This window comes from Pteronotus mesoamericanus, unplaced genomic scaffold, assembly GCF_021234165.1.
Source record: "Pteronotus mesoamericanus isolate MK-2021 breed Mesoamerican mustached bat unplaced genomic scaffold, CSHL_Meso_final contig_94, whole genome shotgun sequence".
Classification (NCBI taxonomy): domain Eukaryota; kingdom Metazoa; phylum Chordata; class Mammalia; order Chiroptera; family Mormoopidae; genus Pteronotus; species Pteronotus mesoamericanus.
The window spans coordinates 19359698-19431786 of record NW_026555285.1 but is presented as its reverse complement, the minus strand read 5'-3'; the positions used below and the strand labels follow the sequence as shown (position 1 = coordinate 19431786).

The 72089-nt window shown below is 34.6% G+C and overlaps 1 pseudogene; it reads right to left on the bottom strand.

Moving 5' to 3' along the window:
• Window positions 1-37560: 37560 nt before the first annotated feature.
• Window positions 37561-48558, bottom strand: LOC129081042 (tetratricopeptide repeat protein 17-like; annotated as a pseudogene).
• Between the last annotated feature and the right edge of the window lie 23531 nt (window positions 48559-72089).

Here is a 72089-nt window from a genome sequence, read left to right as displayed (position 1 = left end):
CTGAGTGCTCAGCCATACACATATATGTCCATAGCAACTCTCATGCATGTAGAATGAGCCAAGTGAAAAAGGAAAGAAGTAAGGGTCAACAGACAGAGGTTTCCATTTTTACTCTTTTCTCAAGCCAGCCTATATTAGGGAATGTATTTAGTAACAAAAAAGAAAAATAGGTAATGTATTTTATAAAATATTAAGAATTTCTAAGAGATTGGTTGAGTACATAGGTATTTATTATTTTTACATTTTTCCACATTTAAACTATTTAATGATAAATTATATATAAAGTGGTTTTTAAATGTTCCTCAAAACAACATTTGGTATAGAAAGGTAATGGTGTCAGCATTGTAAATTGTGTCCATATGTTTAATGTGAGTCAGGAGAAATATAGTGAAAAACCTGCTCAGAAAATAATAATTAAATTAAAATTTGTTTTTTGAAAATTTCATATATGAGTTATTCTTATACATAGTGTTCTCTCCAGTTGAGTTTTCAGAACCTAATACAGTAAATTAATCAGGTTATCAGTGTATGTTTGTTGAACGAATAAATGGATAAATGAACAAGATGAGGAATCTGAGTAATTGATGACTTTTAGAATTTCTCCTCGTTATAGGAAATGAAACCACTTCAGCATTTCTCATATTTATTTAATTCTTTTTTGCAAATATTCATGAATAACTGTATATAATGTTCTGATGATGCCCAAATTTATTTGTTAAGTTATTCCTGTTTGTAATCTAGTAGAGGAGATAGGAAACAGAAAAATTACTAACATTGAGATAACAGGAGAGAATCCCGGCTGCTTCTGCTACAGACAGGCTGCTATAAAACCAATCATGTGGATAATTAGGACCTCTGGAAAGCCTCAAAACAAACAAAAAACCCAAAATCACAGAGAGTAAATAAAAAACAAGCATATTTAAAAAGAAAGCTGAAGTCTGAGAGAAATGATAAAAACCCTGTGATGACTCAGGACTTGGGACTAGCAAAAGAGAATGTTAAAGCGCATATTATTCTATACTGTAACAATAACTACAAATTAAAATGAATCTCAATCTTCCTGTTGAAAATAGGGAAAAAGACTTTCTCCTTCTCTCTTTTCTTAGAACATTTGCATTAACGAACTTGTAAATATTAGTTTGAAATGTATGTAAATCTTTTTAAAAACCAGCAGTCCTTGTGCCAACTTTATAACAAGGGAGGCTCTTTCTCAAGGATCTGAGAGCCATCTCTTTGAAATGCAAACATTGAAGAAAATAACATTCTTTGGTTCACAGTCCGGCACTCAATCCACTGAGCCACACCAGCCTGAAGAAAATAACATTCTTATTTCTCAGTTTCTGTGGGGGAGTAGGAAGCTAACTCAGGTGGTGGGAGCCCTATCCCAAATTGCAAAACTATCTCTGGCCATAAAATGAGAAGTTCATATATTTTGGGAGGTTAAAGCAATTGACTAACGCAGATAGGCAGCCCAACTACTAAGTGAATTTAGGATGAATCTCTGTGTGACAAATGGTGTTGTCAAATGCACTTACTTGAGGACTAGTTATTGTTTACTTTAGAAACATATGTGTAATGGGTGGTATTGTGACAGTAAGGACAGTAAAAAGCCAGGAAAATTTCTGAGCAACTAGAATAGGGAAGCTGAGACCAGAAAATTAAACAAGGCCAAACAATTTGAAAAACTTACAGCCAGCTAGTGAATTGCAAGACCTTATCTTCCCCAACCAAGGACACTCTTGAGAGCAAATGGTTTATACCTCTCCTCCCTAAACAGAGAATATGTAGCTTAAATCACCCTGATTTGGAAAAAGAGAGAACAAAGACCCAATTAATACCATTTGTGCCAGCCAAACCCAAGGACAGATGAAGTCAGAGGAACAAATAAAAACCCCATTGGAGCCAGTAAGGCAGACCAAAAAATACAAAAAACAAAACAAAACAAAAACAAACAAACAAAAAAAACCAGTTCCCCTGATCAATGCACTTGTTTTGATGTATCAGCATATTAAAAAATATACCTGGAAAGCTAATTAATATTTTGCTGAAACCTCCCCTAACCTTCTTACCCACAAAAAAAAGAGATAGAAACCCTCAAGACAAAGACCAGGTACGGGCATGCTCCAGAGCCTACGCCCCTTCCTGGGCATGAACTTTTTACTTCCGCCTAAACTCTAAGGGTCCCCATGAGACTTGCAATCAGGGAAGCAACAGAAGCAACAGCTCATCCCAGGCTTACCTGTAACAGGGTAATTTAGCCAGTGTTTTAATAATATTAAAACATTGAACAGAGCCAGGGAGATGGGTGTGACTCTCCCCCATGAGGCGGTAGCCAGAGGGGATTCCTGCACCTGAGAGAGCAGCCTGGCAGCTTGGAGGCAGCTTCTACACCATGAGGCCAAGCCTGCTCAGATTAACTACGGTAGCCAAGAAAGTCAGAAGAAACCAGAGTACTGGAAGGTGTAGCCGATTGTGGGAGGACTTGGAAAGGGGGTTACAGAGGAAGATCTGCACCAGGATTTAAACCCAGGTGTGGGAGCCATGCAGGAGGTTAACTACATGGTTTTGGGAGCACAGAAGGGGCTTACGCAGTTTTGGGAGCAGAGAGGGGTCTCCCTTGTCCACTTGGTTTAGGAAGCAGGAAAGCAAGATATAGCAGCCATGCAGAGCTCTCTCTCTTGACAGTTTGTAACGATGCAGAATGATTCCCCGGCTCCCCATGAGAATGAGGTTTTGGATTAAGAATGGGAGTCTAGCCAAATTACAACTTCTATTTCTTTTCCTGAGATATGGTACCCTGACTGACCTGGTATGGCATGGGGAGACAGGACTGTGTGTGTGTGTTTGTTGGCATTTTAAAGTGACTTGGCGATTTAATGGCAACATTCCACCATTATTCTAAACCTGTATAACTTGAATAAATAGTTCTTTTCCTTTTTACCAAACTCTGGCATTGAGAGCCAGAGTTCCTAACAAGGCAGCAGGCAAAGAACCATAGTAAAAAAGGACTCCGGGGCCTGGGGGCTTGTTCCTGTCACACACCCACTGATCCTGCCCCCAACAGTGAGTTCAGCCCCGTCTTGGCTCACTTCTTTCCTATAATGTTTCTAGGGAAGCAGAGCAGAGAACTACCTAAGTTCTCTCCTGTTGCTTCTTCTACCCTAGGTCTTTCCTTTGTTTCTCTGACCCCAGTGACCCCGGTTTTAATAAAAGTACTCTCATGGACTCGTTATGTGAAATCTTTCCTACATGAAATCAAATGTATGATGCAGACCTGCTCTGGGCTGGTTCCTGTCCTGGAACAGTATCCACTTAGCTATATAAAGCGGCGAAATTTCCATGTTTGCAATCTCTTAGTAGATTGACTGTGATATACATTATATTCTGGTTTAATGCTTATTTAATAACACAGCATTTACTTCTCTAGTCTTTTATGAAGAGGTTTTCTGGGTTGGCAGGAGATTTTGTTTTCAGTTGTACCCTCACAACAAGTCTGGTGACAAGGACTGAATTAAATGAACCAGCTGAAGGTCGTGGGGCCCCAGTCAAGTAAAGAAACAAGAAACATAAAGTTTCTCTTTTAGGTCTCTCTTCTTTTAGAATGAAATGCTAGTCAAAATCACCATATTGTTGGGTAACATGGGAACCCAGGAATTTTGCTTCAGGTGTTTCTGTTAAAGCGTTAATAACTTTCTGTCATATTTGTAATAGGTATGTGAGAATTCAGTCTTGCAGTGGCCTAAGGAAAGTTGTAGGGTTTTTTTAAATAAATTAATGTATTTGCTGAATCTCATCCCAAGCAAATAATTATTGGTAATATTATAAACTTCAACTTCCAACTTCACCTTATACACAAAATATACTTTAAAGTAGATCATAGACTTAATATAAAAACTAAAACCATAAAGTTTTTTAAGAAAAGAAACATAATAGAATATACTTGTAGCTTGGGGCTAATCAAATGTTTCTAAATAGTTAACAGAAAGCAATAACCCAAACAAAAGAAAAGAGAAAACAATGATTCATTAGAATGCCTCAAAAGTATAAACTTGCTCATCAAACACACCATTAAGATGGGTAAACCACAGACCAGGAAAACCTATTTGCAAAATGCATGTCTGCCAAAAAAGGACTCCTCTAACTCAATAATAAAAAGTGGGAAAACAACACACAAAGCAGTCAAAGATTTGAACAGGCACTTTACACAAATACACATGATCAAAAAGTGAATAAAAAGAGTTTCACCATCATTAATTGTCAAAAAACACATACTTAAGATTTGTGTGTGTATTAGTAAGCATTCTCCAGAGAAACAGAACCAGTGAGGGGTGGGGGGAGAGAAATTTTAAGGAACCTCTCAAGAAATTCTAAACGCTGTCAAGTCCAAAATCTGAAGGAGAGGCTGGCAGACTGAAGGCCCGGGAAAGTGGTGTTGTTGCAGCTCACACAGAAAGCAGGTGGCTGGCTGAATTCCCTCTTCTAGGAAGAGGGTAGTCTTTTTTTTTTTTTCTCTTGTAAGGTCTCCAGCTGATTGGGTAAGACCTAGCATAATATGGAGGTATTTTGCTTTTCCAAGGTCTACTGATTTATATGTTAACTTCATCAAAAAAGCACAGACTCTGACAGCAACATCCAGACTAGTGTTTGACCAAATACCTGGGCACTGTGACCTGTGCAGATTGATACATAAAATTAACTGTTGCAGTGAATTTCTTTATAAATTTTACATTAAAAAAAGTTATAACTATTGACCCTAGCTAAATACATGCATGCCAAAGCATTGATGGTATGGCAGTATGAAAGGTTACAATTTACTTGAGATGTATCAAAGAAATCTGGCGAATGGGTGGATGGATAAACAGAGTAAGATGGATGAATAGATATGTGATAAAACAATTACCATGGGATGCTAGAGTTAGGTTGTGCTGTATGGATGTTTATTGTAAAGTTATTCCATGCTAGAAAAGCAGGATTATTTTGTTGAACTTATATTTATAGGTCAAATTAATAGACAATTTAGAGGAGGAGCACTCAACATGGGATCATTTAATCATCGTATATAGGAAGCATGACATTAAAAATGGAAATATCAATAATCAGAGAGAAAATACGGGAATATAGCTCTTAAGGTGAGTATAAATGAAATTTAGGAATAAAGAATGGGATACTTTAGCCCTGACCAGTGTGGCTCAGTTGGTTGGGCGTCATCCAGCAAAGTGAAAGGTCACAGGTTTCATTCCTTGTCAGGACAAATGCCCCAGTTGCGAGTTCAGTCCAGTCAAGACACATACAAGAGGCAACTGACTGATGTTTCTCACATAGATATTTCCCTCCTTCTGTTTATTTTCCCCCTCCCCTCCCTCAAAAACAACAACAACAACAACAACAACAACAACAACAACAAAAATGTGGGGGGAATGCTTTGCTGGAATAAGATATTCATGTTGGAGACTAGTCACTCTACCATACCCCATAACCCATCTGAGCAACCTAGCCCCTTATCCTTTTCAACATTAATCTCTATTACTTACATGTGTATTCATCTAGTCTGATTCTCTTAGACTTCACTTAAACTTTAGAAAAGATTTCTCATTTATAAACCTCTCTTCAACCTACTATGACGTTCTGTAATGCTTTCCTTTCCTCATCACAGACGTTCCATATACCACCTGTCTCTCAAAGCTTAGTGAAAATAAACCTCATTTGATTTTCCAAGGTAAATTTTCCCTCCTCCCAGTAATTTATGAAACCATTTATATTATTTTTATAGAATTTTTCATATTATGTTTCAATCGATTCAATTTTATTGTTTTATAATTTATTCATTTATATCACGTATAAGTAATATCTTATTTTCCTAATTAAAATATAAGGCAATTCTGGTCAGAAACTGTATCTTATTTACTTTGTTTCCTTCATAATTCTCAGTGCATAATTTTGTCTACTATATAAGCTAAAAAATATTTAGTGAGTGTATTAGTTTCTTATTGCTTCCTAATAAAAATTACCAAAAAAATTAGCAGAGCAAAACATTTACATTTATTATTTCGTTATCAAGAGTACAGAAAGAGTTTAACTGGTTCTTCTGCTCAGGGTCTAACAATTCTACAAAGTGTCCACTAGGAATGTGATCCCATCTGTGATCCTCTTCAAAGATTATGTTAGCAAAACTTATTTCCCTGCATTTGTGGAACTTATCATGGCATGCTTCTTCAGGGCCAGCAGGAGAAAGTCTATAACTTCTCCCATCTCTGGTGTCTTACACCCTCTTCTATAGGGCTTATAGGTTAGGATAAGATCCAACCAGAAAAACCTGCCTTTTGATTTACTTAGACTCAACTGATTATGGATGTTAATCACATCTGAGAAATCTCTTTATCATTGCAATATAACATAATGTCATCACAGCAGTAAGGTCCCTTAGCTTTGCCAAATCCTATTGGTTAAATAAAAAGTAACAAGTGCTACCCACACAAAAGGAAGCAGGCTGTATATACAAGGGTGTACGTGAGTCATTAGGGATCATCTTAGAATTATACCTACCACAGGGAATAATAAATAACTTTTATGCTTGCATAATTCATTGAAAATGTCAACTAATACACTGATCCTTTTGCACACATGATATCACTGAACAAATGGACAAGGAATGTTCAGCACGGATGTTTCCAAAGCACTCAGTGCATATCTCTGTTATCAGATGACAAGTGTGATAATTGCAATTGTTTTACAATAGTGCTTAGTTTTTTAGGATCTTGACATATGTGTTTAACTAGTCATTGTCTTCACCATGCAAAATAATATACTTGGTTTAATAATAAGATTTCAGTACTATCTATATTAATACTCAAAATGTGTAGAGTGTTAGAAATAATATTTGGAGAGAAAGCACCTGCATGATACCGATGGATGATAAAATATTTCTGTAACAAAGAAAGGCAAATAACATGTTTTCACTTTAATGTGGAATCTAAAGAACAAATTAAGAGAACAAACAAAACTGAAACAGACACATAGATAGAGTACAGACTGATGGTTGCCAGAAAGGAGGGGCATTGGAGAACTGGGTGAAAAAAGTGTAGGGATTAAGATGTACAAATTGGTTGTTATACAATAGTCATGGGATGTAAAGTACAGCATAGGGAATATAGTCAGTAATGTTGTAATAACTATATATGGTGCCAGGTGGGTAATTGCAATTCCGAGGGGACCTCTTTGTAAAGCATGTAATTGTCTAACCACAATGTTGTACACCTGAAACTAATACAAAATAATATTGAAAGTGAAATTTAATTGAAAATAAAATTTTAAAGAAAATTGTTTGTTGCAGGTTAATTTTACACTAAATTTCTCATTTGTGACTTGAAAACAATATTTCTGTAACGGAAGGTACTGAAGTATAAATTTCTTAAATAGCATGACATTTTCATAAACTAGTTAGAGTCCTTTTTGCACTCAAACTTATTGCTGTTGAAATGAATGCTGCAGGGAGGAGGGTATAAGAGGACTAAATGGTAATGGAAAAAACACAATAAAGATTAAATTTTTAAAAACTGCTCAAATCATGCTAAGGTATTGGAAACAGAATATTGTTGTGGTTTAAAATTAAAATAGCATTTTGTATTTTCATTGAAAACAAAGTATACACACTACAAAGCAAAGCAAATTTCCTAAGGCTGTAATATAATTGTGGCTCAAAGGATTTTATTTATATTTAAGGGTTTCTGACTCTGATTTACAATAACAGTCTACGTTTCTTAATGCGCTAACAAATTTCTAAAAAGCATGTTCTCTCAACTCCAGAGTGCAATGGGCAAATCAAAACAAAACTCCAAAGGGAAAAACAGTACCAGCCTTTTTTCTTTGTTATGGCTGTTAGACAATAATTGGCTTATTCCCAATTCATAAAATGTTAATGCAATATTTATATGGCACATTAGTGCATCCTTTCTTTGTAAGAGAATTTATTGCCAGTTCTCTCCTCTTGCAAATCTCTTCTCTTTATATTATGAAATAGTTTTAAATACAAGTATGTCAGAAAAACCAGTAATGCATGATATTTTCTCATAAATTATTTATTTTATTAAAATCTAAGTAATTTTGGAGATTTGTCTTAAAGACCCTATCTGTAGGCAAATTTTATTATGAATTGTTTTAAATTTAGAATCTTTAATTACCATAGCCAATTGTGTTTCCAATAGAATATGTACTCATTGGCAGTGTAATGTGGTATACTACTAAAAGATGACGTTTGCAGTTAATAGAGCAAATAAATGAACATGGAAAATATTTTATTTTTTTAAAAATTACATTTTTATGAAGCTTTTAAAAATGAAGATGTGTATGTGAAATAAAATATTCACTTAGGCCAAAAAAAAAAAATGCTCTGAATAATTTTTCTTCCTCCTTCTCACCTTGGCAGAAAAGAAGGGTAGTACTAAATGTCACCCTAGGGGCACAGAATTTGAGTTCATCCTAGAAATGCTTAAACCTGTTTTTGATGATTATTAGTATTTTAAGCTTGAGCACATTACTTAAACATTCCTTGCCTTGGTTTCTTCACTTGTATAACAAAGATGATAAAAACACTTATCTTAGAGAGTCATTGTGAAATGTTAAGTGAGTAATTATATGTGAGTCAAGCAAAGTAATTCCTTTCATGGCATAGACTGTTTAAGCATTGCAAGTATTATAGTCTCTCGGTTAGAATGTTAAGTGTAGACACATTTATTGTATTTATATTTATTTATTTTAAGAGTCAAGAAAAAATGATATGTTTACTTACATCAAAATTTAAGGTGTTAGTTTCATGAAGGAGACAAAGAGCCAAATGAGAGAAATAAAGTTCTGTCAATATCTAAAGCAACAAAAGTTAATATCCAAAATACATAAGAAAATCTAAAAATCAACCAGGAAAAAAAGCAGTAACCCAATGAAAAACAAGCAAAGAGCCATAGCTGGTGTGGCTCAGTGGATTGAGTGCCAGCCTGTGAACCAAAGGGTCTCAGGTTTGATTCCCAGTTTAGGGCACATGCCTGGGTTTCAGGCCAGGTCCCCAGTAGAGGCACATGACTGGCCACCACACATTAATGTTTCTCTCCCTCTCTTTCTCCCTCCTTTCCCTGCTCTAAAAATAAATAAATAAAATCCTTAAATAAAATGAGCAAATAATTTGAACAAGCTGTTTACATAAAAGACTATTGAACATGTAAAGAGATACCCAAACTTATACGTATCAGAGAGATGCAGATTAAAATAACAGTAAGTTACCACTTTTTCCATCAGCTACAGAGCTGAATAATACCTAGTATGATGCAGAAGTTAGACATGCCTGCTGACTGCTTGCAGATGGGTAGTCGGTGCAGCTGTTCTGACAAGCAATATGGCACTGCTTAGTCAGATTTTATGTGTACATTTAGATGTAGACATAAGAACTCAGTAATTCTGATTTTGGGCACACCCTGAAGAACACATCACACAGGTGTTTATAAGATCATATATGAAGATGTTCAAAATTTTTTATGAGAATTTGGAGGAAATTTATTTGTTCATCGTGTTATCGGTGAAAGTGGGGTTCTTGCAGTGTCCAATGAAAAGAATCTCCTGAGTCCCCCACGGGAGGATGTGGCTCTGTTGTATGGTTTATTGGTTTGGTGATATACAATTAAGGGGGTTCCCCTTCTAACTTGCCAGTGTCCCTTCTCCATCCATCTCACCATGGAAAATGTCCAATCTTGTCGTCAGTAGGGCCAGGATAAAGCTCCTGCTTAGAGAACGTTCCCAGCTGCAGTCCAACGCTGTGCTTTCTATCCAGGTGCCCTCCTGGAGGCCATGGGCCACGTGGCTGTTAAGGCCACATGGCCGTGGAGAGAACTGGTGTATGCACCGTGAAAGTGTGGGTCACAAACAGGAGAAAGAGCTTCTTTGTTCCCCTAGAATTGTATTAGTTTAGGCTTGGGAAGAACCAGGTGCCTTTTCAAAAGAGCGATCAACTTTCCAAACTTTCACAGGCTTTAATGGGTCCATCCCCAGTTAAAACAATAGGCCTGTGTAGCCCCACACCTACCACTGTGGCCCTCAACAATCTGATACCAGAGGGGGAAGGAAGTAGTGTTAATCCCTTTGGCAGAGCAATGCTATCATCCCCTGGGGTGTGAAGGTGTAGCTTTCTAGCAAGCAGGCTTATGCTTCCCTTCTTTGTTTAGTTCTCTTTGCTCCCCTTTTCTAGCTAAATACCAACGGTAATAATCACAGTGAAAGTCATGAATGCACACCATGGATTACTATGCAACCATTAAAAGTAACAGACTGGATGATAACACAGTGCCTGGTGAAAAAAGAAAATATAAAAATAAGCTTTAGAGCACAATATCATTTATGGAAAATATCCATGTAAAATAGTCCATGCTTTGTTGGAACACATAAAAATGAATGGATGTGCTTTGAATAAAGTATTCGTTGAAGGAAAAAGGGCAATGGGAATGCAGGGCCCTATTATTTCTTTTTTTGTAGTCTTTCACAATTTTTCTTATTCATCCATGTATTCCCCTGCATACTGGTTCCCCATTTATTGGATTTTTTAAAATAAAAATTTTATAATGTGGTTGCTTTAAACTTCAATGAAATCATAGCATAGCAATGCTTTAGACAATAGGAAATACAGATATCAATAATAACAATATTAGAATGTGTTCTCCTAACATGTTTTCAGTAAATCTTTTTGCCTGAATTGTACTGTCATAAACTCTATAGATCAAGACACTGAGGCTAAGTAATGATTAAAGTCTTTCCCCTGTGTCACACAATTGTGTGACAAAAGTGTAATTATGTGCCTTGACAGGTGTGGCTCAGTGGATTGAGTGAGGCCTGAGAACCAAAGGGTCGCTGGTTTAATTCCCATTCTAACCAAGAGACTATAATACTTGCAATGCTTAAACAGTCTATGCCATGAAAGGTATTACTTTGCCTAATTCACATATAATTACTCACTTAACATTTCACAATGACTCTTAAGATAAGTGTTTTTATCATCTTTATTATACAAGTGAAGAAACCAAGGCAAGGAATGTTTAAGTAATTTACCCAGTCTATGGCTAAATACTAATTTGGACACAGGAATTCCCAGTCTAAAGCCAGGTCCCCAGTAGGTGGCTCTCAAGAGGCGATCGCACATTGATGTTTCTCTCCCTCTCTTTCTCCCTCCCTTCCCCTCTCTAAAAATAAATAAATAAAATCTTCTTTTAAAAAAGCGTAATTATGTAACCATAAACCAGCTCAAACCGGTTTAGCAAGATACTGAATTGTTTTTCAGAGACAACAGGCCAAGAACACAAGTCATTGAGTCCAAGCCTGTGCAGGGGAAAGAACTGACCTCCTGCTGAACCTGGAACCAAAGTTTTACCCCGACTCCATCCAACCCAAGGACCAGGACATGACCGGGACTTGAACATGGGAACCCTTTCAGAAGTGGAGGTTCCTTTGCCCAGGAAGATCTTGTGTTGATGTCCCTTACCATAAAGGGCCAGGCTCCAAGTCCTTAAATTCAAACATGTTTGCCAGAACTTCCACCTATCTGTTCCCCCCATACCCTAAAACACCTGCCCCAAAACCCACATCAGAGAGTTTGGGCTTTTGACTGGTAGCTTCCCTTTGAAGTGGGTAGCACTATTTATAATAAATAGACTATTTTTTTTTCCATTGCAATTCTTGGTGTTTAGTGTTTGGCTCCACTAGTGCTGTGTGAACTTTTTCTATTCTGCAACAATTAATAGTGGTTTCCAAATTCAACCCCATCCTTCTTATTCTACTTCAAGAACATAAATAAGAACTGCTATGTTTTATTATTATTATTTTTATTTTTATTTCTCACCTCATAAAATTAGTGATGATAAGTATGCCTTATTTTGGAGCTGGATTTTTGTAGGCATATTTTACTACAAAATATATTAAGGGGTAATTTCTCAGTTAATCAGAAAGCCATATTGAGGAGGAAGGTTATATTTTAAAGTGGGACTTTTGAATTATACCTATGCAATAGAATTGAACTGAACATACTCAATATTCTTACGCATGTAATGAAATAGAAGATTTGTATTAACAAAGCTCACTGCAGAGACCTGAAAAAGAATGGCAATCATAAATTGCTTAACTTCAAATTATTACAACTAATGAGCTCTGCATTTGGGTGTGAAGAGTAAAGTTTAGAGCAAAAATAGTATTTCACCAATTTGGGCTTAATGGTAACAAGAAAGCTGTGGACATTCCTAAAGATTAGAAACATAATTATATGGGCAGTGGGAACACACTGCTGACATGTATGTATCTCCTTGCTCACCGTGGCTAATGTAAGTTCATTCTCTGTTTCATTTCTTGATAGTTATTATTGGCTTTGCATTATGAAAATATAAAAGATCACATTTCTATTATGATATGTGAACACAATAGTCATCCTTATAGTCCTCTCGAAGGAACATGGTCTGCCGTTATTACTTGTCCCTTTATAAACAGTCATTGAATTAATTATTGTTTTTTAATATAGTGACATTTAGTTCAGTCACTGGGGAGCTAGGCTTTCCAAATGCACTTGGAAATGGAATACAGGAGTGTCATAGACAGTGAGGAGCTGGGGCATAAATCAGTTTTTTGAACACAAAAACCCACCAAATATAGTTCACCTACATGGAAAGAGTAATCTCATTTGTAACACCAATGCTATATGCTATTGCTCACTGTCATCTGAACTTTTTAAACCTGTTTAAGAACTAACAATTCTAGGAACACATCTATATTGATAATACATATAAAATATAAATGTATACAGAGATAGTTGGTTTATTATGAATAATCTTCTAAGTTATGTAGGAAAAATTTATACCTTTTACATTTTGAAGTTTCCAATAAGAGTGAGGGGAGAAATAGGGTATGGAATATAGTGTGGAGAAAAATGTATCATTTAACTGCTGAAGAAATTAACTTCGTTTTAAAAATTCTTAATAAAATTAGAAAAAATTCAAATCTAAGTGTGAAGGTTAGCAAGTGTCAAAAGATGAAGCAAAAATTAAATACAGCTTCCCTCCGTTGATGAGAAAAAAGAAAATTGGTTATACACCTGAGAAATGGGAGAAAATCAAAGATCAGAGGAAGTATTTAGCAAGACAGCAACATCCTACAAACCTAAAAATCCTTTATTCTAGCAAAATAAAGGATTGCTGACTATATTCCCATAGTAGAGTGTACTCACCCCACTTCCTTTCACAACACTGTCCTGGGCCAACTTCCCATTTACAAATCATCTCCTTTTACTCAGTCCCTACTCGCTTGGCAAACGAAGCAAACCAGGCTTGCTGCCCCGTGACACACACACAGCAGCTCTCACTGATCTGCAGTAATCATTGCATTGACTCCATGATGCACTGTCCAAATCTGGCTCTCTCAAAAATAGAAAGGAAATAATTAATAATCAGGCTTGACAATCAGGTTTATATATACGTAAATCTGAATTTTCCCAAACAAACCTGAATCCTTTGACATTTTTAATGGGAATTTTTCAGACTTCACCTTGACTTCTAAGCGGTATTTAGCACTGTTGACAACTCCTTTCTTGAAACATTTCCTGCTCAGAGTTCTGTGATGCACATCTCTCCTGGGTTTTCCCTCACTGGCCATTACTTTTTAGTCATCTTTGTGGGCTTAATTATTATCCTCTCAGAGTTCCTCAAAGATTAGTTTTATGTCCTACCCCTTTTCACTCCACCTGCTGATGGGTCAGCACACTGACTTGGGGATCGTCACCGGGCTCCGATAAAATGCAGATGACTGTGATTGTGGTCCAGCGATGTACTAAGAAAGAATGAAACATGGGTACGTTTATTAACGTACAATGTATGGCAATAGAAATTGTAGCTGGTATATGAGTTATGTTAATAGAAAGTTGATATTGTCTGAATTCAACCACCAAATTAAACATGGAATAGATTTTTTAGACTAGAAATTAAACAGGATTCAGCTGTCAGTTTGTGATGTTGCTATTATTTGCTAAATACTAACAAGAAATGAAAATCTATTTTTGATAAGACATTGATAATATGCAGGAAGCATTTAAAAAGGTTTCAATTGGCAATGGGGGAAAAAAAGAACCACCAAGTTAGATTGGAGCAGGTACTTATGCATTTCCCAGAAAATCTGGGTTTTCCTTGTGTTTGAGTTTAATTTGGACAGAGGAATAGAATATAGTTGTATTGTCCAATCTTAGAAAACAAAAGAGAACATGTCTGAGGTCACTTTCAATGGTAGCACTTTAAAGATGAATTAGGCATTACAAAAAATCCTTTTGGAATGAGTTTGGTTTTGTGATGAGTAGCTGAGTAAAATAAATGAGAGGTACTAAAAAAATAACAATTTACTGAGGAAAATAAACAGCTTTTGGACATTAGACCATACTTTGGTTGTGTGAATACTGAATTTTCATTTTTATAAAAATGTATATGTGGTACCTTAAATTTATCTCTACAAATTATAAATTTTACTGATATAAATAATTTGTATATAAAACTTTTTTTTTGTAAATTCCATACAGCTAATTCTTTTCCTAGAAAACTTTTGTTGATTTGTGTCGAACTTTAGTATCTGTAGCAATTAATAGTTGCAACTTACAAGTAAATATAGTTCTGATATGAATGTTTCTTGATATTTTCATTTATACTCATAAATACAGTAAAAGTAAAGCGGCAAAGACAAATGTCAGAACTTCACTCTTTCTTCAATGACAGCTTTATGTTTCACAATTTAGCATAAACACTCACAAGCTTAAAATGGGGTGTGTTTTATTTGTTTACCAGGAGTTCTGATACTTGTCTCTTTTCTTATCTTTTTAAAAATATTTATTTATGTATTTATTTATTTTAATAGGTTGATTGATTTTAGAAAGAGAGGAAGGGAGAGAGAGAGAAACATCAGTCTGAGAAACATGGATCAGTTGTCTCCTGTACACATCCCCACCGGGGATTGAAGCTGCAGCCCAGGTATGTGCCCTGACTGGGAATCAAACTCCCAGTCTTTTGGTATCTGGGCCAATGCTCCCACCAATTGAGCCATACCAGCCAAGGCTACTTTCATTTTTAAAAATTGTTAAATTTTTACCGCATTATGTTTCCTTGCTGAATAATATGAGTGTTTCATTATTTATTTAAATATTCCAATATTGATGGACATTATGTTGTTTCTGACTTTCTCTCTCTCTTGACAAGGCTATTTCTAAGAAAACTTACTGGTATATAATAAACAAATAAATCTTTGTACATATTATTAACTGAATATCCAATAAATTGTAGCATTCTTATGTAAAAATACTGATTTCTCCCATAGAAGACAGTTTGGAAATGAGTTTTAGTCTGCTTGTAAACTATTTGACCAATATCTCTTACTATGCTTCAGAGAAATGGCCTTTGCTGAAGCAGTAACCTAGTTCATGGAATGGAGACAAAGGCGGAAAGAGAGTTGAGGGGCAGAGAAAGTGAGTTTTCTATGCTATTTTTTAAATAAGCTGATCAGTATAGAAATTTTTTAAAAAATCACAGCTTTCATTGTCTATTAGTTTAATTACTGTGTGCCTGAGCTACCATTCAGAAGACTGAATTATATCCAGCATGACTCTGATTACTTTTATATTAAGAAAATTATTCCATGTATTTTACATTGAAGACTTCAAAAAAAAATAATAACTGTGCTTCTGCATCATCTGAAGTTAAACGATGCATCTGAAAACTCTAACACAGGGAACTCTCTCTTCTGTTCAAATATGGTTTGACTGATGTCACCCTGCCTCAAGTGTATTACTTAAAAAACAGTGCAAAGAGAACAGCTGTCAGGCTGAGAAGTCTAAACACACTTTTGCAAAGTAACCTGGTACTGGCAAAATGCATTTAATCATGCTCAAGCTTCATGACATTGAGTTCATTAAGTTAGGATTTTTAATGATCATGGCTAAGAAAAAACATTTGTACCTAAATTATTGAATACAGCAACTATAGAAAGTTATCCAAGAAGATATAAAAATCTTAATAAAATCAGTTAATAAATGTTTCTTTCAGCATTTCATTTTTCTAAAAAATTAAATTAGAAGAACCCTGACAACTTGTTTATTGCACTGCAGTCTCAAGTCATGAGAGAAGACAGAGACTGGTGCTTTGAGCATTGACCTGTTTCTTTTTCTTTCCTGCTGAACTTAACAACTCATTTGTTTTCTTGGGGATTTTGTTTGACACCATAGAGATAGTTGTGCCATAGCCCAACATAAGACATTAAAATCTATATCCCTGAGAAGCACTAGAATTCACTTAAAGGAATACAAACTGATTTTCTGTATTAGTTTTCATTGGTTTCTCCAGTATAATCCAAAAAGGTTTTGTTTCATAGAACAATTAACTCCTAGCAAGATGCCTCACAACCAAGAGTAAAACAAGTCAATAAGAAATATAATTAAGAGCCATGACTCACATTTATATACATACATATATATATGTGTGTGTGTGTGTGTATATATATATATATATATATAAATTTGTTTTTGCACAGCAACAGAAGTCATTGACAAAATGAAATGACAACCTATTAAATGAGAGAAGATATTCACCAATGATACATTCATATATATATTTATGTGTATATATATATATATATATATATGGCTATTAAGGTTAAAGTATGCTTAATGCTTAAGCAACTGCAATTATTAATTATTATGTTTAATGTTAAATGTTATTATTATACATTAATAATAATAATTGCATTTATACTGAGAAATAAAGTCAATCACATATTTACAGAAAAAGAAATTTAACCTTCTCAAAGAGTATTTTACACATTTTGACTTTTCTAGAGATTACCATTTGGCAAATATGGGATGCTATGTTTTTAATTTATCTGACATGTGTATTGGCTTTATATCTCTGATTAGAAGAATTTTTATGAAATATAATTCTTGCTTCCCATTCTACATTTCCCTTCATGAAGACATTCAAGTAGCGCAGTAAAAACACCTTTAGCAATAATTAATTAATTAATTAATATTAGCATTAATTAAAGTTAGTCATCCAAGCCATAAAAGACTCTTTTTCCATATCATGTCCCTGAAATTTCACTGAATGTTATTAGCAAACATGTCATTTTAATGGATGTAACTTCCAACTGATGTATTTCTCACCCAATCATTTGTGGCTGACATATTTGATCACATAGTTTAGCACGTCACTGAGAGCCATTCCTTTTTAGTCTTTACAGATTCATAAACAAACACAAACAGAGTAAACAAAAAACTAGCTTTTCAAGCATAAGGTTCTTCTCATTATTTTACATCCTTCATACTCTCATGCACAGAAACCACTGTCACATTACCAGAAGAAATACTGAAAACCATTCCCTCTCATCCTCAAGAAACTATCTTCATAAGAAAGATGCATATTGTCTCTTCGCTGTCTACAATGTACTTTTATAGCTGAGCAAAGGTACCCATCCTGTAGGGTGTGGCAGATGTTAGCTGTTCCTCAAGAGGCTTCCTTCCCACGCTCTGAAGCATATTCAATAGTTTGTAGAGCTCTCTTTGTTATTTCCCCCCAAAAGCTGAAGGGTCATATTATAAATAAATTTGTTTTTGCACAGCAACAGAAATCATTAACAAAACGAAATGACAACCTATTAAATGAGAGAAGATATTCACCAATGATACATTTGAAAAGGTTAATATCCAAAATGTATAAGGCACTCATGTAACTTAACACCAAAAAAACAATCTGGTTTTAATGGGCAGAGGACCTGAATAGATAATTCCAAAGAGGACATACCAATGGCCAATAGACGTATGAAAAAGTGCTCAATGTCACTAAACATCAGAGAAATGCCAAATAAACCATAATGAGATATCACTTCACATCTGTCAAATAGTTATTGCCAATAAATCCACAGATAGCAAGTGTTGGTGAGGATGTGGAGAAAAAGGGAAAAACCCTCATGCACTTTTGGTGGGAATGCAGATTGGTGCAGTCACTGTGGAAAATAGTAGAGAGATTTACTATTAAAATTAATGAGAGAGATTCCTCATTAATTAAAAATAGAAAACCATATGACCCAGCAACCCCACTTCTGGGTATTTATCTGAAGATCAAACACTAATTTGAAAAGATGTATACATTCTTATGTTCATTGCAGCATTTTTTACAATAGCTAAGATATGGAAGCAATCAAAGTGGTATATATACACAATTGAATATTACTCATCAATAAAAAAGAATGAAGTCTTAACGTTTGAGACAACATGGATGAAACTGGAAGGTATTATGTTAAGTGAAATAAGTCATACGAAGGGAAATATCATATGATTTCACTTTTATGTGGAATCTAAAAACCAAAAACAAACAAATGAAACAAAAAGAAACTCATAGGTACAGAAAACAAACTTATGGTCTCCAGATGGGAAGGGGATTAAAAGATTGGGTAAAAAAGTTGTAAAGGGATTAAAGAAGTACAATTTGGCAGTTAAATAATAGTCATGGGGATGTAAATTACAGCATAGGGAATATAGTCAATAACATTATTTTAACTATGTATGGTGTCCTGTGGGTACAAGACTTAACAGGGGAATCACTTTGTAAGTAATATAATGGTCTAACCACTATGCTGTACACCTAAAACTAATAAAATGTGATTGTTAACTATAATTGAAAAGTTTTTAATTAAAAGAAAATAAATTTTTAAGGGTTTCTGAGGGGTTGAAGTTTCTGTGGTACATAGAATACACCATGGCTTTGGCTCACCATCACAAATTTAAAATCTTTTCAAAGAAAATTTTAATACAAAAATAAAAAAAAAAAAGGAAAGTGGAGGAAGGAAAAGAAAACAGAAAGGGAGAAAAACAAAGTGGAGTTAGAGAGAGAAAGATTGGAAAAGTAGTGAGGACAAGAGAAAAATGAGCAAAAAAAGGTGAAGGAATAGCCAGTGGTGGACAAATGACATACCTCCACACCATACACAGAGTAACATAGTGTTTATAGACTTTAAAAGAGGACTAGCTTGATTCATATCCACATCCCACTACTTTGTGTCTAAAAAACAGGGAGAAATTTGTTTAAGCTCCTCATGCTTTATCTTTCTCATTTAGAAAGTAGGAGACAGTATTGGGTGAAGATGAGAGATTAAGGAGTAAACATTGGTAGTCACAGAATAGTCATGGAGCTATAAAGTACAACATAAGGAATACAGTCAGTAATATTGTGATCACTATGTATGGTGCTAGGTGGTTACTGGAAACATCGGGGGGGGGCAGCAATCATAAAGTACAGGATTGTCTAACCACCATGTTTTATACCTGAACCTATACAAAATAATATTTAATGTAAACTGGAATTTAAAAATAAAATAAAATAAAAAATAAAAATGACACAGTGTCTGCAGCACAGTTCAGTATTATTAAAGAGAGACATGCTGATGCGCAAAGTCTACATGTTCTTGATCAAAAAAGGAACTGCATCATTTGTTTTTATGCCAAATGCATAGTAGGTTTTTGTTTACTGTTGAATGATTTACAGAAACACGTTTGTTTCAATGTACTGTAGTCCACACAGTGCAGTGACTGTTCCAGGCACTTCCTCAGTGCACCATTAGAGAAATAGGAAGGGCAAAATTTTGGCAGCAGACGTTTAAAGTTTCTAATGGACCTGTCTTTTACTCTACAATCTGCTATCCTCACTTGCTTGACACTTCTTCATCTAACAGTGATGAATCAAATCAGAGTAGCAGGCTCCATTATGTTTTGTTCCTTTGTTATACATTAACATTCTACAAAATATTATACAATATGGTTGCCTAAATTTGACTTATCATTTAACATACTGAGAACACATCTTAATCTCTAGGGTATGAATACTTAGTTTCAGTTTCAGAAACTTTTAGTTTCACAAGAAGAAAATAAACCACACGTGTTTATGGATAACTCATATGTCAGCTAGCAATCTCTGTCATCTTATAGATTTGGGTAATACTACCTTGAGTCCCTTCTTTTAAATAATGTAGTTTTCCAAATGCCTCCTAAAATATTAATTCCAAGAAGCATATCTCCCTATATTTTCTCATCATTTGTGAGCCAGGACTCATTATTTGTTTTTTGTTTTTTGTTTTAATCTTTTAACCGCTCTATTGTGATATTCAGCCTTTTTTAGTTTTATAAAGAAAATAATAAGTATTCTCGCTGAACACTTTATAGTTTAATAAACTTTTGTGTGGGTTTCAGAATATGTCACTCCAAATATGCCGTTTTGGCACATTGATCTTTTTGAATTGTAGGCACTAGAAAAATGGTCAGTACAGGAGGGATTCTCTGAACCTCCTCTGTCTCACTAAAAGCTGGAGATAAATCTCCCATGTGAAAGATACCCTTCCGGTACTGTGAGGGTAGAAGTTATCCTTATCACCAGGGGGTAGTGGGATGTGGATATGAATCAACAGGGATTTCGGGACAAGAGCTCAGTGTAAATAGAACTTGTTACTTCTTTACTGTATTACTACCCTAGCTCAAAACTCTTTGTCATAAAAATCAACAAAAAATGTATTTTTTGTCTACAATGTATAAAAACTTCTTTCTTTAGTCACTTCCTTGAATCTCACACTTTTGTGGGGCTCCCATATGTACATATGTATGTAATATGTAATTAAGTTTCTTTGTCCCCCATTAATCTTTTTATTATGAGGGTCTCAGTTAAGAACCTAGAGAAAAATTATTTTTCTTCTTCTACACTTTTGCTTACAATTTTTAGTCTAAGAAGTAGACCTATTTCATAGTTTATATTCTTTAATTCTCTTTCTGAATCCTTTTACTTCTTTCATGTTTTATTTTCATTTGTAACTTCTGAAACCATCCCATAAACTCCAAATATTCTCAGAATAGCAGAGAAAATACATCAGTTTTGTTACCCAAATTTGCACCATAATTGTCAACATATTTAAAAACTGTCCACTACTTCCTAACAAAAATATGATATATGTACATACATGTGCATATGTGAAAAAAAGAACCATAAATAACTGTGACACATAGCATAAACACAATGCGGTATAATCATTAAATTTAGCTAATTTTAGAGAAGCAGAAACAACAACATAGCTTTCTAAGCAAATAAATCTGAGTATTTTTAATGGTGGGGCTCTAATTTCCTGTAAGATTTTGTCTCATAGGAAAATTATATATATTAGCTGTTTTTGACTCTTGCTTGAACTTTAGTGTTTATCTTAGAGCATTAAGTAGGCATTATCATACTTTCCACTGATGAAATTCCTTAAAACTTGCTTAATGGCTCAACAGTCAAAGCAATTATCTCTATCACTGCCTAACTGGGCAGCATGTTCTCCAGAGCAAAATTAATAGATATCATTTAATGGTCAGAGCAGCTTCTGACCTTTCCATGACTCCAGGGCACTGAAACTGTTTGTTCAATCTACCGCACTTACATAAAAAGCTGCTGCCAACAGCTTGGATTTAGCATCAGTTTGATAACAGAAGGTCTCTCTCAGCAGGGTCAGCACACTTGGCGCGTGCCATACAACGGCAATAAGACCTGTCAATATGAAAATGCAACTCAGGACACTGATGTTAAAAACAAAAATGTGTAGCTAAGCTTTCTTCTGAGAAACATAAGATATATATGCTATCACTACCCCCATGCTATCATTTAGTTTTGAGTGGAAATGAATAAGTTATGAGATAAACAGATAAATGAATGGAATAGGAGGGCAGTGTAATTCAAGGACTTAGTGGAGCAAAGCAGATTACAAAAATGCAGTAGTTTACAGTTTATGATTCACATATCTAAAAATTAAAAATGCATATGTGACTGAAACTATAGGAACCATTTCCATAAATAAAAATAGGCAAAAATATGAGCTCTATCCAGAAAGTATCCAGCCATGTACTATGAAAAATATTCATTCATTGAAGAAGATACAAGTACAAGAAACACTGTACACAGGACAATAACGCCTCAGTCCCCTTCAAAGTAGTCACCTTGGAACCTCATACAGTTCTCCAAGTATCTCTTCCACTGTTCAAAACACCCTGAAATATCCTGTATTGGAATTGTCATCAGCTGCCCTATCATTTTCCTGAATCTCATCGATGATCTGAAATCTCTTCCCTTTCAAAGATGACTTCAGTTTTGGGAAAAGCCAGAAGTCACAGAATGCCAAATCTAGGCTGCAGAGGGGCTGAGTCACCTACATTGTGATCTTTGTTGATTGCAGCTTGTACACGTTCAACATTCCCAGGTGTTCTGCTTGTTGTAGGCCTTCCAGAATGTGGATCGCTTTCAGCAGATTCTCAACCATTTTTGAAGCATCTGTGCCACAGTTTTATTTGTGCTTCATTCATTGCATCATCCCCAAAAGCCTTCTAAATCATCTGAATGATTTTTGCGGAAGAATGATCGAGCTTAACAAAAATTTGATACAGATTCATTGCTCTACTCGCTCAGTCATTTTGAATGTGACAGTCACACAGTGCACATGCTCACTTCATGGCATCTACCACCCTCACTAATACAGTGAAGTCATCATTGTTCACACATATGAATTCCAGTCCGCTCTCCTTGGCTGCCAGCCTACATTGATGTTCACAACCATTCTCATTATATTAACAATTGATGGACTTTCTCCAGACAGACCTGGTATACATAGCTTCTTGAAGATTTTCACTTTCTTATAACATATACAATAATATATAAACTGAGAACATTGTGGTAGGGTTTTTCAACTCAGAAAACAATGTGAGAGCATTGATGCAGTATTAGCAGATAGCTCAGCTGTATATATACATTTATCAGTGTCCTGAGAGGATTTTGACGTATTGCAAGTCCTCATTGCCACTCTTCTGTGCAACACCATGTGAGCTGACCTCTCTGAAGAAGACCTCTTATTATCATGAGTATTGTATGAGTAAATATGACTATATTTAAAATGTCACATTTTCTTTTTAACTACAATTTTAAATAGAAAAAGCAAATATATTTTTAGTTACAGTTAATGTAGCAAGATGTGTTTATTTGACATATATCAATAATAAACACATTTCTAAATAATAGAAAAATATTCTTTGACCTGTATTGTTATTTCATAAATTATAAACATTAATATCTCCAGCTCTATAAATTACTAAAATAATAAATCAACCCATGTTTAAAAATACTTTAAAATTTACTTTGGAAACAAAAACTTAGAATATAAATGTATTTTCTAAGGTCTTGATGCAAGGGTGTTCAAAAATAGGTGATCAGAGATATTAACAATAGGATTCTTGCCACCCCTTTCTATAAATAAACGTACAACTGACTATAGCAACATAACTATCTAATCCCACCAGGATCTGATTCTTCAAGAAGTATAAATTCAACATAAGTTTTAAAAAAAGTTATTATAAAATGATTAAGCCTAGGCGCAAATATTATAAACAAAAACTTGTTTTTCCTAGGTCTTTAGAAATTGAATCCCAGTGTTGAACCCTAACTATTTTCTCATTTCTCCTTCTCCTTATTTTATTGTTTTCCCAGATTTTTCTGTTTGGTGATAGCAAAAGCTTCTAAATTGCTGATCTGAAGATGAAACTGCCAGAAGCAATTTTGTTAATGTATTTTTTGAAAATGGTTTAGGAAAAAAAATCCAACATGTTTATACATTTTATCTTTGGTTAACTAATATATTTTCAAATAAATTATAAGTATTAACAAGAGCTATAATTTTAAAACAGAATATAATTCCGTTTGTAGAGAGTTACAGTATTAATATTCCCATTTCTTTCTGTTAAAAAAGGCAAAAAATATTCAGTAAACATAAAACATCATTTACTGACTTCTTCTTGATGACCCTTACTGGCATGAAAGGCAAAATGTCCTTTCATTATCTGAACAGGGAATTATCAATAATATTAGCAATTCGAGAAGAGTTTTAGCATCTTCCAAGATGCTTTTTTTATTTTTATAGCAATCAAACAAGGTTATACATTTTTCATCAGATGATAGAGTGTCAGGTAGCCTAATTGATTTACTCATTTTTTAAAAATAAATGATTGATCAGACATTATCATTTTTGCATCTTCACAATAACCTTATAAATGTCATTTAGATGATGCAACAGAAAATCCATTAGTATATATTTAGTTGGCAGCTCTGAATGCTGTATGCTTTTTAATGTCTATTTGATTGAATTAGTGTTGCTGTGTCCTAGTCCATTGGATTGCATTTAAAGTTACAATGGATAGTGTGCTTTCATACAAAGTCACTTTTCATTGTAAAACCATAATGATTATAATCAAAATCAATTTCAAGGGCTCCAAGCCCTTTAGGACTACCACACTGACCAAAATAATGGAAAATTAAAATGATTTAAAATCCATTTTAGCCCTGTGTATCTTAAATATTACACTTTATCACATTATGTAAATTACATATATTTGCAACATAGTGTAGTTTAACAGCCTCTTATGTCCTCATGCAAGTGATAAGGGTAACATACTATCCACTTTGTAATGAGTGCATAAAATGATAATTTTGTAGGCAAACATTCCTGTCTCTCTGGCAGATGGCATAAAAGGCTGTTCAAGATATCTTTCAAAGCAAGTCGAAATAGTCTGATGATGAATGAATAGCAGATGCCATCACTGTAAATTTTAGAACACACAAAATACTCAGATTTTTCTGAAAACAAACTTTAGCCAAATTTACACCAATATATTTATTTATAACTTAATCTTTCATTATTTCAAATGGATCAGAACTATCAAACACTGCCGCAATTATTGTAGTGTGTCTTTAATGATTTACAAACTATATCTATTTTGGTTGCAATCATATAAGAATATGCAGTAATTGTTTAAGTATATTTTCATATTTTAAGTAGAATATATACTGCACTAAAAATATACCTGCAATTCTGCGTTCAGTTTAATCCTTCCTTGTATTTTGAAAATAAAATTTTATACATTGAGGTAACAGGTTCATACATGTGTTCTCAGCATATTTTCAATTAACAGATAGAACATTGATTTCACAAATTACAGAGAGAATTTGTCTTCACACTTCTATTCAGGGATAGACTAATTGTTCCCATTGGGATAATGTGAATTTTGGCCTTTGTCTCAGTTTTGTGTTTGATTTTATTTTGGGCAGTCAACATGTTTTATGACTTTTCATGTCTTTTAATCCTCTAAAATAAAACTTACAGTGGGTTTCCTTCATTTTTAATTCACTTCAAAGCTCTGCTATTATTAATATAGTTCTATGACAGTTTTAAAAATTAAAATATTTGCCTTAAGTTTGGATGCAATCATTTTAACAGAATTATATAATCATGTACTACCTGTTGAAAAAGCAAGGCAATAATGTTTTTAAAAATATTTGGAAAGCATTTTTTAAACCAGAATATAATTTAGATTATTTGTAATGATACACTTGCAAGCATCCTCTAATTCAGTTGAGATATTTATGCATAGCTCTACATTTCATGCATTATATGAGTTTAAGTTTTTTAATTCACTGTATAGTCATATAGTTTTGATAGAATTTAAAAATATTCTATAAGTATTATAAACAGGGTTCAAGCTGAATGAATCTATGTACTATCTCTAAAAATACAGACTTTACTTTGAGTTATTAATAAACCAAAACTCTCTTTTCTGCAAAAATAATACAAATTTCCTTTGATTCCTTTGTGCTAATAAATGCCTTTTCCATTTTCACTCTAACATTAAAAAAAAATCAGTAAATGATATTATTGCATAACAGTATATTTAAGTGGGTTAGACAAAAAGTACATTACATGTAAATATTATACTGGCCAAGTTATGTGATGAACTGATATTAAAAGTACTTCAGTATATATAACATGAAATAAGTATGCATATTTTTAAATCTATATCCCAGGCTCAGTTAGTTTGACGTGAATTATTTTGATTATAAATCTCAGTTAGTGATTAGTTAGTTTATGATATATTGGGAATAAATAGACCTGAGATATTTGTCTAAGTGTCTCAAATATAATTATAAAAACCTATACCTAAGCCTTTGTTAAATAACACAGATGAAGCCAGAAGTAAGTCTTTAGTGGACTTGTGACTGGTCTGGCAGAGAGACACAACTGACTACCAGAGTCATGAGTTACTCGCATAGTACACACTGTGTGTGGAGATACAGGTGCCCGAGCAGGTATTTTGTATCTGTATTCCCTCCTCTCATTTTGGTATAAAATTCTGAATTATTTTCACCAGTGGAATATGAGAGGAATTAACATGCACTTTTCCTGTACCAAAGAAAAAGTTCAAAAAGTACTTTTAATTTCTCTTTTTATATTTCTTTTTTTTTAATTCCTGGATATAAGAAGTAAATTGTACATTTTCTAAGTCTTTTCTTCTTGATTTGTAAGCATACGTGATAAGATGACCCTTACAGGATAAAGCAGCCACAATATCTGACAAGCATGGAGGCACCCACTAACTAGAGAGATTGTACGGGTCCACCTGTGTGTTATGAACAAGACATGCGAATCATGTCAGCCCAACAGACAAATACCTTCGGACTATTATGTGGGAGTTAATGTTCCGCTACCCAACTGTATGCTTTCACGTCACATGGGTCTTCTGAGTCATCTGAGATTTCTCTAACTAACCTGTAATCTGTAGAGATCAAAATATTTTTTTGCATCTTGGAAGAATGTGTATTACCAGGGACTTCTTTAGGTGCCTAATGGCACAGAGTTGAACTTTACTAAGAAAAGTTTTATACACACACACACACACACGCACACACAGACACACACACACACGCATATATTCTATATACATGTTTAAACACAAAAAAAATTTGGTTGAAAGATTGAATGTTATTTAAGTATTTCACTGGATAACAAAATATTAAATAATAGATGTCTAGTTTCCATGAGTTTCTTAACATATTAACTTATTGTTATATATTCTGTTAAAAAAACAATATTCAACTGAATAAATTTACAGGTCGAATGGGCTGTATTCAGTGACGGATGAGTCAGGCAGCACCCCATCTCACAGAGAGACTTGTACAAAATAAAAGATTTCCATAGGCAGAAGGGGATGAGAAAATGACATTCTAGCTAACAGTGGATTGTTTCAGGCAAGGTCAACGTCCTTGGGGGACAGGTGAGGTCTGTGGGGTGCAATCCTACACTGGATCCAACCAGGTAATTCTAGGTTGGCTAGTTAAAAGTTATATTCCTAGCAGAGTCTCAGTTTGCTGATAGAGATCTCTCCCCCACCATCTTCCCTCTTTCTTTCTCTCTCTCTCTCTCTCTTTCTCTCTTTATTTCTTCTCCCCTTTTGGGTGAACTCTCAAATTAACTGGGAGATGTGATCAAAATTTGAGGAATTAGTGTCTCTTCCAACTACTGCTCCAAAGTTCTCATGGCTTTTACTGTTTCTCTGTGCAGCATTCACAGGTCACGACTTCAAGCTCACAATTTTTAGTCAGACTTTTTTTTTCCATCCCTTTTCTGATGTTCCAGTCATAGGAAGATTATTTGTTTGATGATTAGCAGCTGCAATCATGCCTTTAAGGCTTTTGAGAAAATACAATACACCAGTGAGACTATTATGATTATTATAAGCAGGATATTTCCTAATGTTTGGGGTGAACTTCAAAACATGGTCCCTAAGACCCAAACCAATTAAGTCGAAAGAAGACTACATTGAAGTAATCACTTTCTTAACCTCGTGGCTTGTTCAGTGATCTCATGTAGCTGAGTCTTACCCTCCTCAGAAGTGTTAATCCAAATACTAGTTGTGTGGACCAGAGGACAGACACCTCATTGCTCAGCTGAAAGATAACCAAGTGCTTTCTTACTATCAAAAACAACTTAGGCCGAGAGCCTAAGGACTTCTGTAGTAGCTATTGTTTTCACAGCAGATTCTGCAATATTTTCGAGGGTAAAGAGATGTTCCTGATCATAGTATCGTTTACATTTACTCCTAAATAGGGAAGCAGGTCTCTGCCAAAGGAATCAAATCCTGAATCATGAATGCCCCTTAGTAGGACCCTCTTAACTCAACAATGTAAATTCAGGGGAATTAGCCACTGAGATGTTTCAGTCCATTTGTGAACAGTCAGTGGAAAAGTAAGATAACTTAAGAGGCATTGGCTGGTTATACGCCAACCTTCTAGGTATTCATAGGCCTGAGGAGAATAATCACCTCAGACAAAATTAAACCCTGCCATGGCACAACTCTTTCCCATGATATCTAGGTGATACTATTAATTGACTTATTTGCAGGCATTGTTGCATTTGCCTGTTCAAGCCAGGGGTCAGTTAGGTTTCCATTGCATTTGGGAAGTAAATCTAGCCTGCAATAAAGAGCTGCTCTAAATATCAGGACCTTGCAAAGATGGGTACTGTTGGTAAGACATTTTTTTGATTGGAGGAAGATCTGATTTAGATAATCACTAGAACATGGAGGTGAAAATGTACTGAGATTTATGTAGGTATTTACATCTAACTGGGCAAGTTTAGTTATACTCAGAGAAAGGTAAAAATGAGGCACTGGAGTTCTGGCCATAAAAGTTAAACTTGGTAAGACGTTTCTAATGGAAGCTGATCATAGTTTATAGTGATTTGGGAATAGCAGTGAAATCTGTCACAGGGAAATCTCCAATACCATGGACTGATCAGAAACTTTGATGACAAACCCAGCAGTCTAAAAGGTCCGCCTCTTCAGCAATGGCCTCAAGATATGCGTGATGGCATTTAATATTTCCAGACCAATACTGGAGTAAAGGAAAGAAAGAGAAGAAAGGAACTCATATTTTCTTAAAATAGGAAGTATCGTACTCTAGTTTCTCTTCAGATCGTATAAATCTTTTGCCTGAAAATATGAAGTCTTGATCCAGTGTTTGGGGCGGAAGCAGTCTACTTTGATGTCAGCTACTTCTCTTTCTCATCAGTTTAATTTTGAGGTCTCCAGCATCTGTATGAGGGCAGAAGTCAGGTGGAGCCTTATTTAGATCAAGGACGTCTAGTTTTGCAGCAATGTCAGGGGTCAGGTGCACTTGACTTAGTAAGGTGTCTTGTAATGGGGATCGAGGGCTGTCTTCATCTGATGACATTTAATATAGCCAGTCACCAGGCTCCAGATCATGAATAATGATTTCCTTTGAATTAGGATCTGGGAAGTCTTCTTTAATTTGTTGATGACCTAACAGTAGCTAGCCATATTCGCACGAGATAACTAGGGAGCCGCAGAGGGTCATATACCAACAGACATTGAGCTACCAGTGACTATTTCATGTGGAATGAGTTTATGTTTCCAAAAGTGGGTATTACAGTCAGCAAGATCAGAGGTAATACCTTAGGCCAAGGGAGTCCAGTAGCTTCAGCAAATTTAGAGAGTTTGAGTTTGAAGATATCATTAGCTCTTTCAACCATGACTGATAGTTGAGGGCAATAGGGACAGCAATAATTTCAAGATATTTGCAATGTTTTTGTTAAGGCGTGAATGACTTGCCTTATGAAGTGGTTGCCTCAATCACCTTGCTTGTTATACCCCAAGTAGGAGACATGTTTTCCAACAGTTTCTTTGCCCCTGTGAGAGCATCAGCTTTGTGGCAGAGAAAGGCTTCATCCCATCTGGAAAACATACATACAATAACAAGGACAGTTTGAATATCCATACTATGTGGAAGTTGAATGAAGTCCAGTTGCAGGTGTCCAAAGTGTCCAGAGGAAGGAGGTTTGAGGCCTCTGGGAACAAAAATGATTTTTCCAAAATTATGGGCCTTAAAGACTAAACACTGGTAGTAAGCTGTTTTTGCAGTTTTATGAAAGTCTCATCACCAGCGTTAATTTCCAATTTGAGACAATTTACTTAAACCATGGTGGGTAAAGAAACACAAAAACCAAAAACATGGGGCTTGCTAGAGGGCCTTGCAGAATCCAGTGGCTGCTGTGGGTTTTCCACAGCTCTGACTGTTTATTGAACTTTCAACCATTGTTTCCCCAGCATGACTAATCTGATTGAGGGGTAGACTATTGCTATGTTCCAAGAACATTGGGAGTGCAAAAGTCTGGCATCAAGGAATCATTTTTGGAGAAGCAAAATGGATTTTACCCACATGTGTTACAACCTTTATATATTCAGCTATTGTTGCCTTGCATGGACGTCCGTCAGCTAAGGCGCTTCCCTCATATACTCATATTCAGGGTTTTTAGTGTGAGTCTCAATTTTGATGATAGCCATTTTGGAAGGTAAGAGAAAGCAGTAAGAAGGTCATTTACTTGTTCGTTTTCAATTGGAGTCCCTGTGGACATAAGAAAAACCCTTTTTTCCACAATATCCCCAAATCATAGATAACCCCAGAGGCATAGTGGCTATCAGTATAAATATTAACAATTTGTCCTTTTTATAGCTAGCATGCTCGGCTGAGGGCATGGATCTCTGCTCTTGGGAAGAATTAACCTGTGAGAGCTTTTCTCTTTCAAGTAGATTGTATTGGTTAGTAACAGCATAATCAGCATGGCAATTTCATTTTTCATTTTTACAGTATGACCTAGAAACAAAACTAAATCAGGATTAGTTAAAGGAATGTGTTGTAAATCAGAACGTGGTATCGCAATATGGACATTATTACCTTGCAGTCACAGGGCTGGCCTTCTTGCAGGGGGTAGTAACATAAGAGGATTAAAAGCAGAAGGATCTCATTGGAGGTTAGCTTGCTTGCAGAGAAATGTTGAGTCAATTCAGAGTTACTAAGACTTTGGACAGCATGTGGAGTTTGTAAATAAATGTTATTTCCTAGGGAGAACTCCGCTCAGACTTCTACTAACTGCAGCTGCAGCTATAGCCTTAAGGCTGTAAGAATAGGCACCAGCAACTGAATCGAGCTGTCTGCTATAAAAAGTAATAGACCCATGTTGATTACCATGCTTTTGCATAAGCATTCCCAGGCTTGGTTATCTCCTTCATGTACAAATAAGGTCAAAGTTTATGAATATTAGGTAGCCCTGAGGCAGGTGGTTCTTGCAGTTCTTATTTTAGTCTTATAAAAGCCCCTTATGTTTCTTTTCCAGAGGAAGTGGTTCCAGGACTAAAATTTTAGTAAATTCATAAAATGGGGAAGCCAATAGAAAACAAAAATGAAAAAGGAACCCAGAGTCTACAAAAGCCAGTCAGATCTAGGAATCCATGAAGTTCTCATTTAGTTATGGGTCTAAGAAATTCTTAGATTAAATTTAATTATTTTTGGAGATAGCTGAATTCTTTGATTCTTATATTATGACCTAGGTAATGAACAGTGTCTAGAGATAATTGTAATTGTTTTTAGAGACTTTATATATATTTTCAGCTAACTGTTGCCACAAATAAATGGAATCTTTTATAGATACTTTTTTGGTAACCGAGCACAGCAAGAGACTGTCTACATATTGTAATATGGTCAGTTTCCCAGGGAATTGAAGGGTGCTTAAAACTTGGTGAAGTACTTGGGAGACATAAGAAGGGGTGTCCTATCTGAGGTATGATTGTCTAGGTATAGTGTTTATTGTTCCATGTAAAGGCAAATATGTATCATTTGTTGGGATCTATAGGGATGCTAAAAAAGGTTGAACTAAGATCAATAGTGAACCATCTTGAGCTTGACGGAATCTATGACAAAAGGAAGTTTGGGTTTAGAACAACTGGAAAACAAGGTATAACTACTTTGTTAAGGTCTCACATCCTGAACAAATGGCTATCCTTACCTGTTAGGTTTTTTAACTGAAAATATTGGCATATTGTAGGGGCCAGTACAGAGATTGATCAGCCCTTAAATGAGTAGGTGTCCACTATGATGGTAAGACCCTGTTTAGCCTCAGGATTTAATGGATATTAAGGAAATTTAATAAAAGGTTTACTTACGTCTAAATTTTTATAGGTTCAGCACTTTTTATTCCCCCAATGTCAATATAGAAGTAGCTGACAGATTTCTGAGAAGTTCAATTACATTTGGAGACTTTTGTTGGAATTCTTCCTATTCCAGGTCAAGGGCAGATTGTAAAGAATATAGAAGGTCTGGTTGAAGTTGGTCAGGAAATTTTAAGATGTGGTCTCCATTGGAGTCTAAGTGTGTTAGTGTTTTTAATTTAGGATGGAGATACCTACCTAATAGATTTGCTGGAGATGAATCACATAGCATGAAGGAATGTTTTTCATTGAAAGGTCCTAAAGTTATTTGTGCTGATTGATACAGAAATGCTCTTTGAAATTTACTAGATATCTCCAATATGGAAGGGGGTTTTTTTGTGTTTTGTTTTTTTTTTGTTATTCTGTATTTTTTTCCCACTCTGAGGAATTTGCTATCTTATAAGAATAGAGTTTAAAGAAGGCAACATTGTTCCAGGATCAATGAGAATTTGGCGAGGTTTTTAGTTAATTTTAATTTTATTTTTACCTTGGATGTTTAAGAAATCATTGGTAGCAGCTTATTCAAGCCTGGTCAAATCTAAAGGGTCAAAACAGAGGCCCTCCTTTGGAGCAGATATGAGAGTATTCAAGGTGATGTGGAAGCATTTGCATAGGGCCCTTGAGAACAGTCTCTTTTCCAGTGTTCCAGTTGACTAAAATTGAAACATCAAACCCCACACCAGAGCTTTGATAATAGGGCACTAGGTGCAATGTGCGTGGGGCAGGTATTATTTTAGTGCCAACATTGGGGTTTTCCATTCAAAATTGGGAACTGTGGAAAGCCAGTCAGATCTGGAGCTAGATGTAATGACAGCAGAGCTCAGAGAAACTTAATGATGGTCCTTGGAAACAGTAAAAATCAGATAATTACATCAATGCCAGAAGAGTCCAAATCTGTAAGGATTTTTATGAGTTTATATGAGCCAATCTGATAACAATTGCTGGAAGTAAAACCTCAATGAATTGAAAAAGTGCTCCAGGAAATGGTCATTTGTGCCTTATTTTATACATTACAATCAAAAGAGAAGACTTAAGGAGACTCCCAGTTCCAGACTTAACCCACTTAAGTCTTCTCTTTTGTGCAAATAGCCATTTTCTCAATTCACTGAGGAGTTGCATTCCAGTGATTGTCATCAGTTTGGTTCCAATAAACTTATAAAAATTGTTGCAGATTTCCACATTTCTTACCTTGACACTTTATAAAACATACAAACTGAAATGGATATGGAAAGAGTTTTTATTAATATAGTGATTCTTTTTTCATTATGACGTTTTTATTCTGAGATGTAGGGTGAAAGAAAAAGAATAGTTTAATTATCTAAACTGTAATTCTCTCCATGCTCTTCATTAATCTGTGATAAATTTATATTAATAGACTGTTAACCAAAAAGGCATTTATCTGAGCAAAAACATTGAAATTTGAGAGACAGAGATTCAGGTAGCAACTCAAACTGTACTCTGAAGAAAAAGAAAGGCAAGGTTTATAAAGGCAAAATCCACAAAGTGTAATTTTGCATACAAATGAAGAATTTCTGGCTAGACTAACAGGGACTGACTAGTTCCAATATGCAAACGAGAAGGGGTGAATACTGCAAGGAGAAAGTAAATTCCCTGTGGGTTCATGTAGCAGTTGTTCCATAATATTTGTGATTCAGCCTTGAACTGAGGCCCGTGATGAACTAGGCTGCAGGAGCTCCATTTCCTCCTCAAAAGCTTTTTGACTGTCACTTTAAGCGACCTTCTTAGCAACATTAATTCCATTTACCTATTTTTCACTATCAGCCTTAAAGACAATTATTCATCCAGAGTGACAGAGATTTCAGTTAATTATTCTTTAGATCTCTTTATAATAAACAGCTTTCCTTTCAGAAATTCCCTGATTACAAAAATCAAACAAACAAACCTCCAATAACAAAAGACAGGAAAAAAAAGCAGAAGTAGCTCATTTGCAAGTGATCAATCTGATGCTTATATTAGATTGTTCTTTAACCTTTCACATTAGAGAACTAAGCACCTTTAAACAATAGAGAAAGATAAAAGATTTTGCTGTGGTCAAGAGTAAGAGCTTCAAGTCTTTTGAAAAGGGTTAAATGTCACCTAGCGATCACTGGCTTTAAATCAGCAATCCTGAAAGGAGGGAGAAAGAGATGAAGGGGAAAGTAAAGTGAAAGACGAATGAGATAGAGTGCTCTTTTCCTAAATTTAATAAATGTTTCTTTATTTTTTAATAATATTCTTTGAAAAGTGGATGTCAGTTATACAGAAGGGAGTTTTTCCCCTATAATTTTATTTCAAAATGCCACAATGGAAAGAGTTAGCAACTGTAAATAGTAAATTGTAACATGGTAAATAAACAAAAAACTTTTTTGACTTCAATAAGGAAAATTAGTGTATCCAGTCTAGGCAAAACCAAGCAAATAGCAGCTTTTAATTGTCACTAATCAATATCAGTCAGAAGACTTGAAAAATAGTAATTTTGGTTAGCATTTTTTAAGTTATGTAATCTTTTTTCTTTTTTAATTATATTTTATTGATTATGCTATTACAATTGTTTCAATTTTTCCCCCTTTGCTCCCATTCACCCAGGCCCACCCACTCACCAAATCTCCCACTATTGTTCATGTCCATGGGTCACGCATATGAGTTCTTTGGCTACTCCATTTCCTATACTGCACTTTACATCCCCATGGCTATTCTGTAACTCCCTCTTTGTACTTCTTAATCTTCTCTTCACCTATTCTCCCATACCCCCTCCCATCTGGCAACCATCAAAACACTCTCCTTACCCATGATTCTGTCTCTTGTCTTCTTGTTTGCTTTTAGATGCAATCGTTGATAGATACGCATTTTTTGCCATTTTATTGTTCATAGTTTTGATATTTTTTTTTCTTAAATAAGTCCTGTTAACATTTCATATAATAATGGTTTGGTGATGATGAACTCCTTTAGTTTTTTCTTGTCTGGGAAGCTCTTTATTTGCTCTTTGATTCTAAATGATAGCTTTGCTGGATAGAATAATATTGGCTGTAGGTCTCTGCTTTTCATGACTGAATATTTCTTGCCAGTCTCTTCTAGCCGCAAAGTTTCTTTTGAGAAATGAGCTAGTAGTCTTATGGGAACTCCCCTGTAGGTAAATATCTGCTTTTCTCTTGCTGCTTTTAAGTTTCTCTCTCTATTTTTAACCTTTGGCATTTTAATTCTGTGTCTTGGAGGAGGCCTCTTTGCATCCCTCTTGTTCGGGACTTCGTGCTTCCTTTGGACTTGCATGTCTATTCCCTTCACCAAATTTGGGGAATTTTCTTTCATTATTTTTTCAAATACATTTCCAATTTCTTGCTCCCTCTTCCCTTTCTGACAAGCATATGATGCAAATGTTGAAATACTTGAAACTGTCCCAGAGGTTCCTTACACTATTCCCCTTTTTCTGGATTCTTTTTCCTTCCTGTTGTTCTGATTGGTTGTTTTTTACTTCCCTATGTTCCAAGTCATTGATTTGATTCTCAGCTTCATCCACTCTATTGTTGTTTCCCTGTAAATTGTTCTTTATTTCAATTAGCCTATCCTTTGCTTTTAACTGGATCTTTTTTATGCTACTGAGGTCCCCACTAAGTGCCTTGAGCATCCTTATAACTGGTGTTTTGAACTCTGCATCTGATAGATAGTTTATCTCCATTTCATTTAGCCCTTTTTTCTGGAGTTTCTATCTGTTTTTTCATTTGGGTCATGTTTCTGTGTCTCCTTGTTTTCTCAGCACCCCCTGTGTTTGTTTCTATGTATTAAGTAGAGTTGTGTTGACTCCATGTCTTGGTAGTGTAGCCTAATATAGTAGGTATCTATAGGGCCCAGTGGCACAGCCTCCCCTAGCCCCCAAGCTAGGTACTCGAGGTGCACCTTTCATGTGGGCTGGGTACACCTTCCTTTTGTAGTTGAGCTTTGGATATGTTGACAGATCAATGAGAGAAATTTATCCAGGCCAGTCAGCTGCAAGGGTTGGCTGTGACCACTTACCATCAACCTCCACCCTCCGTGGAGAATCAGCTGTGCAGGGGCAGGATGGTGGTCCTCTAACATGGTCTGTAGCTGTCTTGGGTGTGCTGGCCCTGGGGTTTCCCAGGTGGTGCAGGCCAAGGTCAGACCCTGCCTGCGTTTTTCCCAGGGCCACCCTGCCTGAGCTATAAAGCAATCTGAGATGCTGCTACATGTGCTGGGTTTAGAGATTCCCAGGCAAAGACAAGTTATGAATCTAGGCTGGCTGCTGCTAGTGCTGGGTCTGGGGCTCACTGAGGTCAACTATTGCTTTCTTGAGAGGATTTAATAAGTTGTGCAACATGGGCCAAGCCCAGCCATTCATATGGAATATTAGCTTAGGTGGGCTTTAAGTTGGGTGGGGCAGTGTCTCTGGGGATCTCCAAGGTGGGGCAAACAGTGTTAGCCAGTTGATAGAGTCTCAGATATGGCACCAGCCTGCTGGTTCAGTGGTTCTATGAGGGGATGGTTTAAAAAAAGGGACAATGGCTTCTGTTTGTTTTGATGCCAGACACCCCAGTTTCTTTCAGAATACCACTGACGCCTTTCAAGCTGTTACCCCAGTGCTGAAGGTCAGAGAGAGTGAGTCTGAGTAGCTGAGTCCATGTGTGGGTTCTTAAAGAGGAACTGCTTGGGGTTCCAGAAGCTTCTTCCACCAACTCAATCCTCACTGATTTTTGCAGCCAGAAGCTGTGGGGACTTATCTTCCTGGCACCTGAACCCTGTGCTGGGGGCCTAGTGTGGGGCTGGGGCTCCTTGCTCCTGAGATATCCCTCTTGAATTTGCATCTTCCACATGTGGTTGTGGCACCAGCCCATTCCATGTCTTCACCCCTCCTACCGGTCTGGATGGACATGTTTTCTTTAATTCTGTAGTTGTCAGCTTACTTTCTGATGGTTCTGAGTGATGGTTGTTCTGTATTTTGGTTGTAATTTTGATGTGGTTGTGCGAAGAAGTGAGCCATGTCTGTCTATACCGCCATCTTCACTGGAAGTCCCAAGTGTTTAAATTATATAATTTTTTGTATTTAACTACTGATATACTTGGCTATATATCTATTTGTATTCTGTTTTTATGTTCCTTTGCATTTCTTTGAATTAATCAAATGTTTTACATTTTTTCATTTTCCTTCAATTAAATTATATTTTAAAACCATTTTTAGTTAGTTAGACTACACCTTAAAGCATGCAAATTGTCACTTTAACTACTTGGCTGATACCAATTAAACCTTAGGACTTCAAAACTCCATTTACTTCCCTCCCATCATTGGTTACTGTTTCCATAAATTTCAGCATCTATAAAACTGAAACTTCTCAGGGTACTACAGTTACTATTTTGTATAGTTACTGCTCATTTATATTTTCCTTTCCAGTGCTTTTTATTCCCTCTTGCATATTCATATTTCTATCTGGAACTATTTTTCTGAAGAACTCCCTTTAATTCTAATTTCAGTGCAGGTCTACTGGTGCCACATTCTCTGAATTTCTGTTTGTTTCAACACATGTTTATTTCACTTTAATATTTGAGGATTTTTTTTCTGGTACAGAATCCTAGATTTGTTGTTCTCTTCCTCTAGCTTTAAAGATGCCATTACATTGGCTCCCTGTTTCCATCATTTCTGTTGAGAAGCTGTCCACTTTTTGCTCCTTTTCCAAAACTTTGGCAATTCGGGTGCCAGTCTGTTCAAGTAGCTGTTGTAGATATTGGTTTTCAGCAAGATTTTGTAATACCTCTGTTAACTGACTATCACCTGTATAGTGTATGCTGGTTTGGTTGGAAACTCCATGCAAATGGTCCAGGGTATGCATGCTGGTGGGGAGATTGCTGTTACAAACAGATTCCATTGCTGGCTGCTGGATTGGAGTGGCAAAGTCTATGTGTCTGTGATGTCAATGTTTTCTGAAGAAACTGCTAGCCAGATACTCACGAGGGCGGTCAGCTCTACCCAGCGGAGTTTGACTCACTCATCTGGGCTGGGCCATCCCAGACTCTGGTAGTCACGCTTTTTTCCTTGTGACCCAGGAGATGCCACTATTGGGCCAGAGATCTCCAGGTTTACTTGGTAGTGGTGTACATTTTCTGCTTGATTTGATTCTATCTTTTTCCCAGGACTTTTTTATGATCTCCTGTGGGTTTTCTTACCTGTTTGATCTGAAATGTGATCCATTCTGTTGCTTCCTCATCTCCACTTCTGCAGTCTCCATAGCAAGAACATTTGGCCACTCTGTCCTAGGCACCTTTCTCAATTCCTGCATTCCCTGCAAGTCCAGATGCTGCCTTTTTCATATCTAGTGGCCCCCTGAAGACTTCCAGAGGCCATGCCTGTTGAAATTCATCCACCAAAGCCAAAGTCTCTTCTGATATTTTTTTCTCTAATTCTTTGTCTCATCAGAACTATTGCTTTTCAACCACTGCTCTTTCAAGTCTAAAAACAGCTGAGTCTCTCCCTGAATTCTCAAAAGAGAGTACAAGTTCCACCTCTTTTCCTGTCTAAGAGGGTTCTTCTTCAGCAGCATTCAGTGACTATGAGTTTTCAAAATATTTCTGTTTGTCATGGCTGTTGTCCATAATTTTCTCATGACAATTACCACTGCAAATAGAAGAGGAGATGTTGTACAGAAAAGGATAAATCTGCATACAGTGAATCAGCTTCAGGCTGCTTTCACACTTTGGGCATTTGGTAGTTAATTTCAAAGACTGTCTAAAGGCCTCAAGTGTCCCACTGATATTCTTCAGAGCAAGGTAAGCATTTCCCAGGTGCAAAAAGGTCAGTGGCTCAGAACTATTGATGACCAAAGCTTGAAGAAGCAGTGTAGTAGCATCAAGATGAAAGCCATGGTGAATCAAAAGGATGGCCAAGTTCACACGAGGAATGCCTTGATATTGAAGTGAAGCCAAATTCAAAGCTCTCTGAAGACAAGCAATAACAAAAGTGCTATTTCTTGCTGCTCTCCAGTAGAGTCCAGCTTCATTGAGTATCAGACAGATAGAAGTATTTATCTTATTAATAAAATGAAATAAGAAAGATCCAATTTCTTCTTCTGGGATAGTATAGTCATTAGTATAGGGAAGCAAAATTTTTCATGCATGGTCATCTGACATTTTGGCTTTCAGATCCAGGTGGATCTCTAATTCTTTGACTAAGTAGGACAGAGTCTGGCTTTTTCTGAAGTCAGTTATGGAAGAGTCAGGTGTTTGAGACTCTTCTTCTGAAGACAAATTATCACTGTTGAGTTCATGGATCCTGAGTCCTTTGTGTTTCTGAGGCAGAAAATACGTTGTCAATTCTCTACTAACAGGGAGTCTAGAATAGCTTTCTGTACAATCTTCTCCTTTATGCCAAAGAATATTCTTTTGTTCCTATATGCATCAGAGTCCCTGCCCCAGATCCAGAGAATAGAATGGGCTATAGGAGAAGACTTGACGAAATCACTGATGTCTCTCTGATTTGCTCAAACATCAAAGTTCACAGACATCATACAGGAGATTGATGAATCTACACCAAACTGAACATAATCCACATTTTCAAAGACATCTCCACAATGGTAGCAAAGAGGTTGGTCCCACGAGCAATGTAAACTATGCTGCTGGTTGACCAGACAGCATATCTGATGATTTCCTAATTGTGCCTCTTTCGCCATCTGTGTGTCACGGATGATATTTCTTAAGATTTGCTTCTCTTGAATCATCTTATGATTTTCCAGGATCTTCTGCTGTCTCAGTTAATGGTCATGTTGCTTTTGATATTCTTTCAATTCTTTCAATGTTTGCTGCAGAGATCTATGTTGAGCTTCCAATTTTTGCTCAAGTTTTTGCTGACATAGGACAACATGTTTCCTCTTTATATCTTGCTTAAACCCAGGTTTGGCCTGCAAAGCATGGTCATAACAGAGCACTGAATGGTTATAGTCTTCAAGCATTGTATATATACTTCCCAAAGTGTAATAGCTGGTGAAGAAGTCACTGTGTTCCAGAACTGTGTGGACCACAATAGCAGCATCAACAAGGATGTGCTCTGTGCAGAACTCTTGTCAAGTTGATAAGAGAAATGTCTCTATTATGCTTAAAAAAGAGATGAAGCACTCACATGGCACATTCCTCTACTTGATATGGCCCATTCTTTATTCTCCAGTAAATTGAAACCATGTTATACAGTACCCATGAGGAAGAGTTCTTCTGGAGGCCTTCATGAATGAGGTGACCTATGTCAATCTATATTCCTTCCTAATCATTTAGATAAATTTGTGAAGATTAGATCTTCTTTAGGTAGTAGAGGTACAGAAAGATGAATTCTTTCTTGTATACCTTGTAAGTGCTGAAAAGCATCTGTGCTGTATAGAAGTTCTAGAATTTTAGTGCAATCAGGTTGCTCAGAGTTTGGAAGGACAAGAGATCCCATGCCTATATTATCTTCAGGTCTGATGTCTTTGCTTTCCAAAGTTACATATGTGCCCTCATACAGATCCAGGTCCCCTAAGGACAACTTGGCTTTGATACAGTCTGGATCCTCTTTATTATGCCATTTTTCCAGTCCTGCATCTCTGTCCTCATTCTCTTCTCTGTGAATTTTTTGAGCAACTAATTGCTTCTCCAGTTCTTTGAGATAGTTAACTGTTGTGTCTCGTCTCATTAATATAACTAAGTCACGGGGATGCTCCAAGTTCATTAGCGGATCCACTGCTGAATCTTCCCGTCCTCTGTGAAGACCCAGTGCATGGTAGCCAAGGGCCCTGGAGTGTCAGACTTGGGGCGGCAGAAAGGCTGACGAGCCAGCCTGGGCTGGAGCGCGGCAGCGGCTCCCACCAGCCCAGCCGCGGACCTCTACTGCCGCCACCATCTTGTCCCCGCTCCCCGGTATTATTTGTTTGGTCCTCACTTACCGTTATCTCCTTGAGAGGGCATGGAATAAATTCCTGGGTTAATATCAAGGATTTTAAAATGTAGTCTATATGACGATAGGTACAAAATAAATCTTCAGAAATCTGTATATTTTATGATTAAAAGGATCCTTTTTGTGTCATTTCTTATAGTTTAAAATGCTTTGTTTTTTGTGCGTATGACATAATGGCATCAAACATAACATAAATAACACCATTGTATTATTTTTCTCTTTAAAAAGTTGTAATTTCTTCAATACAGCGCGCGCGCGCGCGCGTCTCCCAAATTAGCAACAAGTAATACTTGCTTTCTCTAATAGCCATATCGATTAAATGATCTTTATAAACAGTGTCAACATGAAATGACCTGAAATGCACTGCAGGCCCATGATCTTCAAAATGCTTTGCGGAGATCCACACGGTAGCTCTGAGTTAACTGTGTGCTGATGAAGTGTAGCACTTACCGTTTCACAGATGGGGTGAATACTGTACCTTTCACTCCATTAGTGACTGCCAGATTCATTTTGGACTTGACATACACTATCTAATTTGACACCAAAGAGCTAATCCCTTTACCCTTTAAATTTCTGATGTGTCATATTGCATTACACTTCTTCTGTCACCTTCCATCACTGTATATTTTGTCACATAGAAAAGCCAATGTGATTTGACAAAACACAAGATGATGGAATCCAAGAGATTTAAAGCAATGCTAGTCAGTGGAGCAGAAATGTGACACATTGCTTGAAATGTGCAAATACTCTCTTTTTGACATGTAGATATTTGCTAAAAGCGGGAATATGGGTGATCCATAATAAGGTAGGGAAAGATATGGATTTTACCTTTTAGTGGCAAATTTAAAACACTATGCTGCCCTATATAAATAACAGAAAAATGATTTAAAGTGATAAAGGTCAGAGAAAAATTAGTTTGGCTCTATTTTGTGTGGTAAGCATTCTCCTAAGCTCACTAAATAATCCACTGAAATGCCTCTCAAAGTTTCTTCACTTTATTGTTAGACCAAATAATAAATAATTTTCATAAGTTTATGTCAAAATAATCATCATCTTTTGCATTTTAATACTTAGAATAATAATTGCAGCAATACACTGAAAAGAAATTTCCATACTTCCCAAGTACTTCCCGGGCTCATTTTAAAGTTGTAATGCATTTTCATGATATTGGGTTATAAATTGGTACCATAAAGTCAGAAATATCCATGAGGGTAAATGGAAACCAGCAGCTCATTAAAAATCCTTGAACTATCTTAGAAACCACAGATCATACTTCTTTATGCACAAATTACTTGTTTTTTTTAATTGGGCCTTTCAAGGAATGCACTGATTTATGCCAAAAAGAAAAGCAAAGATAAATAATAGAATATAGAGAAATAATTTACAACTCAGAGATGGAGGATAGTTAATATCTAAGGTTAATATTATGATATTTTTTAATATCAAACATGCACTATATTTAAATACACATCCTTTGATTGGATTTTCCCTGCCCAATGAGTCCTGACTCTGAGGTTATCCAAGTCAGCTTTCTAGTCAAAGAGCAATCTAGTTGAAAACTTCTGTCCATTTGGAAATCTGGGTACAAGAATATGTATTAGACTTGATCAATCTAATATACTCAATCAATGCTGAACAAGAAGCTAATAACATAATGAGTACACTGATCAGTTTGGAAGATAGTGATAACAGCAAAGTCTCTTTTGTACAATTAGACATCATAGAAGTGGAAGGAGCTGTATTGGCAATGTGGCCAGTGTCCAGACTCGATATGGACATGGTATGTAATCTCAGTTTGCTGTGTGTTCTTCACCTGATGGCTCATGGCAAAATTCTTATTGAAATGTCTGTTTTCCCTGTTCCTTCCCTTCTATCTTAGTCTGTTTATCTATATCTAAACCTATATCTCTATCATCATCTATATCATCTATATATAATGTCTGTATATCTATATCATCTAAATATAATCTTAGAAAAAATAAATACATTGTTTTTTCAATCCTACATATATAAATAAAATGAGATCTGTCTGGAAAAAATCCAGCCATTGTTAATATAATGAGAATGGTTGCACAACATCAATGTGAGCAGCCAAGGAGAGTGGATTGGAATGTGCATGTGTGAACAATGATGACATCACTGTAGTAGTCAGTGGAGGATGGTAGATACTGTGGGGTGAGCATGTGTACTGTGTGGCCATTGCACTCAAATGAAGGAGTGAGGAAAGCAACAAATCTGCATCCAATTTGGTGTGAAGCTTGCACGTTACTCTGTGGAAACTTCAGGTGATTCAGAAGGCCAGAGCTATGGCCAACTGGTCATTGGCAGCTTCATCATCACAATGCATCTGCTCATGCATCACATCTCCTGCAGAGTGTTTTTGGCAAAACTTTAAATCACCTAGGTAAATCACACCCCTTACAGCCCCTTACCTTGCAACTTTTGGCGTTTCCCAAAACTATACTCACGTTTCAAAGGGAAGAGATTTCAGATTATCAATGAGATTCAGGACAATGCAATAGGGCAGCTGATGGCAATTGGGAGAACTGTGTGAGGTCCCAAGATGCCTAGTTTGAAAGGGACTAAATCATCATTGTCCCATGTACGATGTTTGTTGTATCTTGTATCTTCTTCAATAAATGTCTCTATTTTTCACATTACATAGCTGGATACCTTCTGAACAGACCTCATATATTTATCACAAAAATATCAAAATAATATATCAACATGTAACTCTACTAACTGAATTTTGGGAAACTTTCTGGTTCCTCCCAAATTTTCTATAAATAGCATGTAGATTTGAAGCTGCAAAATAGCTCAAAAGAATTTACAAAATATACATATATATCACTAAATTTCATTTGAAATTAAAAACAACAAAGTTTACACAAATTGTATCCTTTTTTCAAAACTACTCAAATAACAACTATTCGATGATTCCTAAATGTTAGTCCATGGACAAGTTTAAAGCTGTTTGCATAGGAATCAAATAGAGATATTTTATTTAATAAGTATACCAGAAAATGTGGTTCAGTAGATTTGGAATGGGTATTAAAAATCTGTATTATTTAAGCTTTTCCAAATTTATTTTAGGAACCATTCCAGGGAGCCCATCTTACAAAATAAAAAGGATCAGGCTTTGTCTCAATTCCAGCCCTTGAATCAATCTCTCTAAACCAATAATTTTCAACCTTTCCCATTTAATGGCACACATAAACAAATTAACAAAATTCTTTGGCACACCAAAAAAATATATTGGTTTGCCAACCTGACAAAAAAAAAAAAAAAAAGGTAAAATTTTGATTCATTCACACTCGACAGCTGTTGTCATTTTTTTTAATTTAATAATCTAAGGAAAAAAAAGTCATTGACTCTGACTAAATAGTCAGATACTGGATGTTTCAAAAATTCTTGCAGCACGTGTGTTGAAAATTGTTCTTCTATACCAAAAATGTCCAATGCAACCAATTTCTAAGAGAAATTTTGTTCAGCATGATAGGAAATATTATCAATTCCCTTCTCACTTGAAAGACCCTGGGCAGCCAATTTCATATTAACATTGCTTATGTTTGCTACTAATTGCTACTGAATTCATGCCAGAAAAACTGCCTGTCTGCTTAATTTTAATATCATCAATTCCCAGCTCACTGTCGTGCTGTGGTATGGCAGTTGAAGAAAACTGCTTAACATTGGTTTGCATATTACCTACGCTTCCTTTATGTCCAGACTGCCAGTTAGCTCTGTTTTCATATCATGAATATCATGCCCTATATCTCAACATAAACTTCCCCCATATAATTAAAGTATAATATAGTATAATACAATATAATATAATATAATTATTATAATATAATATCATATATAATTAAAATATACTTTATTTTGATTGCTAAATTTGAGGGGCACATCTTATTAATAAAGGGCAGATAATAAAGACATGCTCATTAATAGTACAAAATATGATATTAGAGAGGAAGTAGAGGCATGTAGACATTAGTCCAGACCAACATTTCACTTTATGTCATTGGAAGGAGGATAGATGACATTCTATCAGTGGTACTAATGTGATCCTCCAGGAGGGACCAATTTTCTACTGGGAACTTTTTAGGCTCATCAATAGCACAACTTCAAAGAGAACATTTTCAAGGCACTTTAATGCTTTTTTGAAAAGAATAGTTCATGGTATCACCAAATATGAATAAATTGATATATACTTTTCCCTCCACGCTGTTTTATGTTGGAAAAGTATATGAAATTCCAAGAATAACACTCTTTGAGTTTACAAAAAATAGCAATCTTCATTCAGTGTAGAAATTTATGTGTGCACCCTTGGCATCAATTTAATCAAAGTTCTCTCAAAATTAGAATTCAACAAAACAGTGAATGTATAGAGAGAAGCTAAGATTTTTTTAAACAGCTCACACAATGTAATTATTTTTATTATAGTTAAAAAGAAATTAAACTTTTTAATTAGAAAGTTACATTGTAATTTCAATCGAAGCAACTGTTTATAAAATAGCCCCTGGCACTGTCATTAAAGTAAAAAATAGATTGAATTTAAATTAAAATGAATGATTTCTTGGAAAACACAATGAGGTGCTTAACAACATTTTCTCCATAAAGTCTTACAAGGAAAGCTCTAAAATGTTGGAATTACATCTTTCACTTTATTAGTTACCAAATTTTTTAATAAATTGCATACTACTTTTTGTATTTTGTAACCCTAGTATTGCATAAACCATCGTTAGCTAGTTATAAGTTTCATTATCTAAAGATGTAATTTCAATACTGAGTGCATGAGAAAACCTGGACATTTTTTATATTAAAAAAAAATTTCATTGAGTAAATGGAAGGCTTTTTGATGCATATTTTAGTTCAATTATAGTGTTATAGGTAAGTGGTTGTAATTTTTCCATTAATGGTGTATCAATTTTATTGAGTAGTGTTTAAAAAAAAGCACAAATAAATGTTTCAAAATGAGTATTTTTAAAAGCATATAAAATAACATTATAGAGTTTAAACCTTGAAACATTATATGAATGGTAATGGGAAAAAATGCATATAAACAGTCTATGGAGGAAATAGTGGGTGAGTAGTTATTTAAATTTTAAGTCTAAGAAAATTATGATTGTATTCAAGACATGTTTTTAGTCTCTATATCTTAATGGAAATGACAATATTCCTATCTTCAAGAATGTTTTCATTAAATTTAGTGAAAAAAGAAACAATCATTGAACTATCAAGCATTTATATTTAAGCTGTATGCTACTGCCATTTATCCTGTAGTGATTTGTATCTATTGATAATTTCAACTAAATTTTTAAAAAGAATTTTAAAATGAAAAAGTACAGAAAGAAATGTGTTTTTACATCCTTCTAAAAGTAGAGGTGAAGTTTTTTGTTTGATTAATTTCATTCAACTTCTGTTTCCTACAGATTATCCAAGAACAAGGTGAAATGGGAAGACCAACAGTCACTAAGAATAATTTCAGTTCCAAATAGCCTGAAGGATCTCAATTCAGAGGTGAGCAGACATGGGACTAAATCCACAATGATTTATTTCTAGGTATAAACAATTGTGAATGGGATTGTTTTCTTAATTTCCCTTTCTGTTAGTTCATTATTCATATATAAAAATGCAACTAATTACTGGATATTAATTTTGTATCCTGCTATTTTGCTGAATTTATCAATTCTAGTAGGTTTTTTTTTCCACAAAATAAGGGAGGTTGAAAAGTTTAGGATGTGGAAAATATGTGGAATTTGTTCTTGAATAATGATTTGTATTTTTCTTTTGCAATAAAAATGACCAATGACCCAAATAGGAGGATGGCAATTACCTAATGAATCAAGCTTTAGAACTGTAAAAACACTTCATAATAAAAATAAAAGCAATAATAGTAGAAAGCCAAGTTAAGTAAACAAGTATAATGATCCTTGTATCTATAGATGTACATTTGCAAATTCTAAAGCTATGACTGTAAACGGGATTATTCTAATGATAGCAGTGCTCTTGGTTTTCATTGCTTGCTGAATTGGTTCTTTTGAATTGTGAACAGATAATGCTCCGCACTGACTTTCCTCACCCGTCTGGGGGTCTGTTAGCTGGGACGATGGGTCACTTGTGTAGCGCTGGGATTTAGCAGTCCCCTGGCTCTGACAATCATTTACGTATATGCAAGGAACTTTTGCCCTAACAGTTTCAGGTCTTTCAAAGTAAATCATTTCCAAATCTGTTACAGCCTGTGTAGACACATCTTTTTTATGCTCAGTTATATATTTAAAATCTGGTATTAATTTTGTATCCTGCTATTTTGCTGAATTTATCAATTCTAGTAGTTTCTTGATGGAATCTTTGTGTACAGTATCATGTCATCTGCAAAGAAAGACAGTTTACTTCTTCCATTCCAATTTGATGCCTTTTATTTCTTCTTCTTATCTGATTGCTACAGCTAGGACTTCCGGTACTATATTGAATAGAAGTGAAAGCAGACATCCCTGTCTTGTTCCTGATCTTAAGGGGAACACTTGTAGTTTTTGCCCACTGAATCCAACCCATTGAATTAGCCCATTGAGTATGATGTTGGCAGTGGGCTTGTGATATATGGCCTTTATTATGTTTAGGTATGTTCCCTCTAGTCCCACTTTGCTGAGAGTTTTTATCATAAATGGGTGCTGGATTTTATCAAATGCTTTTTCTGCATCTATTGACATGATCATGTGTTTTTTTTTATTCTTCATTTTGTTTATGTGGTGAATCACATTTATTGATTTGTGAATGTTGTACCAACCTTGCATTCCCAGAATAAATTGTGCTCAGTCTTGGAGTATTATCTTTCTGATGTATTGCTATATTCATTTTACTAGTATTTTGTTGAGGATTTAGCAACCACTGTAGAAAGGAATATGGATATACTTCATAAAATTAAAAATGGATCTGCCTTTTGACCCAGCAATCCCAGTTCTAGAAATATATCTGAAGGAACCCAAAACATTAATTCAAAAGAACTTAAGCACCCCTATGTTCATTGCAGTGTTATTTACAATCATCAATATATGGAAGCAGCCCAAGTGTCCATCAGTAGATGAGCAGATAAAGCAACTATGGGACATTTGCACAATGGAATACTAATTGTCCAATAAAAAGAAGAAAATTTTACCTTTTGCAACAACATGGATGGCCCTGGAGAACATTATGCTAGGTGCAATAAGCCAGTCAGAGAAAGATAAATAACATGATTTCACTCACATGTGGAACCTAGTAACTGAACAGGCAAAATAGAGGCAGAGTCATAGATAACAGGATGACAGCTATTGGGGGGAAGGAGTGAGGTGAGTGGAGGGATGGAACAAAAAGGAAAAAGGACTCATGGACCTGGACAACAGTGTGTTGATTGCAGGGGGAAGGGGAGTATAAGAGGGTTAAATAATAATGGAAAATGTAATAACAATTTTAAAAAATAAATTAAATTTGGGCTCATTCTATTAAAAAATCCACAATGAGCTACATTTGTGTTTCTCACAAAGAAAGGAAGGGTGACTAGAGTACTAGGAAAAATTTTAACAGAAGAAGGAGGATTAGATCTAGGGAGGAAAAAAAGGAAAAGTCTATGACAGCAAGAGAGAGATACCTTCACTGTTTCGGAAGATGTTGCCATTCTGCAACAAATTATAAAAAACAGAAAGAGAATGTAGCTATAAAGGATTTTAAACAGAGTAAAATGGATGTCTTATTTTTGGAATAGGAAACCCCTCCCACACTCCTCAATTTATTTCCCCACCTCCTCCTCCAATACCTGCTTTCCCCTCTTCCTTCACCAAGTAGGAGAATGGTATGATAAATATTTTTTTTTTTTCAGGAAGACTTAAAGATTGGTAGTTTTAGTTTGAAAACTAAAATATAAATGAGATTTGAGGGAGTTACAATGGAGATAAGTTACTTTAAAAGAGAACAAGCTTTGTTGTAAGAAGAAAATATACGAGGTCTCTCCAGAAGATATCCAGCCATGTAATAGGGAAAAGCAGAGACATTTATTGAAGAATATGCAAGATACAAGACACGTCATACATGGGACAATGATGTTTTAGTCCCCTTCATAGTAGGCACCTTGGGACTTCACACAGTTCTCCCAATTGCCATCAGCTGCCCCATTGTATTGTCCTGAATCTCATTGATAATCTGAAATCTCTTCCCTTTCAAAGGTGATTCTAGTTTTGGGAAAAGCCAAAAGTTGCAAGGTGCCAAATCTGGGCTGTAAGGGGTGTGATTCGCCTAGGTGATTTAAAGTTTTGCCAAAAAGACTCTGTAAGAGACATGATGCATGCGTGGGTGCATTGTAGTGATGAAGCTGCCAGTGACCAGTTGCCCATAGCTGTGGCCTTCTGAATCATCTGAATAGTTTCCACAGAGGAATGTGCAAGCTTCATGCCAAATTGGATAGATTTGTTGCTCTACTCACTCAGTCATTTTGAATGACATGGCCACTCAGTACACATGCTCGCTCCATGGCATCTACCATCCCCCGCTGACTAGTACAATGAAGTTGTCATTGTTCACACATGCACATTCTAGTCCACTCTCCTTGGCTGCCAGGTTACATCAATATTGTGAAAACCGTTCCTATTATATTAATAATGGCTGGACTTTTTCTGGACAAACTTTAAATATGTGTGTGTATATTATATGTGTGTATATATATATCTATGTAACATATGATGTATTTTTCAGAAAAATATAAGAATTTCTGTATTGACAATCTGTATGATAATGTAAAAAGAGATGGGTATCATTGAATTTCCACTGAAGAGTTATTGTAATAACTCTTTTTCTGTAAAGCTATGAGATCTGGATATTCAATATTGATTTGTATGGAATGGGAGTTCAGATTAATTTTAATAAATCAGAAAACCGTCCCACTTTTTTTAAAATTAAATTTGACATAAGTGTTGATGTCCTATTGAGGTAGATAGAAACAGTAGGAAAGAAGACTAATAAGGAAACCATTGAAACATATCAATTAAGTAAATATAGACATTAAGGATGGCGCATATAAACTAGATTCAAAATAATCCCTGAGGTATATTAAGCACCATTTGTAAGCCAATTTGATATACTGGTGGAACAAAAAGAAAATGGAGAAAGTGCTAAAGAGATCAATAACAGAGTTTTTGGAAATAAAAAAGTTAAATTTCTAATAGGAATGTGGGAAACTGTAATTTTTAGCTTTAAATTTTTTTCTACTTATAAACACAAAATCTTTAATAATATTTAGTGTACCATAAATTTTGGGATTCAGAAATGTTTCTCTGATATGAATAATAAACAGAGAGCAAACTTACCCAACAAAATTTCAAGTAGGTAGATTGTGCTTAATATATAATAGAGAAAATTGCTGATTTCTTTTTTCTTTTAAAGTAGATTAGTAGTTTTCTTTTAAAGTAGAAAGGGATTAGAGTGAGATAATCCCTGAAGAGAATTCTTACACTTTTAAAGAATGAGCTTATATTTATTGAGTCATAAATGGAAAGTGTTAAAGATTAAGGAGGCATTATAGAAATAATTTTTTCTTCTATAGAAGGTAAGTTTAAACATTTATAGTGATGGGATTCAGGGCCTGCTAACCAAAAATATGCACCTCTGCATGTTGAATATTTTTAACTGAAGGAGTTCTAGAAAAACAATAAAAAGTTACACTCTGACCTCATCCTTGACTGTCTCTGCTGGAGGATGTCACAAAACTTTCCTGGGGGAAGGGACCTCCTTATACCCGAAGGAAAGAAACTTCCTTATCTCAGAAGAAAAAGAAACATCGAGAAGTTATTACGAGCTTACTACAGTTACCTCATACTCTTAAACATATAATCTTCCATTATGGTAAACCTAACATTTATAAGTCCATTATCAAATGACATAATACTACTCCTCAGGTCTAATTGTTGCTTCATTTCCTTATGAAGTATCCCATGCCATGTAAAACTTTTGTTAAATTAATGTATATGTTCTTTTTCCTGTTAATCTGTCTTTGTCTGTTTAATTTTCAGACCCAGCCAGGGCCCCTAAAAGGGACAAGGAAAAGTATTTTCTTCCCTACAATAAGCAGAATTAATTTCCTAAATAGTATAAAATACTAGAATTATGTCATGATCCTCTTGAGAACCTTTCAGGTCACATAAGGAATATATTGAAAGGTCAGGAAAAGTGTGTTTTATAGTCAGACTTATTATGAAAGGTAGTCGGATCATTTCAACATTGAAAGAGTTTAGACATTTGAATTCATTTTTGCTTGAGAAATTTCAGGTGATTGAAACAAACACATGTAAATTTTGATTAGAAATATAAACTTACTTTTCTTTCTAATTTATCTTACTGACTTTGACTAGGAATTTGATGTGAAGTAAAAGAATTACCATCATTAAGTAAGAATGGTGGGGAAAAATTACAATCAAGCACCTTACAAGTGCCTGTATGGGGTATAAAGTCCACATGTAGCTCCCTATTTAGCAGATAGTAAGCTACCTATGCCTGGGGGAGAAAAAGGTGTGAGCTAAGAAGAGTTGATTTGGCTGTTTAGAGTTACACGTGATGCTTCGTTTCTGTTAAAAATTTAAAGCCAGCAAGTGAAATCTTTTCCCTCGGGGAAAAGAGTGCCAAGAATCTTTGGGCAGTGATTTATCAGAGTAGTCAGGTGAGGGGAGAACAACCCTACTTGTACTGCATGAGATAAATGAGGGTGCCCTGTGTGCTACGACTGTTTGACATCTCTGCACAGGCCAAGTTATGTTTGATGAATTATAAAGAAAAAGCTGGCACTGCAAAGCACTTAGAGGGCGATACCGAGTGATGTAAAAGACTACACTATGTAACTTAAGACGAGCTATTCATCCACCCCAAGTCTTATTTTCTTATGTGCATTAGTGTGAAAACAGAAATGCACAATCTCACATAAATGGTTGTCATCCAAATTAAATGAGGTAATACAGATGGTCTCCAATTTAGAATGGATCGACTTTATGACGGTGTGAATTTCTAAGCTGAATCTTCGCGTCAACCATGCGATCACGATGTTAAATGACCAATCTTCCACAGTCAGTGCACTGCGTTGCCAACTGCTGCGACCAGCGCGGAGTGGAGGTCCCTGAATGGGGGCAATGGGAGATTGAGAAAGACAATACAAACAGTTTAAGGAAAGGTGGGGGCCAGGTGGGGCGTTGCCCTCGGATAGAGACAATGACCCTGAACATGGTCTCCGCGTTTATTTTATGGGGGTTGGTTAGATGTAGCTCAAGGATGTTTTGCAGACTCAAGGACGCGCTGCAGACAAAGATTGTTCCGTTCCCAAGCTACCTAAATGATAAAATATTTCTTCTGCAAAGGTTACAGCCGCAGTCAGCTGAAGCTGGCTGTTATCTATTTTCTTCTCAACCTCCTGCGGGTTCCAGCTGCCATCCGCTGCTGGCCTGCTCTGCTTTGCAGATGCAAGCGGTCAAGCGTGGCTTTGCCAAGCCCTTCACCTGGGCTTTTGACGTCAGCCTTCACCATCCTCCACAGCCAACATTTCTAGATATTATGTTTCTGTTTCCCCATTTCCGCATATCTACAAAACACCCATCTATTTCTCCTTTTTCTGGTGAGAAAAGAAGGGTAAGTGATGTTGAGATGAAACTCAGGATAATTGCCCAAGTGTAGGTTAATGTAAGTTTCTCTGAAGCTAGGCTAAATTATGATATTTGGTGGGTTAGCTGTATTAAATTGGTTTTTGACTTATGATATTTTTAGTTTATGATTGGTTTATCAGGATGTAATCCCATTGCTAAGTCAAGGAGTATCTACATAAATGAAACATTTAACAAAGCGAAAGAGAATAAGCCGATATTTTGCCACCTGAATATTTAACTAGTTTTTTTTTTAACTTCAGAGCTTTTAAATTTTTATTTAAAATAATAACGTCTTAACCATTATCTCCTGACAAGATGATAACTTATGTTTATATAGAGTCACAAAATGACAACAAAATGTAGGAAAAGATAATAGGAAATGAAATAGGTTCTTCATTTTAAAATTTTATTTAATTTTATTATGTGAATTTTTAAAGAGTTTTACTGAGGTATAATTTATATACAAAAACATTGACATAGTTAACGTATACAGTGTGATGAGCTTGAAGATATGCATTTATCTAGATGCCATCACCACAACCAAGGTAACATATCTCTAAGTTTCCTTCTGCTCTTCTCTTACAAATATTATATTTTTTTATATTAAGTGGTACAAATATATGAATTAGGCCTACCTTCTTAATGAATTTTTAAGAGTACAATGCTGAATGTTTAACTGTAGTCAAATGTTGTACAGCAGATCTCTAGAACTTGTTCATTTTGTAAAACTGAAACCTTGTATTTATAAAAAACATTTCTCACTTCCTCCTTCCCAAGCCATTCTACTCTCTGATCCTACCAGTTTGGCTATTTAGATACCTCGAGTGGAATCATGAAGCATTTGTTCTTCTATTGCAAGCTTATTTCGCTTATCATAACGCCCCCTTAATTTGTACATGTTGTTGCATATATCAGGGTGTCCTCTTTAAAGGCTGAATAATATTTTATTGTAGTATATACCACATTTCTTTTTCTCCAGATAGACTGATATATAATTGAAATATGACATTGAGTAAGCTTAAAGTGTACTTGTGATGATTTGGTACATGTACAATTTGCAAAATTATTATTAAAATAAGGTTAGTTAATACATCTTTTATTTCATGTAATTAAAATTTTTTGTTGTCATTGTGAGGATATTTAAATTCTACATTGTTAGCAACTTTTAAGTATACAATACAATATTATTAACTATAGTCACTGTGCTGTATGTTAGATCACCAGAACTTACCACTCTTCTAATTAGAAGTCTATAACCTTTAATGAACGGATCCCTATTGCTTTTACTCCCTCCCCTTTGACATCCACCACTCTACTGTCTGTTTCTATGAGTTTAGCTTCTTTTAGATTCCACATATCAGTGAGATCATACCATCTTTTTCTTTCTCCATCTGACCTATTTCACTTAGCATAATGCCCTTCCTGTTCACCCACGTTGTTGTAAATGACTGAATTTCCTTTTAGTGCTACTAATATTCCATGTTTTTGCTATTGTGAACATGCTGCAATGAATATGGGCATGCAGATATTCTATGAAGTAGTGATTTCACTTCTTTTGGGTAAATCGCTAGAAGTGGGATCCACAAGTTGGATCATAAGGTAGTTCTATGTTTAATTTCTTGAGAAACCTCCATACTATATTCTGTAATGGCTGTACTAATTCTCACTGGCAGAGCACATGAGTTGCCTTTTCTCTACATCCTCACCATTCACTTATCTCTTGCCTTTTTTGATATAGCCATTCTAACAGGTTTGAAGTGATATTTCATTGCAATTTTGATTTTCATTTTCCTGATTTGATTTGCCATGTTGAACTCCTTTTCATGTCCTTGTTGACCATTCGTATGTCTTCTTTGGAAAAACATTTATTCAGATCCTTTGCTCATTTTTAATTAAGTTATTTTTCTGAATTGTATGTGTTCGTCAAACTCTTCCAAAAAATTGAAGATGAGAGAATACTTCCAAGCTCATTTTACAAACCTAGCATTACCCTTATACCAAAACCAGATAAGGACACTCCAAGAAAAGAAAATAATAGGCCAATACCCCTAATAAAATAGATGCAAAATTTTTCAATAGAACATTACCAACCAAAACACAACAACATATTAAGATGAACATGCAGTATGATCAAATGATATTTATTCCTCAAATGAAAGAATGATACTATATGCAGAATCGATTGATGTGATATATTTATTATGTTAACAGAATGAAAGATAAATGTTACATGACCATCTCAATATGCATAAAAACATTTGGTAAAATGTAACACCCTTTCATGGTAGAAACTCTCAACAAATTTGGTATAGAAGCTGCTTTAGTTTTATGAGAGGAGAATTGTTTCAGGTAATTATCGTAACAATAAAATGGTTAGTATTTATATATCGACTAATTAAGTAACAAATATGGTCATGGACATAAATTGTTTTACAGTGTTGGTGGATAAATACTTCCTCCCATGTAAAACACAATTTATAATGTTAAGAAAAATATTTTAATGACAAGCATTCTTTTAAAAAGTGCACCTTACTAAAACATGCCTAATCATGTTTCTTTATTGTTATAATTTGGGAAATAAATATACCCTCTCAAATTGACAAGAGTTCTTGGTTGATTTTTACTATAAAAACTTTGAAATTCAAATCTAACAACTTCATCAGAAGTGCATTTTCACTTTACATTTTATGGATTATGGCAAGGGAAGTCTTTTCTAACATTCGTGTATCTTACCACCCAAAGGATAATGGTGAACTCTGGGTAGGAATTCTCACAACATTTGTATCAGTAATTTTTCATTTTCTAAATGTTTCTCATTGATACTTATTTAAAACTTAGAACTTGTGGTTTCAACTATATACTTAGCCATGATTGAATCTAGTGAGTATAATTATTTGTTTTCAAATATGTATATACATGAATAAATACGCACATAAACTTGTATACATTGATTGTGGCCTTGTCCTACTTAGCCTGCACTCAAAACCTCTATACCTCCACAGCACACTGGAGCACACTGATCAGACTACAAGATGCAGTCTTCAGTAATACCACATATGGGAATTAGCCAAGCAGTGTAAATTGAACTCGAGAATTTCCAATCTGGTTTCTTTTCCAGTCTGGTGCCATGATGAGGAAGAGCTATGCCTCCTGGTTGTTCTTATCATTACCATCCTCTGATCTCAATCTCCCTTAGGAAGACAGTTTTAGAAAAAAATACACGCACATATACACCCCTACTCTACCAAAAAATTCGGTAATATTAAGAATGCAATCCATATTTATACAAAGTAAAAAATACTTCCCTAAGAAAACATCATATAAAAATGTCTTATAATGTTCTCTGTTCCTATGTCTTCTGACTCAAACAAGTGAGCAGGTAGAGGGAATCTTGGTATGTCTCATGGTGATGCCAAAGACCTGAAGATTGACTTGGAAAACCAAGTTCTGGCTTTGGCAGACAAAGATTCCAAAGTGGTCTGAAAGGTTTCAGGCAACTGGTAGAATGAAATTAATAAGGGAGAGGAAATTATAAAAAACTAGATCAACACAAAAACATGATTAAAGAGTAAAATTAAATTACAGCAATGAATAATTAATAGTAAATATAAAATAAGATAAACAAAATAAAAGCAAACAATATTTATCACTATAAGGGCAAATGATTTAAATCCCCTTTATAAAAGACAAAATTACAGCTTTTTAAAATGGTTCCAAAAAAAATTAGAAGTTTACCAAGATATATCAAATCCAAAATGACAAAGAAATGTAGACAATAAAAGAATGGGAATGAAATACTGTGGAAAAATAGAAGTAGGAAAAATCAGACCACATAAATTGTATTCCAAAGACAAAAGACTAAAGAACACATATAGGAATCTCATATCTAATGACATTTTGAACCCCTGGACAATAAAAAAGACACATATTCTTAAACATATGTGTGTCTGTGTCTGTGTGTATGGAGGGATATTGCTCTATTTTACTAGACTAAGAAGTCCCTTTAATGCTGAATTTGTACTAGTTTTGTGTTGTTTAAAAGAGAAGATAATTAATTGGATAAGCAAATTCTGGCTTCTACTGGTCCATGAAAAACAACTACAGCTCCAACATATCAGATATTTCAATGTTTCTCAAAACAGAAACTAAAAAACAAATATATTTCATCATAATTGTTGATGAGTTTAGCAAAAAATTAAGAAATACCAAAAGGCTTGCAATCAAAAATATTACTTATCTATTTCCCTACAACTCCCACTGCCATCCTCACCCGAAGCCTGCTTTTCAATGCTCTTACTTTTATTATTTAGCAGTTATTTCAGTTTTATATGTAAACCATATTATTTAATATTCATTTTAGACCCTATTATGACTTCCTACTGTGAGAATTAAATATGTGTTTTCCTTTAATCCCCCACTCACCCCTCAGGCCTCTTCTGAATTTTCTCTATCATTCTGGTCATATTTTAGTTAAAATGACCTTTACATGATTATGCTTTTGGGAATGTTAATGTAGAATAATTGCATTTTATTCTTCCATTTCTAAAATTAACTGCATTTTTATAGTCATTTTGGTAGTCTTTGTATCATTTACCTATCATCTTTCCTCGTTTGATAATTTAGAAATGATTAAATTTCACTTTTTTACTTCTGATCCTTGAAACTTTCTTCCTGAAATAGATCCCCATTTTCTGGATACATTCGAAACCATTTTCCCTATTCTTGCTGTGACTAGCCCTTGCTGAGGCTTCATTTGGCTCTAGCTATGGATTACAAGCATTCGATAGTGCATCATTCCTGGAAAGATATATACCAACATTTCCTAGGAATCGATGTGTGGGAAGGCCTTGTATTTCAACAAAACAAACAAACAAACTGTATACCATTTTACTCAGTTGGTAGCTTGGTAAATGATAAATTCCTGAGTTAATTTAAAAAATTAAAAACTGTATCCTTAGATAAATGAAAGCATTGACCCTCTGTCTTCCAGTATCAAATACAGTTTTTCAGAAGTTGGCTGCTATTTTATCAGTGATAACCTGTTCGTTTTGTTTTGCTTACCTTTCTAACAGTTTATAGGTTTTAGTATTTTGCAAATTTACTAAAATCTCATTAAAATGTGCCTTGGGAAATATGTATGTGAATTTATTTATAATGTTGGCCCCTAATCTGAATAATATTATAATTTTTTGAATATTCCCACTATTTTGCAGATATATTCCATGCTCCATTTTCTTTAATTTTATAGGTTATGAAAAAAATTGTATAAATCAGATGCTGGACTCCCTGGAAACCTCCTCTATGTCTCTTATTTTGTCTCTCATGTTTCTTATTTTTCTTCTATTTTCTGGGAAATGTTTTAACTTATATTTCCAATAAGTTGCATAAATACCTATAATTTTATTTTTCAAAGAATATTTTTCCCTGATTTTTCCTTATATCTCTCTTTATTTTAGAGGAATGGCTTCTTGGAATTTCTTTGAACATATTCATTAGGGAGGTGTTTGCTTCAATTTTCTTTTGTTTCCTCCAGGACTATCTCTGTTTCCTCCAGGACATTTTTTTTTCCTTTTTACATTCCTTCTTCATCATTTTGTGGTACTTATGTCCTCAAGTGACTGGCGGTCATAAGTTAGCTATATACAAGAATTAAAAAAACACAAACATGCAAATAGGAACTTAGTAATTTTGTGCCTCTTCTCAACCAGCTGGCTTTGCTTTAGGTTAATTAACTCTTAAATACCAAGCTTTGAATTATATCTCTGTGACCATTTAAATTATTCAATAAAAATTTCTTACCCGCTATCTAGGGGTATAAACTGACTGCTTCTACTCTGGATATAAGGATGAAACAAGTTTTCAATATTGAAAAATTTAATTGCTCTCTCAGCTGTTGTCTAGTACCCTTTAGAAATGATATTTCTCACTTGGATCTCTCAAAGGTTCTATGATGAAATCTACTTCATTATTGTCCATATTTCTATCAGTGTACAAACTTTGTAGCAACTTCTCTCTCTTCTATATAACACTATCACAATAGCCATTTTTATTTTATTTTTAAAAATTGTGTTTGTTTATCTGCTCCAACTTTTACTTTGAGATAATAGATACGCACATGTAGACAACACTTCATCTTTATTCAGAACATTTTCAGTATTTCAAATACCCCAGATCCTTTTTGTCAATATATCCCCCAGGGTAAGGGAAATAAAGGAAAAAATAAACAAATGGAAATACATCAAATTAAAAAACTTCTGCACAGCTAAAGAAACTATTATCTAAATAAAAGGGGAACCAACTACATGGGAGAACATATTTGTCAATGATACCTCGAACAAGGTTTTAATCTCAAAAATATATAAAGAGCTTATATGATTCAACATCAGGAAGACAAACAATCCAATTAAAAAATGGGCAAAGGACCTGAATAGACACTTCTCCAAGGAGGAAATACAGATGACCCATTGACATATGAAAAAATGTTCATCACCAGCCATCAGAGAAATGCAAATTAAAACCACAATGCAGTATCACCTCACATCTGCCAAAATGGCTATCATTAATAAATCAACAAACAAGTGCTTGTGAGGATGTGGAGAAAAGGGAACCCTAGTGTACTGTTGGTGGGAATGCAGACTGGTGCAGCCATTGTAAAAAACAATATGGGATTTCCTCAAAAAACTAAAAACAGAACTGCTTTTTGATCCAGGGATTCCATTGCTGGGAACATACCTGAAGAATCCTGACAGACCAATTCAAAAGAATGGATGCACCCCCATGTTTATAGTAGCACTATTTACAATAGCCAAGATTTGGAAACAACTTAAGTGCCCATTAGTAGATAAGTGGGTAAAAAAACTGTGGTATATATACACAATGGAGTACTATACAACAGAAATAAAGAAGGAATTTCTATCTTTTGTGACAGCATGGATGGAACTGGGTACTATTTTGTGAAGTGAAACAAGCCATTCAGAGAAAGGCAAATACCTTATGATCTGACTTATAAGAGGAATCTAATGAATGAAATAAACTAATGAGCCAAATAAAATCAGAGTAGTAGAATCATTGAACAGACTGACACCTGTAAGAAGAGAGAAGAAAAGTGGGGACTGATGGAAAGGAAGTGAAGGGATTAATCCAAAAACATGTATGAGGGACCCATGGACATGGACAACAGTGTGGGGACTGACTATGTAAGTGTGGGGTGGGCTGGGTGGAGGGGTACAAAGGGGGAAAAATTGGGAAAACTGTAATAGCATATACAATAAAATATTTTAAAAATACAAAAAAAAAAAAAATCGAAATGCCCCAGATCCAATTGATAGTCAAGATTTGAATCCAAATTATAGAATTTAGGAAGGAAAGATGTTGTGATGATCCTATTTGTGGAAAAGCAGAAAACTAAAACTCTCTTCTTGAGCAAACCTCAGTGACTGTGTCTTTTAACCCAAGTACGAAAAACATACACGAAGCATTAAAAACCTAAGCAGAGATTGAAGGGATTCAACACACGAATCATGGAACTGTCAGAAGTGCATTCAGAAATTGAGAAGTTCATTCAAAAATAGTGAACAACAAGTGCAAAGACTTTGAGGTAGGGCTGTGTCTGTCATGTTAAAAAAAATAGTAATAAAGATAGCATACCTGCAGTAGAGTGGGACAGAGAGTGTGGTGAAAAAGATTTTGTAAGACTTCAGAGTATACAGAGATTTAGACTGTTAATCTGAGAGAAATGGAAGTGTACTGAATAGGGTTGAGTAGATGGATAATGAGATTTACTTGCACTTAGAAAGGATCAGTCCGGTTGATGTGTTGGGAATAGAGCTTAGAGAAGCGAGGACAAAATGAGGACAATTTTACAAGTATAATCCTGCACATCAAAAAAAGACATATTCCTTGCATTTATTTAACTTTATTGTAAAATGCATTATTATGTTTTTGTTTTTAAAATTTAAATAAATGAATTTACTATCATGATTGGGTGATTTCTAGCAACTTGATCATCTCAGATCCATGAAACCACAAGAGTTTTTCAATAATTGAGATTCATACTGCTTTTTCAAACATTACCAATGCTAATAAGATAATGAAGTTTGATTGAATTCCATTTCTTTAGAACAAGTGCTCTGGTATAACATTTTATTTATTTATAGTTGTAAACAAAAGGCATGTATAAATTGTTTACATGCTATAAAAGAAACTATATAATTAGTGCTTATTAATAGTGTAATTGTCCAGCTATAAAATATTACAGTAATTTTGAGTAAAAATAATATTTAATTAAAAAATGGGAATACATTGTAGCTGAGTCTGAACTAAGTAATAAGCTCAACTATTAGAAATAATTGGAAAAAGTAGAAAATAAGTTGGCTGATTTAGAACAAATGCAGGTGATGATTAGAACATTTCGAATGGTTGAAATGCTAGTTAAGAATAGTATTTGGGAAGAATAACCAAAGAAATAAGAGTTAGACCATAATATAAAACATGAAGAATGTGGGGAGAGATGGTAGGATTTGTAATACAAAAGGATATAAATTGGCAAGAAGACAAATAGGGCTCAGAAGTCAAAGGCAGTTTAAGGGACAAGAAGTAAGTCAAGTTATTGCTGTGGTTTATAGAAATTACACTAGAGCTCAACTAATATGGATTATTTTGAACAATGCATTGTCTCTATAAGTAAAAATTTTATGTGGGACAGTTATCATGAAGAAAGAACTTAGTCCTGTACTTTTCTATCAGGGCCTTGTGATTGTACGGTAAGGTACCAAATACCTACCTCCTGACCAGAATAAATTTCAGAATTTCTGAGTAGGAAATTATACATAATTATTTATCTGAAAGATAAAAGAATGACGATGAAAGTCTTTGGCCATGTGGGGAAAACAGGAAAAAAACGATAATGTAACTCCAACAAATCCTAAGATGTTAACATTTATATATCATAAAATTATATATGAACACATAAGTTAATAATAAAAATATTTTTTTAAAAGAAGACAATGGACAAATATTTCTGATTTTTTGGCATTAGTTAGATTTTATATGCAAATAACATAAACGGACACATTTCAAGACAAAACACATTTGTTAGTAAAATTATATTTATCTTACACTACGTTTGGTAGAAAATTAGAACTGGAGCCATATCATTTGGAATCACAGGTAATTCTCTTGACAGCCTGGTTCAGTTAGACACAACTGGTACCTCTAGGCATTATACCCAGTAGCTTGCTTGCTTACTGAATGGTACAGAATCACCTATAGTATTGGTTCTGGCCATGAATGCTCTTATCAGAACTACTAGTCTATTGCCTTTGGAAACTAGATGTAGAAAACACCTTTTTTTTTCCCCCCTCAAGACAAAGAGAAGAGCACACACTGGAAAATGATGTATTAGTGGCTACTCTAGGACAATTATAAGTTTATATACTTAATATGTTACAAAAACACACAACTTACGCAACAAGGAATGATAGGATATAAATGTAATAGTAGAATTAAAATATAAGTACAGTGAGGTAGGAAAGTGCAGAATTTACATAATTAAAAAATTAGTTAAATAAAAACATCATGAGAACTTTTCCTGATATACAAAGGAAAATGACAACAGAATGAAAACAATGAGAAATTAGGTAATAGATACGACGTAAAGAAAATAGAAGAATTTCAAAGAAGAATAAAAATCTTAGAATAACTATCATAAAATCTGTAATGGCTGAAAAAAAATCATTGAGTTGAAAAGTGTATTGAATATGTATGTATATTAAAATTCTGATCCTGTTTTTTGGGGCGGAAAATACTTAGAATGATCCTACATTTTTTCCCCAAATTATAAAGATTACAACAATATGGACAGAAAAAGGAAAACATTTTTTTAAAACTGGATAATTGCTTCTTGGCATCACAAAATTTCAAAAGAAAATGCAGCAATCACTATAGAATTTAAGACAAAAGTTTTGACCTGAGAGCTTTTTACTCAGCCAAGCTTTTATTTATATGTAATGAACATAAATGATACACTTATCTATGTAGGGATTCAAAAATACATCACAGATAAACACATATTTAGAAATTGCATGCAACAGAATCCCAAGATTAAAGAAATTAATAAATATTTATAATTTGAAAAGAACATTTGTGGAATAATTGATTTGCATGTCTTCAGTTAAAGGCTAAAATCAGAATCTAAATGTATAATAGGAAAATGAATTATTGAAATGGAACTAAACTTGGCATTGCTTTATTTCCACTTTTGATTTTGTCCCCTCTCCTCCTCTGCCATGAAGTGTATATTTGTTAAACCTTGTCTTTATCCCAGATTTGAGAGGTATTATTTAATTGTTTAAAACTGAGAAAGTACTGTTTAAATATACCTATGATAAATTGAATTATTTATATGATTGTTTATATACTAAGATTTACTAAACACAGTTATCTTAATCAATGTAGGAAATAGGTTTAGTTTATTCTAAAAAAGTCTTCTGACCCTGGCTGGTGCGGCTCAGTAGGTAGAGTGCTGGCCTGCGAACCAAAGGGTCGCTGGATCATTCTCAGTCAGGGCGCATGCCTGGATTGCCAGCCAAGTCCCCAGTAGAGGGCACAAGAGAAGCAACCACTCATTGATGTTTCTCTCCCTCTCTTTCTCCCTTCCTTCCCCCTCCCCCGTCTAAAAATAAATAAATAAAATATTTTTTAAAAGTCTTCTTTGTTATAAAAGGGCCCGAGTAATAATATTTTTGATCCTTTGATTTCATATTGAACAACCGGGAACATTTTTTAATTTCCTTTCTTTATCAGTGACCTAGGAGAAACTGTGAAGGTCTGAAGATAACTAATCCAAAATAAATTCATATAGATTGATTTCAAATATAGCAATGTTTTTATATATCAAAAAAAGAAGCTACAGATAAAACCGTAAATTACTGGTAATAATTCTATCTGAATAGTGTTTAGTGTCAAATTATTACACTTTACCATTTTCAGTTTCTGTCTTAACTGTAAACTAGACAAAATGAAATTAGTATTAGATGACTACAGTTTTATATGAACTCTAACTATAACCACATTACATAAAACTATTATTTGTAGTGGACAATCAGTGGAGAGTAAACAGGATGAGATACATAACTTTTGAGTACTTACTAGTGTTATAACTAGAGTATCTGAAAGACATGATAGTACTTACTTATTTGATGTTTTAAACTAAAGCTATTCAGTTATGAAAAATTTAGTTTGTTAAGATCTGTGATTTTCTTAGCCTTTCAGTTTCAGAAAGTCTTTCTTTCATCCTGCTTATACTAAGTGCTTCTTAAAAATCAATGCCCGTTTGTACATGATTGGCTCAATCCGGAGTATTCTATAGATATTGTTTTTACTTTGACTTATTCTACCTAAAATTGTTGTTCAAACACTAAAAAGTTTAAATATTTCTAGTTGCATTTATGCTTTTCTATTGCCCCCAGCAGCAATTTATTGGGCACTACTAACATTAACATTCACTGCATTTTCAAACTAAAATATTATTTTAAACATTGGTGACTAAACTCTAATCTGTTTTCACCATCATAAGAGTATTCTTTCTCTTCTGTAAAGTGGAGAAAATAATTTTTAATTTACTGGTCACATATGGTCATAGAAAAATAAAATTAATTTTGTATGTAAGAAAAGTATGCTAACAATGTAAAGATTACACCAAAACTAGCTAATTTATCACTCTCTTTTTCCTGTTATAACCTGAACTACCCCTTTTTAACTAGCGCCTGAGAAAATATTCATGTGTAGTGAGCTCAGAATTGTGAGAATCATGGGCAGGAAGGTGGCCTGGCCAAAGAATCACAGAAGGGAAGGAATAACTGTTAGGAATATAGAACACTGAGGAGCTTCTCTCTCTCTCTCTTTCTCTCTCTCTCTCTCTCTCTCTCTCTCTCTCTCTCTCTCTCGCGCGCGCGCACACACACACACACACACACACACACACACACACTCCTTTTTTTGCATATCCCTGCATATCTACTGGGTTTTTTCTTCCTCTATAAGTATCAGGCTGCATTGTCACCAAATAATAACTGTCATACCTCCGAGTATATCTCACAAAGCATAAATGACTTTTTCTCAGCCACAATTACAAAAATAAAGAAAACCTTCTCTCATTAATGGGCTACATAGTATATTATCATTTTATTTTTCTATTTGTGGTCAGGAAGACTTTTTTCATACTTATACAAAGATGCCTTTTAATTTTTGTTCCCTCTGTGAACATAAACCAATTACCTAGTTAGGCAATGACAATTATGATTGTTGGAATAAATTTTTATTCTAGGCCTGGAGAAAATTTCCAAACATTACAAACATTATTGAGAATCACTAAAAATAAAATTTGTTTAGTTCATCCCTACTTACAGTAATACCTCGATACTTGTTGTGAATTCGTTCCAGAACTTGTGACAAGCACTGGAACCAAGTATCAAAGGATGAAGCATTTTCTCTTGTGGGGCCTCATAAATTCTAGCAAGTGTGACAAGTCCCAAGCAAGCACCAAGTGCTGAAACATTTTTTTTCTCATCATATGTGACAAGTACAGCGTTTGACAAGTTCTGAAGCTGATGAGTACCCAGGTATGACTGTATTTCACTTCTCTTATATTTATGGCTCTTGATACTAATTAAAATATTCAGACTGATCTCAAAGATCAAAATTCTTATGATTTAATTAAGATATTAGTAACAAATTATCTTTTTATTTTAAGAACTATTTTTAGTGATGAGAGAGAGAGACAAAGAGACATCAATTTGTTGTTCCATTTATGTATGCATTCATTGGTTGCTTCTTGTATGTGCTGTGAAGGAATCGAACCTTCAGCTTTGGTTCGACACACTAACCAATGGGGCTACCTGGCTAGGGCAGTAACAATTTCTCTTGAAATGCATTCCAGATTTCCTTTCACTTATCAAATATTAATAGAAGATAATATAAAAGAGTTTATTAAAATTGTTTTTACTCAATTTAATTGCCCTTAAAATTTTCAATGGTACAATAGATGCTTTTTGAGATTATCAGAGGAACACAAATGCATTTGCTTTATAGTGAAAAATTTTAATCTTATGATAGCAGGCACTAAAATTTAAGTCATCTTTCTATTATTGCAACATATTGGAAATCAATACAAAATCTAAATAATATTTATGTGGATTTTAAATGCAAACAAAATTATTTTAATATATTTGATAATGCTTCTTCAAGAGTCAATAATTAATAAATATATACACTATTTTGTTGGCAAAAATAAAATATCTAAATAGTATTCCCAAAGTTTTTGAGAGAAATCAAAGGCATCTAAATATCTTGAGAACTTGGCAAAGGTTGAATTTGTTGCTATCCCTACAACTCCTAATCAGGTATGAAATATTAGGGAAGGAAGAATCAAAGAAATAGGAAATAAGTATAGCTTATTATGTTCTAATAATACTCTTTCAAAGACATACCAACTTTGGAAGACCCTATTATTATCAAACTGCACTTTTAGAGGCAAATAATTATGATTCTTCTATTTGAAATAGCTGTACTTAGAAATATTCTTTTTTTTCTCCTTCCCTCCCCTCTTCTTCCCTTACTCTCTCCCATTCCTAAAAAAAGAAATGAAATGCTTCACAAAAAATCATATTCTTTACCAAAGTTAAACTACAACAGAATCATACTCAGCATAGCTTGTTTGTTTTAAAAATCATCCTTTATATAATTAAATCCTTGCATATGTGAACTATGTAACAGTGAACCTGACTCTCCCTGGAAAGTAGAGAAAATAGCTTTTCCTTAAACACCTAAAAGATCCTCTACTATCTTTTCAAAGGTGTATGGAGAAAAGTCTATTTTCGTCTATTCCAACCCATCATAAACACATCTCTCCACACAGAGACCCTGAGCCAACTGTCAAATCTCCGAGGCTAACAGACTCCACAGCCAGAGCTTCATTTTTTTCTGTATTTCATTAGTTTTGCAGACAGTTGAATTACATTATTTAACACCTTAGACCTTTAGTATCATGATATATCTATTACGACACTAACCACAGCTCTGGCCTTGTACAACTTTGAGCAAACAGGGATAGAAGTAACGCAGGCTTACAGTCTACATTAATAAGAATATAATTTAGGTCAGATTATTGGCTATGTTACATAAAATATAACTTACACAATCTTAAAAAATGTTTAAAATTCATGATTAATTCTCACTGAAATTAGTTTTAGAAATCTTAAAGAATTAAAAAAATGTATTGTTGCTCACTTTTAAACTATACATTATTTGTAGAAGAAAAGATGGTAGGTTTAATCTCATGCTAATTAATAACTGTGGAAATACATTCATTAGTGTAATAATAGGAGTTTTAAGTCTCTTTATATGACAGGTGGTTTTATAAGGTGTCACAAAGGAAATTCTCCTCCTCAGTTTCTTTTTACTGAAAGCAACAAAAACTAAATAAAAACTGACTTGAGTGATGTCAGAAAGCTCACCTTACTGAAATAAAAGCGTAGTAGTCCCCCCTATCCTCGGTTTTGCTTTATGCAGTTTCAGTTATCCATGGTTAATCATGTTCCAAGTGTTAAATGGAAGCTTGCAGAAATAAACAGTAAATTTTACATTGCATGCCATTCTGAGTAGCATGATGATCTCTCACGTGGTCTACTCCTTCCTGGCTAGGACCTGAGGGCATAACTCATCCCTTTGGCCAACATCTCCACACTGTATACACTTCCTGCCCTTAGTCACTTAACAGCGCTCTTGGTTATCAGATCAACTGTAGGAGTATCGCAGGCTTGTGTTCAAGTAACCTTTATAGTAATCTAAGGCTACACTGCACCTCATCGCATAAGCACTGTTTCATCTCACAACATCATGAGAGGAAGGGTGATTAAAGTACAAGATATTCTGAGAGACCAAATTCACATAATTTTTATTACAGTATATTGATATAATTGGCCTATTTTATTATTAGTTATTGTTGTTATCTTACTGTGCCTAATTTATAAATTATACTTTATCATAGGTATGTATACATAGGGAAAAAAAGCACAGTGCACATAGGGTTCAATACTATCTGCAGTTTCAGGTTTCCACTGGGTGGAATCTTAAAACATATCCCATGTAGATAAGGGGGAGAGACTACTGTAGTTGAAACATGTTTTAGAATGAAAACCAACAAAAGCAAGCCAGGTAAAAGAAGCCCTTACCAAAGTGACATCTGAGAAATCATCCTCTCAGTGTATGTTGCCACTCCTAGTAGGGATCCATAATTAGACATTCCTGACACTCCTGACACCAGACACAATACTGTTGTTTGGAAGCCACAGGAGTTCTAATTTCTCATTGTGAATGAGAGTTTATAAATGAGTTGCAATCCATAAATGAATTCTAATCTCTGTCTCTACACTCGCATGAGTCGGTCCCATATAAAAGCATTGAGTGGGAATCTAAGCAGTGAAGCATAGATTGTCATGTGTACCTTAGCTACCACGGAATGGGGAAAGGGAATAAGACTTCTGTGACTTCTGTAGTTAGGAATGATGCCTTGCCTCTCTCAGAGATTTACACAATGAAAGATTCTACTGAAAGATAGTATTGTGATACTATAAAATGAATATTAATTATAAATGCATGACATAACTATTAATTGCTTATTTGAAATTATTTTTCTACTTAACTTTAAAGATTAAGATATTGAATTTGGTTTTCTATAAGTAAATCTCATAGAAATCTACCAGTAAATATGTGAGCAAAGATGTTTTCTATATTTTGTGAGAGTAAAAATCTCTGCTTTCTTAATCCCAAAGAAGTAAATTACTGCTACATTAAGGTATAAAGCAGAATTGAATATATCCTGAGACAAAGTATATTTAAACTACCAAATTCAAACATAGTTGAATATTCATTCAACTATATTAATATTAATATCAATATTTATATTAATATTATCTTGATATTAATATTTTAGAGAAGTATTAGATAAAGGACATCAGTAATTTCCTATTTGAAAAAGTAACATTGCATAATTTTCCAACCACTCAAACAATAATTCATAATGAAATTTAAAGCATGAAAATATTATGATAAACACTTTTCTTCCAAGGGTCCATATGGAAACAATTAAGTTCTATCAATCGTCAGATGTTATCTGTATGTGGTGCATTCATTTATGAAGACTTATCACGTGGCTCAGTTGGTTGGAATGTCGTACCATAGACCGAAAGATCGCAGGTTCAATTCCAGGTCAGAGCACATACCTAGGTTGTGGGTTCGATCCCCTGTCGGGGTGTGTATGAGAGAGCAGCCAATTGTTTTTCTCTCACATTGATGTTTCTCTTTCTCTCTCTCTCTCTCGAAAATGTCTTTGGGCTGAAGATAAAAATAAAGTCATTAAAAGACATTATGAATGATAATTCAGAAAAATAAGTTAATATTAGCTTGTACAGTTGCAAATTTATAGTCAAATTACTACTGGTAATATCAAAATAATGTGAAAACGGCTAAGTAGTAACTATCTCATAGAAGGAGAGGAAGAATTAATTCCAAAAATGCTTATATAACACTGCAGTCATTTGTAGATAAAGAACTACTTATGTTAACATGTATTTCTGAAGAATTTCGAATCAAGGACTAAATTTTTGAACTATTTCATGTCTCCACTGGTTAGTACAATAGGAAAACCAAAAACAAAAAATTATCTTCCAAGTTATAAAAACTAAGAACTTAAGATAAATGTGTTTGCAGATGTCTTTCATTATTATTTTCTTTCCACATCATTTTTTAAACTTTACTTTTATCTCCTCTAAAGTTACTTTACAAAAATGCATTAACAACACATTTCATACATAAGATTAGCTGTGGTTCTTAAAATATATTTGAATTTGAATGTGATATTCAAATTTGAAATGATATGTAAATTAAATAATTATAATATTTAAAATGTCAAAAACAATCATATTCATATTTCAGCTCAGACATGAAAGAAAGCAAATGAAACTCTGGAATGAAGTGTTTTTTATATATGTTTAGTTTTTCAGAAATTATTTAATAATTTTAAGACTTTCAAAAAAATTAAATAGAAAATTGTAAGAATCAATTAAAATAAAAGTGAAATGTTTTACTATCTTGAGACAAACATATATATATGCATCGGGGCCCATGATTTCTTTGTATTATTAATTGCATTTTAATAACATTTGGTTGATTGCATCCAAAATTATAACAATTTTTCACTGAGTCAATTTTACCCAAGAAATGAACCATTTATTTTATATGCATTTCTTTTCTCTTTTTTATAATTTGCCATTAAACATACACACAAATTTGATAAAATTGAATACTTTTCTTTTCTTTAACTTTTTAAAAAAAATTTAAATCATGTTTATTCTATTACAATTGTCTCAACTTTTCCAACCAAATCCCCCACTCACACAGCCAGTTCCCACTCTGTTGTCCATGTCCATGGGTCATTCATACATGTTCTTTGTCTAGTCCCTTCCCCTTCTTTCCACCATTGTCCTCCTTCCCCATCCCTTCTGGTCACTTTCCATCTGTTCCATGTTTCTGTGCCTGTGGTTTATTTTGTTTGTTAGTTTATTTTGTTAAGTAGATTCCAGAGATAAGTGAAATCATATGGTATTAGTCTTTCACCAACTAGCTTATTTCACTTAGCATAATATTCTCCAGTTCCATCCATGTTGTCACAAAAGGTAGGAGTTCCTTCTTTCCTTTTTTTTAAATGCAGATTGATTTTATTTATTTATTTTTTTCATTGTCAAAATCCATTATAAAATATTAAAAAATTTAGAACCATTGTAAAGTCTCAGTAATTAAAACATGACACCAGCACAGAAATAATCAAGTAGACCAATGAAATAAAATCAACATTCTAGAAACAAACATATATATCTAACAATGTAATATGTGATTAAATTGATATTTCAAATCAATGGAGAAAATAAGGCTTATTCAACAAATAAGGTGCATGGACCACTATTCCTTGACATAAAACAAATATAGAGCCCTCTTTTACACGTTATACAAGAAATATTCAGGTGAGTTAAAAATCAACATGTAAAACTTAAGAAGTTTTAGGAGAAAATACAAAATAATATTTTTCTTACCCTGAAGTAAAATATTTGAACCCAGAAGCTAAAGTAAAATATTGTCAATATGACTGTATTAAACATTTAAGACTATATATTAACATACATATAGAAAAAGTTAAAGGACAAGTAATAGAATGGAAAAGTATTTGCTGCACATCTAAAAAAGGGTTAATGTTGTTGTTTTGTTCTTGCTTGTTTTTTAAGGAAAAAAAAATCTACAAACCTTTAATCAATAAATGGATAAACAATACCAAAAAGTCATTTAAAGCTTTTTAAAAATAATAGAAATAGGCAAGAAATATATAAAAAACAGGTTTAGTTTCAACAAATAATAAAGAAACAATTAAAATAACACATCATTGTCACAATCAAATTAATAGGTATTTAAAAATATTGGTAATATCAAATATTGGCAACTGTGAAAGGAACTGGGAATTAATAGGCTCTTTTTCTTCATCTTAAAGCACTCCCTTTAGCATATTTTGCAGTGCTGGTTTGGTGGAGGTGTATTCTTTTAGCCTTCTTTTGTCTGGGAACTCCTTATTTTGCCTTCCATTTTAATTGAGAGCCTTGCTTGACAGAGCAGTCTTGGTTGCAGGCCTTTGCTTTTCATGACTTGGAATATTTCTTCCCACTCCCTTCTGGCTTGGAGTGTTTCTGCTGATAAGTCAGCTGCTAGCTGTATCAGGGTTCCCTTATATGTTACTACCTCTTTCTCCCTTGCTGCCTTTAGGATTCTCTGTTTGTCTTTGATATTTGCCATTTTAATTATGACATGTCTTGGAGTGGGCCTCATTGGGTTCCTTTTGAATGGGACCCTTTGTGCTTCCTGGACTTGTGTGACTTTTTCTCTACTCCAATTAGGGAAGTTTTTCATCATTACTTTTCAAACAGGTTCTCTATCCCTTGCTCCTCCTCTTCTCCTTCAGGTGTCCCTATTATACGGATATTATTACATTGCAGGTTATCCTGCATTTCCCTAAATGCCTCTTCATTCTTTTTGAGTCTTTTTTCATTTTCTTGCTCCTTCTGGGAGCTTTTTTCTACCTTGTCCTCCAGCTTGCTGATTTGTTCCTCTGCTTTATCTAGCCTGATTTTGATTCCTTCTAGTCTTCAATTCAGAAACTGTATTCTTAATTTCCTCTTGTCTTTTATTGATAGTTTCTATGCCCTTTTTCATGCTGATATAGTTTGCAGTAAGTTCCTTGAAGTTTCTCTGCAGTTTTTTTTTAATTCTCTCTGAGCTCACTGAGCTCATTGAGCTTCCTTAGAACCATTGTTTGGAACTCAGTATCTGATAGTTTACTTGCCTCTATTTCACTTAATTGTCTTTCTGGGAATTCCTCTTTTCCCATCTAGTGGGTGGTATTCTTTGTCTTCCCATTATTTGTGAGACTCTTCTT